Source organism: Argiope bruennichi, chromosome 4 (genome assembly GCF_947563725.1).
Source record: "Argiope bruennichi chromosome 4, qqArgBrue1.1, whole genome shotgun sequence".
Lineage (NCBI taxonomy): Eukaryota > Metazoa > Arthropoda > Arachnida > Araneae > Araneidae > Argiope > Argiope bruennichi.
This window is the reverse complement of record NC_079154.1, coordinates 66,319,006-66,376,540: the sequence shown is the minus strand read 5'-3', so window position 1 is coordinate 66,376,540 and position 57,535 is coordinate 66,319,006. Positions and strand designations below refer to the sequence as shown.

Sequence of the window (57,535 nt, the reverse complement as noted above, 5' to 3'; positions counted from 1 at the left end):
TGATATATAAATTAGAAAAAAAATATTTTATAGTAGATGTCAGAGTTCAATGCTGACCGATGCACTTTTCTGATTTTTTTTTTTTTTTTTTTTTTTTTGAAAAAAAAAATGTTTAGTTTGACTGCAATAAAAGGCTGTTTTAATTTTTTGCACAGTTTCAGCAGAAAAGTTTTTGTATTAATTGAAATCTAATCGCATTCATTTCTAATTAAAAATCAAATTTTAGAACAGTTGAGTGAAAAATTAGGGAAACGCATAGTGCAATGAGCAAAACCGTGTAAGACTTTTATAATTGTAAGAGTTTAAAATATTTTGTTGAGAAATCCATTAGGATCAAATTAAATAAAATATTTAATTGAAAAGTTTAGTCACCATTAGTTCTAATGAGCTGGTTGGTCCCCAAAAATCGTTAGCAGTGTGTGCGTGAATGTGAGTGTGTGTTGGCACTCTACAACACATCAAATTCAGAAATAAATATATCTTGGAGGGTAGGAATATGTAGCTAGGATATTTTTTTGAATTATAATTAGAATTTTAATTAAAAATTAAGCGTGATTTTGACGTTTTTCTGTGATAACTTTCCAAAAATATAATTGCACAAAAATAAATTTTATACCGTTTCAATATATATATATATATATATATATATATATATATATATATATATATATATATATATATATATATATATATATATATATATATATATATATATATATATATATATATATATATATATATATATATATATATATAAATCTTTTTACTAATATCAATTAAATATACATAGAATTTTTTTCTGAATTTTGGTAAATTTTAAATATATTAATAATAATATACAATCCAATTTGTGTTTTCGACGCGATTTTTTTTAAACCAATTGAATCCAAAATTTGACATAGAATTGCAATTGTAGTCACAAAATTATATACCAAATTTCATATGTCAAAAAATTTTTGAGCTCGTGCTTTTACGTGATTATGAAAACACCGACCGGCAGATGATAAACCCCTTAACAAATTAAGTACAAAATTTGATACATTTTTTTATGTTAAATCACTTTTCCAAATTTCATCCTTCTCCTTTCGTTTTGCTACTATCATGTTAGCTTATATTCGAAAAGTCAGATAGTTTGACTTTCTCTAAATGGATTTCGCACGAAATTTGATAAAAATCTACAAATCTGGTATGATAGCCATGTACCAAATTCCATCCATCTAGCTGAAAATGTTTTTGAATTATCTTTGTCAAGGACAGTCGGATGAACGGAGAGATATAATGCTAGAAATATGTTTTTGCGTGAATCTGAAGCGTGTAGATAAGTAAAAATATCGAATACCAATTTTTTGACGCTTACAAGACTAATTTTATATTTCGTAAACGGGAAAATAAAAATATGAAGCTATAATACAAAGATTTAGAAGACATATGAACCGACATTTTCATTTTTAATAGCACTATGATGTTATGAAACTGGTCTCTATTAGAAAGTTTTATGTACATAAAATGATAACTTAAGAAAGACGATTAAATTAATACGACTTTAAAATTTATCACTTTGGTGGAATCGTGGATTTTAATTTAAATCTAATCAATTAATCCGAAATCAGATATAACCAATACTTAAGTGAACCTAATAGTTGTCAGAAGTGATTAGTATGTGTGTGTGTGTGTGTGTTTATATCAGTTATTTATTCCTTTGGTCACTTTATTTGCGGTGCAGCATTATCATATTATAATCTTTTATTATTCTATTTTCAATGTTACTTTTTTGCATAGGCTATGATGACTGAGAATATTTATCCATTCTTCCATTGAGTAAAAATACATTTTATTAAAACTAAGTTAGTTATTACTATCGAATAACGTCTGTGAAAGAAAAAAATCAAAAGAATAAAAGGGGAACCTTCATGCATGTTTTTTTTATTATTATTATTATTTAATGATAAATGAAGCTATTCTCCTAATTCCACAAATTCATTTACTTGGAACAAAATTTTTAGCTCTTATGAACTTCTTTTGAGTCAACTTCAGAATAACAAGATTTCCTTTTCGCGGCATGGAAAAAAACAGTTTATGACTAAGCTTTATCAGTGCAATAATTAAACTGAATGATAAGTTTTTATTTTCGTCTTTAAATAATCCAGCAGACCTTGGCAACAACAGATCAATTACACAGATTTAATTAGCTCTTCTATATACTGCCTCCTGCATTTAATTAAATATTTCGAACAGATTCGGCGGTAGAGGTTTACCGATTGAAGGAGGCAAGCAAAACTTCTCTAACTTAACTTCAAAATAACTCATAATTATTAAATTTACTTTTAATTAAAATAAATTAAGTAATAATTAGCTTAGTAAGATTCTTCACTCTCTTAATCTTCCTTTTTTATTCAAATACTGAACCTAATTGTTCTTTCATTTTTAACAATTTGGTACTTTTCTGTTAGCCGAGCGCAAGCGAAAAATCGCTAAATAATGTAGAGTTCCGCCAAATTCACGTTTGGTTCACAATTGGCGACATTTGCGCCCGGCTAACGGAAAAGTACCAACAATTTTTTAGGATATGAACAAAAGTTCTCAGTTTCTTTTATTGACCATCAAAGGATTGACAATATTTTAGTCTATTTTTATGAGATTTTTAAGATTTAATTGCATTAGGATCTACTTCTGGAGATAAAATCATAATCTCATAATACTTAATTTCATAAATTTATCTTTTTTACTTTTTTGTATACGTAACATAGAGAAAGTTTGGGAATCGTGAAGAAATTGAAACTCGACGAATTTGACGAATCTCCGCATTTTAGACTTCCACGAGTTCGAAAAAAGCCCTTTGTCTGTCTGTCTTGACAAAGATAACTCGAAAACGCTTTGAGCCAGAAGTCCAATCAAATTTTGAGAAAAATCCGTGCAGAGGAAGTTTGTCTATCCAGCTATTAGAATAACATGATAATTACGATGTAAAGATATCTAGATGAATAAAATTCAGTACACAAATTTAGCATCTATAGTGTAGACATCAGTCAAATTTTGGGGGCCGAGGTGGCCTGGTGGTAAGGCTCGAGAACCGTAGGGTTTCAGGTTCGAGCCCGATTCCATCGAAGATCCGTCGTGCGAGGGGGTCTGTTGCACGTTAAATCCGTCATTGCCAAACGTCCTTCCGCTGATGTGGCGTGGTGTGGAGATGGGGGTGCCAGTTCAGGTGTCGTCCTCGTCATCTGACCGCGGTACCAAATTACGAGGTCCGTCCTAAAATAGCCTTAGTATTGCTTTACAATGGGACGTTAATATAACTAAACTAATCAGTCAAATTTTGAACTAAATCCAGCTACGGATTGACTACCTGTCGATCTGTAAGGTGCTTTCAGAAGCATGTAAACACGATAATTCAGAAGCACAGTGATTCAAAATTTGGTATGGATTTTGTGACAATAAAGTTATTTCTGTGTCAAATATTTATTTAAATCGACTGAAAAAAAAAACTTGTTTAAAACGCAAATTCGATTTTTGGATACTATTAACGCATGCCAGGGATTAATCGCCAAATAGCTCGCCAACAATTAATCACCAAATAACTCGCCAACGATTCAGTAAAAATAGTAAATTCATACTAAAGTTTAATATTTCGCAACTATTATATGACAATACAATGGAAGACGCTCTCTGTCTAATTTAAGATCAGAATTTTTTCGGGGGGGGGGGGGAATAATACTTTTATTAGAGAGTAAGCGTGAAAGTTTTGTTTAGACCTCTCCCATTTGTTTCGTTTAGCTACTGAATTGAAGAAATCGAATCTTCTATTGAATTCGATAAGAGATTTTAGTTCTTTTCAATTTGTGATAAATTTTCACAGAACACTAAGATTCAATTATTTAACATAAATTGCAAGAGATATCAATTTTTACTTAGCCTTTACTCATTGAATTTTTTGGTGATGTTTTCAAAATTTTTGATTATTTGAATTTCTACCAATATTTAGAAATTTTTTGATGTCTAATTTTTTTTATTTACATTCGAATTATATTTAATAGAATTAAATAAATTTTCTGAATAAAAATAAATAATTATCTCATTGCATTCTTTGAGATTTTAAGGGATCCGCAATTGCTTTTGGACTTTTTAGAGATCTTTGATTTCATGGAAGTGGTACAGCGCAGCTATAACACCTGGGATTAGAAACAACAACAACAAAATTGAAATAAAAGGCTGTAGAAATGGATTTATATGAAAAATAGGAAATTGACCGAATTATCGGGATTGGCTATATCTTAATATATATAAATTACGTGTCACGTTGTTTGTCTGCGATGGACTCCTAAACTACTTACCCGATTTTAATCAAATTTGCACACCGTGTGCACTTTGATCTAACTTAAAAGTAAGGATAACCCTTTTTTGAATTTTTAATTAGAATTTTAATTATTAATTAAAAACTCACTTTCCCGCCAAAAAAATCTTTTCATTTTTCCCATCGCCAAATGAGTACGGCTTCAGTTTTTTTCCCCAACAGTCATGAGGCTAGGCTTAAGATTTTTCGGCTGATTGTTTGAAACGATTCTATTTATTTTCTTAATGTTTGATGCATTTAAAATTAAACATTGTTAATTAATCGATCTTTTAGATTCATTCTTAAGTACTTTTGAATTAAAATAAAACAGAATAAAGGAAATTAAAAATTTCTAATCTGCATAGCGTTACCCCAACTGGCGTAGAAAAACTCACGCATTTGCGTTACGTTTCGAATCCGAATGTTCGAATTATTTATGATCCTATCCGAAAACGTTTCTCAGGAATAAAATATCATTTTCCACAATTATTTTTTAATGCATACAATAAATTTGATACGTTGCAACGGATAAAGTTTCACGATCTTATGTTTGAATTTTGTATTACTGTGCACGGTGGCAATTCTCAGAAATAAGATATTTTATTTGAAAATGATTAATTACAAACGTTTTAACGGATCACTGATTAATATAACATACTAAAATTCTGCTTTTTTTTTTAATTATAAAGAAGTTTGGAAAAATACTTGGAGGTGCACACGGATAATTATTACTTTTCGTTTTGAATGAATTCCGATTCTTTATCTGACTGTTTACTAAGAAAAATGTTGCACGGCAATAACATTTGTTACCTTCATTGAATTTTCAATTAAATGATTTTATTTCTTTTGTTAAGAATATCGTAAAAAAGGTAAGTGAACGAGCCAATAATAAGTTCATCTAATCGGATAATAAAAAAAATATTAACTCATTTATATGCTAAATGAAATTTAATCTTTTTTTATATAAATTATTGAAGATATGATAATAAAAAATGGTTACAATAATCGTTTCAGTTTTTCATTTCTTTACTAATAAACTGCATGTACGTATCAAGTTATGTCAGCTATCATCAACTCAGCTATCATTCACTTCAGCTACAATGCTTATCATTATTTAATAAATGTTTCTGAAACTGATTTCATTTTGTAAATGAATTTTGAATTATTGCTACAGACAAATGTATCAATGACGTAATAAATCTCATGGCAACTTTATGTGTGGAATATAGAACTTTTTTTTAAAAAAAAATCTTTCATTTAAGCTGAGGAAGCCAGAATCTGTATCACTGAAGTTAGAGGATTTATTATACATCATAAAGGGTTTATACTAAGAAGGAAGGTATTAAGAAGGAACAAATTATTTGTTCAATATTTGACAGTCACAATTATCTGTTAGCTCCAAGCGATTCTAACAGATGGCGATATCTGTTCACTGGATTGAGTAACTATTCTAACAGATGGCGCTGTGTTAAAAATACCAACGTTTCACATAAGCTACAATTTAATGGCATAACCACCACGTGTTGCTGAGGCTAAAGTATAAGTTAAATTTATTTCGTAGTAAACGCAATACAATGAAATTCAATTGTTCTTACTTTTTCAATTTTTGGTATTAGCATAGCCGACCACGTGTTATTTAGACTGAAGTATAAATTGAATTCATATTATAGTAAAAGTAATACAGTGGAATTCTTCTTGCTTTTTAATTATTAGTGCTTCATTGTTCAACAATCTTTAATTAAAATGCATGTTTAAAACAATCGTTCTTATGGCGAAGTGTTGAAACACTTCGATTGGCCATAAACATGCGCGTACAATTGCAAAATGATCCATCAGCACAAATATTTTCTGAACAATTACTAGATATTGAGAACGGTAAAATAGAACTGTAACCAAATACGCAATGCATTAAACTGCCAGAAAATTTCTGCACTGTTCTTCAGGAAAAAAATGAATTGATTCAGAGTATTTTTCCGGATATACAGAGTAATTACTTGAATCAACTGGCTCAGTGATCGGGCTATTTTGGCAGCCAAATATGTTGATGTTGACGAAATTAACTTCCAAATACAACAGTTGTTACCAGGCGATCTGATGTCTTTTAAATCAATCGATACTGTTGTTGATGAAAATGATAGTGTAAATTTTCCAATTGAATTTTTAAATTCACTAGATATACCTGGAATGCCACCACATAACCTTCGATTAAAGATTGGTTCACCTATTATTCTCCTGCGTAATTTGAATCCACCACGATTATGCAACGGTACGCGTTTGGTCATCAAAAAGATCACCGGAAATATACTTGAAGCTACCATTTTAACTGGAAAGTTTAAAGGAGAAGTGGTCCTGTTGCCACGTATTCCGATGATACCATCAGAATCTATGATACCCTTCAAAAGGTTACAGTTTCCAATTCGTTTAGCTTTTGCCATGTCTATAAATAAGTCTCAAGGTCAAACAATGTCCATTTGTGATTTAGATTTGGAAAATCCATGTTTTTCTCATGGGCAACTATATGTTGCATGTTCACGTGTAGGAAAACCGTAAAATCTATTTGTGTTAGCTAAAGACAGGTTAACCAAAAATATTGTGCACCGATTAGTGCTAAATTAAATTGAAATTAAAAGTATTTATAATTCAAAATAATAAACATTATTGTCAAAGATTTAAAACTATCTATCTGCTAGTCTAATATATAAGCTAGTCTCTGCTAGCCTAATATATAATGTCAAAGATTAAAACTATCCGGGTCTGCTAGTCTAATATATAAACATGAATTTTTGTTTGTTCGTATTTTATGCACTGCCGTACCATTCATCCAATTGCGATAAATTTTTGCCAGCTTATTGCTTCTAACTTGCGCGAAAGCTCTAGTCATAGTACAATTATTATATCTAATACTAGCAGACCCGGACCACTCGTTGCTGTGGCTAAGGTTTTTGTTATATTACATAGTAGTAAACTATTCAAGGGAAACAGTAGTAGAACACGGTCATGGGGACCACCATGCTTTTTTACACAGATGCCATATGTAAAAAAACATGGGGACCTCCATGATTGATTTTCTACTACCGTTGATATTGAGCAAAAATCAATACAAAAAAATAAATTTAAATTTCTTTATTTTTTGTATTCAAGTTTGTAACAAATGAGTACAATACAAAGTTGTTAGTAAAAAACACGTAACACTTAAACTTATAAATGAGGTAGGTAGGATAGATAGTTTTAAATCTTTGACAATAATGTTTATTATTTTGAATTATAAATACTTTTAATTTCAATTTAATTTAGCACTAATCGGTGCACAATATTTTTGGTTAACCTGTCTTTAGCTAACACAAATAGATTTTACGGTTTTCCTACACGTGAACATGCAACATATAGTTGCCCATGAGAAAAACATGGATTTTCCAAATCTAAATCACAAATGGACATTGTTTGACCTTGAGACTTATTTATAGACATGGCAAAAGCTAAACGAATTGGAAACTGTAACCTTTTGAAGGGTATCATAGATTCTGATGGTATCATCGGAATACGTGGCAACAGGACCACTTCTCCTTTAAACTTTCCAGTTAAAATGGTAGCTTCAAGTATATTTCCGGTGATCTTTTTGATGACCAAACGCGTACCGTTGCATAATCGTGGTGGATTCAAATTACGCAGGAGAATAATAGGTGAACCAATCTTTAATCGAAGGTTATGTGGTGGCATTCCAGGTATATCTAGTGAATTTAAAAATTCAATTGGAAAATTTACACTATCATTTTCATCAACAACAGTATCGATTGATTTAAAAGACATCAGATCGCCTGGTAACAACTGTTGTATTTGGAAGTTAATTTCGTCAACATCAACATATTTGGCTGCCAAAATAGCCCGATCACTGAGCCAGTTGATTCAAGTAATTACTCTGTATATCCGGAAAAATACTCTGAATCAATTCATTTTTTTCCTGAAGAACAGTGCAGAAATTTTCTGGCAGTTTAATGCATTGCGTATTTGGTTACAGTTCTATTTTACCGTTCTCAATATCTAGTAATTGTTCAGAAAATATTTGTGCTGATGGATCATTTTGCAATTGTACGCGCATGTTTATGGCCAATCGAAGTGTTTCAACACTTCGCCATAAGAACGATTGTTTTAAACATGCATTTTAATTAAAGATTGTTGAACAATGAAGCACTAATAATTAAAAAGCAAGAAGAATTCCACTGTATTACTTTTACTATAATATGAATTCAATTTATACTTCAGTCTAAATAACACGTGGTCGGCTATGCTAATACCAAAAATTGAAAAAGTAAGAACAATTGAATTTCATTGTATTGCGTTTACTACGAAATAAATTTAACTTATACTTTAGCCTCAGCAACACGTGGTGGTTATGCCATTAAATTGTAGCTTATGTGAAACGTTGGTATTTTTAACACAGCGCCATCTGTTAGAATAGTTACTCAATCCAGTGAACAGATATCGCCATCTGTTAGAATCGCTTGGAGCTAACAGATAATTGTGACTGTCAAATATTGAACAAATAATTTGTTCCTTCTTAATACCTTCCTTCTTAGTATAAACCCTTTATGATGTATAATAAATCCTCTAACTTCAGTGATACAGATTCTGGCTTCCTCAGCTTAAATGAAAGATTTTTTTTAAAAAAAAGTTCTATATTCCACACATAAAGTTGCCATGAGATTTATTACGTCATTGATACATTTGTCTGTTGCAATAATTCAAAATTCATTTACAAAATGAAATCAGTTTCAGAAACATTTATTAAATAATGATAAGCATTGTAGCTGAAGTGAATGATAGCTGAGTTGATGATAGCTGACATAACTTGATACGTACATGCAGTTTATTAGTAAAGAAATGAAAAACTGAAACGATTATTGTAACCATTTTTTATTATCATATCTTCAATAATTTATATAAAAAAAGATTAAATTTCATTTAGCATATAAATGAGTTAATATTTTTTTTATTATCCGATTAGATGAACTTATTATTGGCTCGTTCACTTACCTTTTTTACGATATTCTTAACAAAAGAAATAAAATCATTTAATTGAAAATTCAATGAAGGTAACAAATGTTATTGCCGTGCAACATTTTTCTTAGTAAACAGTCAGATAAAGAATCGGAATTCATTCAAAACGAAAAGTAATAATTATCCGTGTGCACCTCCAAGTATTTTTCCAAACTTCTTTATAATTAAAAAAAAAGCAGAATTTTAGTATGTTATATTAATCAGTGATCCGTTAAAACGTTTGTAATTAATCATTTTCAAATAAAATATCTTATTTCTGAGAATTGCCACCGTGCACAGTAATACAAAATTCAAACATAAGATCGTGAAACTTTATCCGTTGCAACGTATCAAATTTATTGTATGCATTAAAAAATAATTGTGGAAAATGATATTTTATTCCTGAGAAACGTTTTCGGATAGGATCATAAATAATTCGAACATTCGGATTCGAAACGTAACGCAAATGCGTGAGTTTTTCTACGCCAGTTGGGGTAACGCTATGCAGATTAGAAATTTTTAATTTCCTTTATTCTGTTTTATTTTAATTCAAAAGTACTTAAGAATGAATCTGAAAGATCGATTAATTAACAATGTTTAATTTTAAATGCATCAAACATTAAGAAAATAAATAGAATCGTTTCAAATAATCAGCCGAAAAATCTTAAGCCTAGCCTCATGACTGTTGGGGAAAAAAACTGAAGCCGTACTCATTTGGCGATGGGAAAAATGAAAAGATTTTTTTGGCGGGAAAGTGAGTTTTTAATTAATAATTAAAATTCTAATTAAAAATTTAAAAAAAGGGCTATCCTATCTTTTAAGTTAGATCAAACTGCACACGGTGTGCAAATTTGATTAAAATCGGGTAAGTAGTTTAGGAGTCCATCGCAGACAAACAACGTGACACGTAATTTATATATATTAAGATATAAAAATGAATTTTTGTTTATTCGTATTTTACGTGCTGCTGTACAGTTCGTCCGATTGCGATAAAGCTTTGCCAAAGTCCATGTTTTCCGCACGGCCAAGTTGTATGTTGGATGCTCACGAGTCGGACAGCCAAGAAATTTATTTGTTTTTTCTGAAGGCAGAAAAACAAGAAATATATCTACCTAAAATATACTTAGATAATAAAGTCAAAAAATAAAATAAACATTATTTATACTTCTCCTTTATAAATCAAAAATAGTGTTCTGTGAAATTTAAAATTTGAAAGTGAAAAGTGAGCGATAGGACAAAAATTCTTTTTATAAACTTATAGAAGATAGATAGAGAAAGAATTGTGATTATTGTATTTTAATGCGCGTTTTATTTTATTTTTTTAATGCTCATCACAGTTTAATATGAAATAAAAATGGCCATATTACTACTTGAGAATATGGCCACTAGAAAAATTTCCGTAAATTCGCAGGATCCCATAATTTACACTGCGTTACCATTGATAGTAATATGCATTCTAAGACATTCCTTACATTACATTTTAATTACATACATTAAAACAACAATAATACGGCGTCAAAAGTATCTGATTGCCTTTTATTGTTTGTTTAAAATATTTACCTCATATTTAGACATTTCTAACTTTCTATTGCATCTAATTGGCATATCATAAAATCTTTATAAAGTCTATCAAGTTGCCACTCGAGTGCATTGAATTTTTGATTCATTTGATTTAGATTCATTTTGAGGATTTTTGATTCATTTGATTTTTATTTTAACATTTTTATTTCATTTGATAACTTTTTTATTTTTTTATATTTCTGAAATATTTATTAACCTTAATCTAAAATATTTGAGCCAGAATCTGAAGCTTCAAGCATTTTTCTAAAGGAAACTTAAAGTGCAAGAGCAGTCCAAAATATTTATTGTACCTGAAACATAACTTATATACACAAAAAAACAAAAGTTCTCTTTCAAATACAAAGCAAACATTCAAGAATTAATTAAAAAACATGAATAATGATATAAATTGCATTTTTATTCATTATATTTTTCACTAATTCATTATACTTTAGTAACAATTTCAAAAATATAAAGCATATTGTTTTTTTATAAAGAAATAAAGAAAGCTATTAAAAAGAAAGCTATCAGAAAAATTTGATTACACATAAAAAAGGGTTTAAAAATTAGTTACATTGATTATAAATTAAACTTTAGTTGTTAGTTGTATAACTCTTAAATCTACCGTCAGTCATTTAGGCATGGATTGGACCAGTCTGGATCTGAATTCTTTTGAAAAAATGTTTCTTCACTCTATGATAATCAATTTTTTCAACATATTTATTGAAATTAAGTTATAATGGTGAATTTGATGTTCTAATATGTCCCATAAATGTTTTAAATTTTAAAATTTATAAAAAAAATTAATAAAAAATTAAATTTTAAAAACTTATAAACAATATCAATGCTTTTCAAAGCTGCCAAAAAGCATTCGTTTCAAACCCGGTTAGGCTTCAGCGTAACCTTCGAGCATCCAACCTGGAATACAAAGGACATTCCCCCCCCCCCCCGCTATTTTTATAATTGGACTAATTCATTATTTTCTGCATATTAAACAATCGCCGCAAACTTTATAAAAATCATAATTCACCACGAAATTTTCGATTTTGCATCATATAGATGAATTAGTTTTCACCTTAGTGATTTTTTTTAAATCTAGGAATTCAAGTGAGGGAAGTATAGCCAATTATAGCTCCTGCGCCAAAGAAAAAGAAAGCAGTCAATAAAATTAGGGTAAAATTAAAACCTTAGAATAGGAAAAAGGCTTTTTTAGGGTCTAGAAATAAAAATTATGGCTTTTTTAGGGCCCTTAAAAGGATTTTGATATTTAGGACCTTTTTAATCTCCATAGGTGCTTTATTTCATTTCCGAAATGTTTATCATAATATAATAAATTATCTGAGTAATATAAAAAGCAAAAATGAGCATAATTTTTATAGGGTTATTATTATTATTATTATTATTGAATATTTGCTACGTGTTTGTAAGCAAACTTTTTCTGATAAGTGTACATAGCAAGCAAGTTGGTTGCTAAGGTGGCTAGTTTGAAATAAATAAACTAATTTTATGAAGCAAAGGAATTTTTTTTAAGTTAAAACCGTTTTCAAATTGTCCGTTACGCGAAATTTTTGGATGTCGTAATAATACTACAACACAGAAATTAACGGGGAAAAAAGGTAAAAATTTCAATCAATCGTTTATTGCACTCTCTCGTTACATCTTTTTCAATTAATGTCGTGTACAGGTAAAACACGGAAGAAATTACCGAAATATATTTATACTGTTTTTTTATTGTTTTTCCTTTCCATTGTGATTGTCATTGTAATTTTCGTAATATGAATGGTGATGTGTATATGTTCTGCACCCTTATTTTTCGAAAAATTATATTTTTCCTTTTTCGTGTTGTTTTCTTAGTAATACAATGAAATGAATTTGTAAATAAATTGCTTTAATATCTAGATTATTTTACTGGCGTGACTCAATTGAATTATAGGTCTATTACTGTAAACTAGCGAGAGTGGTCCTCTTGCATGACATTGGCGCACAATAGTTACGAAATATTAATTTAAATGTGGATTTAACGTCTTTACTGAATCTATCGTGTCATCTTTGGTGAGTTTTTTGGCCATAAATCCCTAACACGCAATTAATTGTATCCAAAAATTGAAGTTGTGTTTTGGCATGTTTTTCTAAATAGATTGAAACAAAGATTTGACATAAAACTGCATTTGTAGTCACAAAATCCGTTAGATATTTTTATGCCATTCCATTTTTGAGTTATCGCGTTCATATATTTATGAAAGTACAGACAGGCAGACAATCCATCTGTTGTTGGATTTAACTCAGAATTTTACAGATGTCTACACTATGAATATTAAATTTGTGTACTAAATTTCATCTGTTTAGCTCTCTTCATTTTATAATTGTCGTGTTTACTTATTTCCCAACAGCTTGACAGATTGTCGCCCTTTTAACTAATTTTAGTCAACATTTGAATGAAATTTGCAAATTTGGTGTAAAGACAGTATAACAAATTTCAACCGTCTAGCTCAAACGTTTTTGAGTTATTTTTGTCACAGACAGACAAACGGACATTTTCCAAAAATGAGTTTTTCGAACTGTGGGAAGTCTAAAACGTGGAACTGTCAAGTTCGAATTTTTTTGACGATTACTATATTTTCTCTGTACAACATATAGAGAAAGTAAAAAAGCGTTGAGAAAAGAAATGTTATGGTTCTATGAAAATATGGTTATGATTCTTGCTATATAAAAGAATTTCAACTGATAAAAACAACCTTTTCGCAAAAAATTGTTGTTCTTTCTTATAACACTTGCTATGGACAAACCCGCTGTTACAAAGACAGCGATTTAAGCCGGTGGGGGAGCGCCTCTTGCTTTTATAGTAGCGCCAACTAGGGCCAAGAGTACGACTTTGCTACTCACGCATCACTCATTCGCTTGCACAACCCCTTTTTACAGGAAGGCACATTCACACATCTCACAGATAGAACAACGGAAGAACAACCATGCCCAAACCGGGACTCGAATCCAGGACGCCCAGATCACGGGGAAGACGCGGTACCCCTATGCCAAGACGCCGGCTTTTCGCAAAAAATAATTATCAGTAGTGTTGCTATTTCGACTTTCTCTTAGATTTCCAAAATAGGATGATTTTATATTTAAATACATCGTTTTATCGTCTGAACTTTCTCCCTTTACATGACCGAGTTCATAATTGATCACGGATCTACTACTTTAGTTATAAATCATGTGCTGAAATTCATCCATCTTACGTGACATGATGCATTTATGGCCATCATGGTCATGCACACTGAAACATATAGCTAGACAGACAGTCAATTCATTGACGAATAAATATCGAATTTGACGCAAATGTGATACGTATATAATTATGGTAGTAAAATTGTATGCTAAATTTCATCTATCGTTGTATTAATCAATTTTCATGACAGCGCATGCACAGGAAGGATAGACCAAACGAAACCAATCCCCCCAAAAATCTCTTTCATGTACTCCTTTCAAAGTTTGATAGATATTTGCAACTTTGGGGCAATATCTATGTACCTAATTCCATTACTCTAATTCAAAAGTTTTCAGAGTATTCAATTTTATTCATTTAGTTCTCTTCGTTTCGTAATTATCATGTTAACTTATAACCGGACTACTAGACAGGCAGATTTCTCTGAATGAATTTCGCTCAAAATTTGATAAAAATCTAGAAGTTTGGTGTGATGATCATATACTAAATTTCATCCGTCTAGATCAAAGCGTTTATCTTTGTCACAAACAGACAAAAGATACAATTCCCCCAATTTTTTTTTCTATCTCAAGGAGGTGTGACGTAAAGATACAACAGAGTCTCGAGTTTGAATTATTTGACAATTACAATACTTTCTCTATATTTTGCATGCGAGGAAGCAATTATGAGTGGAAAGTTATCTGATAGTAATGGGGCTACTTTATATCAAATTGAAATTATGATGTTTATAGTATTGTTGAAAAAAAATCGAAAAACAGGACAGGCAGATGTAGTTCCAAAAATGTATTTTTCGTTTTTAGTCCAATTTTTTTTTTTTTAAATAATTGTAGCTTCCACTTTTTATTTTCCCTTTCAAATTTAAAATTTTGCAGAACTCATTTTTTTAAAGATATTATGGTCAGTAGAGATTATTCAGACATTTTCTTATTTTCATCAAAAAAATTAATTTCTATTAAGTTTTTTATTACTTCGTTCAAATGAAAAAAAAAAAAAAGATAAAATTTCACTTTTTATGAAAAGGGTTTATTCCTATTTTAAAGAATTCGAATGCTAAAAAAAAATTTTTTTTAATGTCAAAAACTTTCTAAAACCCTGTCAAAAATTAATATCATCAGATCAGTTTAGTTTAGTTGTATTAACGTCCCGTTTTAAAGCAACACTAGAGCTATTTTGGGAGGGACCTCGCAATTTTGAACCGCGATTAGATGACGAGGACGGCACTTGAGCTGACACCCTCCTCTCCAAATTCCCGCACCATACCAGCAGGAGGACATTTGGCGCTGACGAATTTAACGTGCACCAGGCCCGCTTACAAGATGTTTCTTCGGTGGAATCGATCCTCGAGCTTGAGATCCTCCTAAGAAAAAGCAAAATAAAAATTTAAACAAAAGAAAGATTTTTAAAAACTAGGACAGAATAGCAGCATAATATCTATGGCCCCTAGTGACCTTACAGCTAGGCTTATAAAGTCATTCGTTTCATACAAGAATAATGAAGGTCTTGTCAAAACTCTTTAAATATTATTGAAGGCCATCAAAATCTCATCAGATCCAAAAGAACATTACACTTCTTTAGTTCAATTACAACACAAGAGTAAATTTATGACCTCAAAATAAAAGTAGTTGTTATAAAATCCAAGCAAACGCAAATATTTTCTTTCGTGCAAAACATTAGTGAATTAATTCTACTCTGCTCGGCACATTGTTGTAGCATGTTCTTTGGTTGCTTTCGAAATTATAGAGCCATTATTTTAGGTAACAATTTATGCTGATTCTCAGTGTAAATGTCGCTCAAGTAAGTGTTCAATGCAGTCTCTGAAAATAATTTTAACACTTTTTAAAATTTATTTATATCAATTGTTTTAATTAATCCGAAGACTTCTAAATTTTCCAACTATATTAACAATTTCAAAGAATAAACTAAAAATGGTGAATTTAGCCGCATCTACTTATACTCTTGCTGCACTCATTTATTTTTAACCGCAGTATTTTTACATACGCATCCGCTGAGGGTTGGTCCGGTTTCTTCATCCCATTTCTCCTATCCTATTGCTACTATTATTAATAAGAAAATAAAACCGATAGGATTATTTTTCCCGCAACTTTCCCCCGCATTTATTCAGTAATTGGTTTGTTTCACCTTCATAGTATAGTGAAGAAAATGCACAACGTATTTTAGATTACTAGTATTATTATTATTTTAATTTTAGCAAAGAGCTGAGTAGTTATAGGTTCCGAAAAAATATATTTTTTTTCTATTTCAGAGAAGTAAAAAATTTGAAAATTCAACAATATTTCGGATTTGAATGTTTTAACGTTTATAACATTTTCTCTTTTTCGCAAGTAAAAAAAAGAAAAAAAAAATATTATAAATATTTTAAGACGGAATTAGTTATTTATTTCCAAGAATGTGCGTTTTCTATAAAATATAAATACACCTCTTTAAAAATCAATTTTCATTTTTATGAAACCTCAAGCGAAAGTTTGTGAAGACTGTTATATCAAACAGTTTAACTGCAATGAAAGCATTTTTGTATTCATATTTTTTTGTAATCTATTGACGATATCATTCGTATGTTTTTATTCTAAAAAAAGATTTATGTTCAGCATTCCTTCTGATAATGACTTCTGTATCAAAACGAGCCCGTTTCCAAAATGTGGGGCAAGATAAGTTATCACTTTATGATTTGTTTCTCGATACATTTCAGAATTAATCAGAATTTCCTTTCCTTGTAATATTTCAGGAAGATAAAAGTTTTTAATTTTTTTTATATATATTCACAGCTTGTGTATTTTAATTCGGTAATTTACAAGGATCAATAAAATTGAGAAAATTCTTGCGATTGTTTAAACACTTCACCATAAAAAGAAAAATAATGATTATTAATTTCCTGGAAAAGTTAGGAAACAAATCCTTCGAAAGCAAAATTTTAATTCAAAATTCTAGATCGATGAGCTGACTACCGATGCTTCAGCTAATGGATTCTTACATGATAAATTACAATGTGATAAATACAGAATGAGCAGAATCGTCTATTATTTTTTATTAAGAAGGCAAAGTACAAAAGATTTTTGGAAGCTTAAAAATATTTTTTTCAATGATTAATATAAAAATATTTAAAATAAAAATTTAAAATATTTGATGAAAAATGCATTTATTCAGATATGTTTATTTCGTGTTAGAAAAAGTTTGTAGGACAGAACTTGAAATTTTTTTTCAATAATCTATAACGTATCGCATCAATTAAAAATGTTTAACAATTTATCGCTTTTAAAATTATTTATTGATGAGGAGAGCACTTAACTTTTGACATCTTTTTTCCTTTTTCCTGCTGTACGTCTCGTAAAAAATTTCCTCTATACCCACGTCCGGGTAATAATTTAATATGATTGTTCTCAAGTTTGTTGTGGAAGTATCGTGTAAGGTTGTCGTTTATTACCGAAGTAATCCCCAAAGTCAACAGATTGATTATTGAAAGTAGTCGAGCACTTTACGACTATGTTTTTGTAACATTCTCTAGCAATAACATTATCCAAATCCAACTTTTTTATTTAATTATTTCTAATTCGCATTCTAAAAAATTGCTGACTTCCTTGGTTCCCACGTCAGGAGCGAAGGGATAAAACTCCTTAACACTTGCACATCCTTTTCAAAGATACCTAAGATTCCCTTGCCTACGTCGAGACTCATGTCAAAAATATCCCTATCAGAATCTCATAAAAAAATTCGTTCTCTCTCTCTCTCTCTCTTTTGTAGACTGGTGTGTCGTTTAGCGCTTCTGCCTGTATATAATATACCTTCCGTGTAAAATAAATTGAAGTAAATTTCAAAAATTTCTTCTCTTCGGACACGCATGTGCAGAATTACGTTTAAGTCTCTCTCTATCTATCTATCTTTCTTTCTTTCTCTGTGTCTGTAAGTTAGATTGTTTAACCTAACGCCTAACCTTTTACTCATGTTATATTCTAAACAGGACAACTAGAATAATTTTGATTGAATTTTTACAAGCTTGGGATATGTTATAAGAAATGTTAAAATCTCAATGAATTCGTTGGTAAAATATCTAACTCAAAGGGAGTCGAAATGATGGGGATTGGTATTTTCATTTTTCCATATCTTCTTTCCAATTAAAAATAGAAAAATATATCAAATTCGGTGAATTAGCGTCTCACAACAACTTTTTCCAAGATGGACAACTTTTGTATTTAATGTTTTTGTTAGTTACCATTGCTCTGAAGTTAGCGGCTAAAAAATTAACTCCTAATTTTGGCCGTTTTTACTATTAACAATATATGTTGCCAGTTTTGAAACAAAAATGAAATAAAACTTCTAGCTTTGTTTCATTTCCATACTTTCAAATTGATTAAAAAATTACTAAAGATTAAGAGCTTGAATAAAATTAATTAAATAAAAATATAGCAGAAGAATTATTTAATGGTACCATTATGTAAAAATTATCATCTTAAAAATTTTTAGAAGTTGCATGTGTTTTAGTTCTTTTGAATGTGTGTTTTAGTTTTTCTATTATAGACGAGAATTATTATTAGAAGCGAGAATGTGAGTACGTTTGTTTTATTTCTCCGTTTAAATTTGTCAAGTGTTTGTTTTTAGGTAGTAGGTCGTTTCTTTGAATATGATTAAATACTGTTGGAAAAGTTTAATTAATATTTTGTTAAACTATAAATATATATAGATATATATATAAAATTTCATAAAATTGATAACCTTAGTGATCAAACACTTTATTAATTCAGATGTCAAAGCGTAAAATAGGGAGATGTTTTTTTTTTTCTCAATTTTTGAACTATATTTTGCAATATTCATTATATAAAGAATCATTTTCTGTATAATAGTAAATATTTTGTGCAAGGAACATAAATTTTGCTATTTAAAAGCTTTTATTAATCTCATTATTCCGGAGCTTTTGTTAATTTCCCGGTTAATTTAATATTTTCGATCCCATTTGGTATCTGTGGCTTGGCAAATAAAAATGATACTCTGAAGTATAGTATCTTTTTTTTTTTTTTTTTTCACCAATTCATTTTCACGATATGAGGTAACAAATAAATAAGATATCTCACTCTGCAGACTATTTTAGGTTGATCGACTAAAAAATCAAGATAGATATCGACGATATTGATAGATTGTCAGTCATCAGGTGAAACTATCGTCCATTTAGCCTATAGTTTGCTTTACAATTGGCAGAAGACCGACAACATGGCAAGTTAATAAGATGTAACATTTTTACCAAAAATTTTTGCTTTTTGGATAAGATATCATCATTTTTTCTATGAAAAATTGAATTCTTATTTCATTGTTTCTATCGCCTGTCAAGGAAATCATCTGCCTATTAGGAAACGAGAACATTTGAATAAGGAGATAAAGCCCCCCCCCCCTATTCATATTTTATTGAATATTTCACAAAATAAGTAATATTTTATTTATTCTATTGTTATTTCCTTAGTAATAAATTTGCAAGGGTTTTTGATGATAATTTTATCATTCTGATTCTCTGATTAAAATCTGAATAATCGTTAAAGTAAATTTAATAATACATAATTTTTTTTGAGAATATTAGCTTGCTATAGCCATTTTTTTGGGGGGGGAGCACTTAATGATACGATCACGTGTCCAAAATTGATGATAGGGGTAAGATCTGGGTATTTTTCAATAAATTGTATTCGTTTTTTTTTTTTTTTTTGTATTCTAAATATACAAATAAAAATAAGTACATGGGGAATCGAATGTTTGAGTTTTTTTTTTTTTTTCTTCTTCTTTTTTCATATTTCCATTTTTTTTATATCTAACTAAGCTATTTATAAAAGGATAAGTTTAATATATACATATATTTACAAATTATTTTCCACGATCATTTTTTTTAAATCTTCATCATCGTATCTTTTCACGTACTATACTGTTCATGCCCGAACAAAATTAAATTTTTGTCCATGCAAGCAAAATTATTTTCTAATGGAATAATTATGAATTCTGATTTGTCGGTTACAACATTTATTTAAAAATCCTGTTAGGTAGCTAAGACCCACCGTGACTTAGAGGTGATATATTAGCTTCGGAGCAGGGAGTTCAAGATTTGGAATCTGAATTCACAAAAGATCCATCGTGGGTACGGACGTGGAGAATACGAAATCCGAAATCGTTAGCCAAACATCCCCCATCGCTCAGAAATCTGACCGAGAAGCGCAAGTCAGGTCGCATCGTGTCATCCGACCGTCCCTCAAATTTACAACATCCGTCCCAAAATAGCCCTAATGGATGGATGCAAATGGGACTTTTATGTAACTTAACTAAACTTTTAGGTAGGTAACTTAAAAGAAAAAAAAATTATGGCGAAAATATGAATATTATTCAATAAAAATATTGAATTCTGGAATTCTAAAAAATTTTCTTTTATAAAGTCGTTTCAGTTTAGTTTCTATATTCATTTTATACAGCCTAGATTACAATATCATATATTTCATTCATTTATTTTGAAATGCCATCTAGACCCAATCGATACATTTGAATACATTCTAGGTACAGGATGCTATGACAATGATTACGCTAAGAGACATACGAGTGTTGAGTATCCTGAATTAGAATAACAGATCTGAATAGCTCCGATCTTAGGAATGTGAATGAAGAAAAAGAAGAATCCGTGGAAAATTATTTTATTGAAAATTCCTCGGCTTGAGATGATAAAAACTCTAATATTTTTCAAGGTACAAGTATCAAAAGTAAATTATTATTTTTTTACCCTTTCTTTCTGAATTGAAAAGGGTTTATAAGAATATATATACGATTTTTCTTGTTCAAATTTTACCTTCTGTCAATAAGGCTTTAAGTGTTAAGTTTTATCGCATACTTTTATTTTTTAGAAGCATCATTCACTTTCAATGAAATTAATTAGTGAAAAAACCATATTAGCTTTCGTTATTTTATTTTATAAGGTCTTGTTGAATATGTCATCATTATCCAATATTGGGTATTTGTAAATTTCTGTAACTCTGTTCGATTAATACATTTTATTATAAATGAAATATTTTATAAATATTAAAGAAAGGATCCTGAAGATTAAAAAATGTATTAAATTCAACAAATGTCACAATAGTTTTAAAAATGTATTTCCAATTCAAATTCAATTAAAAACTTTAAAGATTATATTACAATAAATGAAGATGATTAGTAGTATAACCTGTGATTGCCGACAGTTAAATAATAAAATCTGAAATGAAATATAACCATTTTTTTTTCAAAAGTCAGATATTAGAGTAATTAAATCCCCAAAATCTTATAAATAATAGACTTAAATACTGACAACTTTTGGATAGTAATTGATAAATACTGATAATTAAAAAAACACAGTGCAATTTTTTACAAATTCACAATTTTTAACGAGAGAAAAATTAAAGTCAATATATGAATAACGAAGAAAATTAAGAAATTGAAGAATTTTATTAAGTAATGCTTGATTCTCTTTAAATAAGTGTAAAATTAATTATTATGTCTTCAATTTTGAAGCTACGTTAGAGAAATTGTACAATGTATATGACCCTCAGTCAAAAGACTCTTGTTGTCGCCTTTACTCCGCTGTACTTCATTCCGAAGCATAAATTTCATCACAAAAATTATCGATAGAGAGAATCTGTTTTAAAAACCACAATTACCGTGACCTGTTTTTTGCTTCTAGTTGATTTAGGATTAACAATTTCAGCAAAATCATTTTTTCCTATAACACAATACATAAAAGTAATATGCAAATTATTATATTGCTACTTGAAAATGAATCTGATTCCAAATATTTCAATAAAATTGATGAGCCATTCACTTTGCGAAGGGAATATTTCAATATTACCAAAAGAAAACAAAATACAAGTATATACTGTACTGCAAGATATCTTACTTAACAATAAGTATATCATGGCAGATTTAACTTAAATCATGTATAACTTAACAAAAATCATGAAAAGAATGATAAAATATCAGTAGGAAAAAATGTATGGCAATTCTTTGAAATAGAAGAAAAATGCATATGAGATTTTTCGTAATTATCAAATTCATAGCGAATAATATAGTATCTTGTTTGAACCCACATCTTAGCCTTGTTTAAAAAATGAATCAAATACACTAATGATTATTCTTTATTAGACAGGAGGAAATTTATTTTGAATCACATCTCGCAATTTTTTTAAAGAAAGTTCTTAAGAGAGCTATGATATTATCACACTAGAGCCCAGTCAGATGTTATTGCATTTTTTTTTTTTTTTTCCCTGTGAGGTGAATCCTTAAAAATTGTGAATGATGCATGCAAAATTAGCCTTTCAAAGGAACTATATTTCAGTTTCGGTAACTGAACACTCATTCTTGTCTACGCAACCAATGGGATAGATCATTACAACCTTTTATTTTCGTTTTTGTATTTTATGCGTTATAATGAATAAACAGACAAAAAAAATTTTTTTTTGGTAAAATCTACCGGGCTTTCTAATCCAGAAGTTCTGTCTTAGTTAAAAGAAAAAACTTAAATAAGTCATATAAATAATCATTTTGCATTTTTTCTTATTCTATATCATTTTCTTTCTTAAAATCCAGAAGTAAAATTATTGAAATTTTTTAGAAGTAATTTATAAAATTTTTTTAGATTGGCCTGAGTATAATTAGTCTTTTTTATACTGTTGATTTATTGAAACTAGCTTAAACCAGAAATTTTCAAGGCTCGTGAAGATTAAAAATATCTGAGAAAATAAAATTTCTTCTGGCTATCCTTGAAATCATACGCATTGTAATCTTCTTTTTTCCCCATTATGTGGTTTTAGTATTTCGGAATTAATAATAACTTTTTGGCAACGTTATGATAGTATGGGAACTAAGGAGAACGAAGTGAGCGTTAATTGACTAACTCTTCAGATGTCATAATAAGTAAAAAATATCAACGTATTTTATTGTATCATAATTTTGTTATTTTATAAATTTGAATTACCTGTTTTTATGTGCAGGATTGAATTATAAAACTTATCATCAATTTTAGTTTTGTTCTCTGAATATGGACAGCTCGTTTTTCTTTAACTAGGCTTAGTGATCGTTATGTTATAAAGATATTGTGCTCATCTGCTGAAAAAAAAGGTTTTTACTATGTACGTAAATTTACGTAAACATGCTTTAATGGATTTATAGTTAATTTGTGGTTAGATATGAGTGGTAGACCAAGGACAACGTCGATTGCTGAAAGCAGCAAGCAGTCGTCGCAGCCAAGTTTCACTGGAATCAAGACTACAAGTAAGTTATGCGATCTGAAAATTCAGACTTCGTTTATATTCGTCTATATTAAACGTTTCAATCAAAACTGGCTGAAATAATTTTATGATGCTTTTATTTAGTTTTTATTCCACTATACGTAGAATTATCTTATGCGTCGTCTAGTGTACTGCAGCATGGCTTTTAACGCCAATGAAAACATAACTGCATGCAAGATCAAAACTTATTTCTTTTGACCAAAGTAACACAGGAAAGATGTAAATTCAAAGGTTTTAAGTTATAGTAAGCAGAGAATGTATTTTAAAGGATCTGATAAGTGTTGCTGATATATGATAATCTTAATTTGTTTTAAACATAGGTATTCTCTGATTGCGTTATAGCCATCTTGCTTATTAATATTGATTACTTTAACTATGTTTATTATCTGTGAAAAATAGACTAAGAATTTTTTTAATTATTTTTTAATTACTTTTAGTGGAAATTTTATTGCAGTGCAAATTTCTGATATATTTGTGGAAAATTTTTATCAATAATAAAAATGCAATGTTTCTTGTTAAGCATCATAATCCATATTTTATGAAAATTTAAATAGCACCTCTCATTCAATTGAATTTTTTAATAAAAATTTTATAATCATCTAGTAATAATTTTATCAAATACTCAGATATAGATTTTTATTCATTTTCAGTATCAGTTTGTATTTTGTTTAAAAGTTGTCTCTTTTTTGGGTGGGGTGTTGCAAGAGGAATTAGGCAATTATGAAGAAATTTTGAATTTACCAATATAAATCTTATCCTAGTTATTTATCTCATTTTATTGCATTAATCCAAAGTATCTTATGAGTTTGAATTCCTTATTTTTGAAATTTTTTAAAAATATCTTTGAGAGCGCATTGATTAGTAAATACTTGTAGATTTCAAAAGATGTCAATATTCTTGTATAACAAGGTATAAAATTTAAACTTGTATAAATAAAAAAATTGAAGTTTTTTTTTTTGTATAATGTATTTTTGTAACTTAAAAATTAATGGTGAATCTGGAATTTCTTCTTAAGATACATTAATTTTTGATTAATATAGCCTTAGTTATGAGAATCGGAAACCTAGGTTAAATTTAATTCTGTGTATAAAAATACCATGTTCGAAAGCCCTTGATATAAAAGAATTTAAATAAAATTATTGTATCACTTAATCATTCTTTTCAAGAATTATCTATTTTGTAATAATCTGATAGGTAGTGGAAGAATTTATTATTAATTTTAATTACAACATTTGCTGAAATAATTTCATTAATTTTGAAAACTGCTCATTTTAGAAACTGAAAAATTTTATGAAGCATATTAATGTTAGTTGTAAAAACAGTTCAGTATTTTGCTATTTTACTATGAGACAAAAATGCTGATTTGTGCTATTTTCTGGAAGAAATGTAGGTTATATTTATTTTTTTAATTGGGCATAAAATTTCAATCAATTAATGTATTGAATCAGTATTATTAATAAAAATTAAATATTGTGAATAAAATCTAATACTTGTTTTCTATTTTCTGTTATGCATGAGTAGTAAATTTCTTTTAACCAAATATAAAATATGCATTTGTGATTGAAGTGGATATTAATATGTTTAGTAATTTTTGTAATTATATGTCTTTTAATTTGGGTTATTTTTTACTTGTTGCAGTTTTGTATGCAATCAAAGATTTTATATTCTATTATCGGATCAAGGGTTGTAAGGCTTGTTAGCCTAATGTACAAACAGTTTATTCTGTTAATTCTTCTCTGACAGTACTTTTAAAATTTATTTCATCAGATACTTATACATGCAAGATTATTTCATTCCGGTTATTGTTATTTAAATATAAAATTTGTTGAAATTTGTAATTTTTATTCTGTTATATATATATATATACTCATACTGGATTAAGAATTTTATTCTGAATTAAATGCAGAATGAAATAATGCAACAGTTGATTTCAAACAAGTATAGTGATATAGATTGTAATATTTATTATTTACTCAGTTTTGGATTCATTTTGAAATTTCTGTCAGGTTAATCTTTCAAGTCATATATCTAATGACATGAAATATTATTCCAAGCTTGTTCAGAAAATATTATGACTAAACTTTTTGATAAATAAAAATAAATTTCACAGGTGTTGTTACATTTGCAAAATAAGAATATGAACTTAGTTAACAAAGTAAAGTAACACAGTAATATAAATTTTAATGACTAAATATTGTTTCATTATAGAGGTGGTTGTTTAAATTATGAAACATTTTAGAATTTAGCAATTTTTTATATAAATAGTATTGATAAAACAAATTGATAGTTTGCTAATGATTGAAAGCTTAATAAGGATGAAACAAGAATGGAATGATGATTTAACACTTGCCTACTAAAATGCTGCTGTAAATATATATATAGGTTTTGTTACAATAAATAAGATTGTAATATTTTCCTTTTTCTCCTAATATCTAAAAAAGAATTTGTGAAAATTCAAATTTGTCTGTTTTTATTCTTAAGCCATAATATTTGAAAAATTTTAGAATGTTTCCAAATCGAACAGTTAAACATTTTATGGAAGAAGGACATATAATAAAAAGAGTTCAATTTTTACTTTTAAAAAATCTAGACATCATCCATAGTAATTTTAGAAATTATCTGCATGCATTAAAGTATTTCTGAAATCCTGTGTAAATTTTACCATCATGAGCAAAGTAATTTACCTTTTTAGAATGCTTTTGTCATTTGAATCTTTTCTTTTTCTTTTGTTAATGCATTCTATTTAAAAAGATTTTAATATTTATTTCACAATTAAAGATTTTCGTTATATTAGTATAAATGGCATGCACACACAGTTGTTTAGAACATTAGAAAATTTTTGATAAAAACTGAATTTCATTGAAAAATATAACCTAAAATGAATGATTTTGCATGTTGATGTAATATGTGATTTTATTAACAAACTTTCATTAAATATACAGCAAATTGTCACTCACTATATGCACCACATCATTACAAGTAAACATGTTAAAAGAAAAGGTTATATCTCAAACCTGAGAAACTCAAGCTAAAGATAACCTTTCATTTTCATCATGCTTAGTGTATGTATATATAATATGAAGGCATTTATATATTATTAAAATCAATTTTTTGAAATTGGGCATGTTTGTTATTTATAACTCTTTATTATTACAGGCAAAGATGGAAACAAAGTTACAACTGTTGTGGCAACTCCCGGACAAGGGCCTGAACGACCTCAAGAGATTTCTTACACGGATACCAAAGTAATTGGAAACGGGTCTTTTGGTGTAGTTCACCAAGCTCGTCTTCTTGAGACTGGAGAGCTTATAGCAATCAAAAAAGTGTTGCAGGATAAGAGATTTAAAGTAATTTCACTTTTCTGTTGAATCTATTCTAATTGTCCATGTTTTTAATTTTAGTTGTAAAAATTTAGATAAATCCATGCTAATATATGAATGTTTTACTTCCAGAATCGTGAATTGCAAATCATGCGAAGATTAGACCACTGCAATATTGTGAAATTGAAGTATTTTTTTTATTCAAGTGGTGACAAGGTATGGGGAAATTTTTACTGTAGATTTATTTTTAAATAATGTCTCTTGGAAATTTTTGCATTGATTATAGATTTTTGACTTGTTAAAGTATTTTTTTTATTGGTTTATTCTTATATAAATATCTGGCATAATTAATTAGAATTTTTTATCACTTATCATAAATGGTTGCAATTTGTATGAAATATTGACTTATATAAATATGGAAATCTGTATTTTGTTTAATTTTTTGAGAAATCATTATGTTCTTGATTTGGCATCCTAAAACATTTTATAAAAATAAGTTTTTTTCTTAATTTGTATTGCTAGATACATTAAAAATTTAGTGAAAATATCACAAAATTAGATGATTAATGGAATTATTTTTGTAATTTTCATTTTTCCACAAATGTTTATTTTAGAGTATTGGAAACTATCTAGTTTTATTTTAAATAATTTATCCTAAATTATATAATTGTTTTGACCCTATAAGTTGTTTAACCATCTTTTTCATATTCCATCAAAAATCACATATTTTACATTTAGAATTATATTGAAGAAATATTCATAATTTGATTGAATATGAAATGGATCGATTTATTTGCTTTAAAAGTAAATTTTTTAGTGTTTAAGGTTGTTGGTTGCGTTTTTTGAGAATTAAATTAGCAGTGCAAGAAATGTTGAATGTGAGGAAACAAAAGAATCCAAATTTATTTCTAGTATATATTATATTGCTTATTATGAAAAGAAAATTGTAGGCCTTATTTATTATTAGTTTGATTTAGCATTTATTTTTCTTTTTTATAGAAAGATGAAGTTTACTTGAACTTGGTACTAGAGTTTATTCCAGAGACTGTTTACAGAGTGGCTAGGCAATACAGCAAAGCTAAGCAAACTATACCTATTTCATTCATAAAGGTAATTATATATTTAATTTAAACATTTTATATTTAAGCTTTTATTTGTTTTAGATCATAGAGATAATTTTTCCTTCTGTTGCAGCTATATATGTATCAACTGTTTCGAAGTCTAGCATACATCCATTCCCTTGGAATATGCCACCGTGATATCAAACCTCAGAATCTGCTTTTAGACCCAGATTCAGGTGTTTTAAAGTTGTGTGATTTTGGAAGGTAGGTTTGCATTACTTTTTTTCAGATTATTTTTGTATTTCTTTTTATCTTAATTATTCCATTTTATTTTTTCTCTTATTTAAACTCAATACTAATTAAGTAGTATTACAATGCTAATTAATTACATGATATTAATTTCATATTTTATGTAGCAAATATTTTAACCGTCTGAACTCCCTTCTTTTAAAGTAGAAAATTTGATTTTAATACATTATAAAAAGTAAATTGTGCATCTAAAATAAAAGTCACTATTTTAGAATTCTGTTCATTTTCGGACTAAATCAAATCTATTATAAAAATTGAATTTATGTGTGCTACATATACCAAAAATATTTTTTTAGTTGAAATTTTTGCTTTGAATAAAATATCTCTAACCATTGATCAAAAAATTCTTTTGGAACAAATTTCTTGTAAAATTTTATTGAAATTGTTAGAAATCATCATTTTTAAGTAATTTTTGAAAATATTTCTGCGAAAATGTATTTTATGTAAAATTGTTTACATAAATATATTTTCATTTAATAAGTCTTTTAAAAAATTCATTTAATAAGTTTTTAGCTTAATTTTAAGAAATAATTTGTATTTTATTTTAATCAGCATTTTAATTTGCTAGCATATTTTTTGTTTTATAATTTAATCAATACCATATGTGTGAAAACATAGTTAAAAAAAAAAAATGTTGATAATCTGGTCCTTTTGTAGCGCCAAGCATCTTGTGAATGGTGAACCAAATGTTTCATACATTTGTTCCCGTTATTATCGAGCCCCTGAACTTATCTTTGGTGCAACAGATTATACTACTATGATTGGTGAGCATTTATCTTTTAATTGCTACTCTTACTCAAATCTCATTTTTACCTTGTTTATTTATATGCATCAGATTTAGTACAATCTAATCCCAAATCTGGAATATGAAATTTTTTTTAAAAATTGGTGTCTTATCTTTTAATTAATAAAAATTAAAAGTAATTTTTATTAAATTATTTATTCTTTATTAAATTGTTCCCAATAATAACAAGTCATTGATGCACAATATCCCTTCTTTTTTGTTATTGACTTTTAACCTTTTGTTATTTACAACATTTTTTTTATTGCTTGCTTTGGATTAAGTGGCAATTAATGCAATTCATTTCTGAGAATTTAATTACTTCTTTTGTTTTATAAAATATATAAATAAAGAATAATAAGTAACCATTTTTATTTTTATGTATTGAGATTTATATATTTCTACTAATAATAAAAAAGAATATATATATATATATATATATATATATATATATATATATATATATATATATATATATATATATATATATATATATATATATATATATATACATATATAATTGATGCTCTACAAGCCTGACCATTTGACCTATAGCTAACAAATTTGCCACATTTTTTTTTGAGAGTTGGTATGTGCTCTTTGGAGAAGCTTTTTGGAACTTTAATTTAAAATTAAATGAATAATAGCATTTTTCCCAAATAACTTCCAAAAATTTTATACATTTAAAAAAAATTCTTTTTAATGTTATCAATTAAAATGTGCAAATTTTCCTTGAATTTTGCCCCCTCCCCCCTGACCCCTATGTTCAACCATATATTACATTATTTCCCTGAAGATCAAATTTCCTTCATTGTTTCATTAAATATTTAATTCTGTCATTTTATTATATTGTTAAAAATTAATGAATGAGTATTCTACTTAACATTTGCATAGTTTACTAGACAATTATAAGTGTAAAGTTGTAACACCTTGGAAGATAGATGAACCTTACATTTATGTTTTTAATAATGCTTTGATGTAATGAGACTTGTCTGCATTAGAAAAGTTCATGTAAACTGAAGTTTAGTAAGACAATTAAAAAAAACATTACTTTAATGTCAGACAATTTGTCAAAATCATAGATATGGTTGTATCTCAAAAGTTTATTTGAATTTAAATGTAAATAACATTTCTGACATTCCTTTGGCTCATACTGTAACATTTGGCTTAAAGGAAGTCCCTATTAGTAAAAATTTAAAGCAATTTGTAGCAGTTACTTCATTTTAAAAAATATAAGTGAAGTAGTACATTAAAACTTGTTATATGTGTCATATGTCTATGTGGTTATGTTATTTAATACTGATAAAAAAAAAAATTCCAAACATATTTGTTTAATATATTTTATTATTTGCATTTTAAAATTCTTAAGTTGTAGAGTTTGGATAAGGATGTAATTTTATAAACCACCAGCTATACTTGTCAAGCATCATTATGTCACTTAATAGGTCTTTGATTAAAAAAAAATTTGATGAGATAATATGGAATCTTATTGTTATGTGAGATATGAACTTCAGAAAAGATTTTTGTAACAGCTTTCATAATTAATTTTTGGGGGTATGTATGCTGTAGGCATCTGATAACTTTTAACTAAAATTCCTTTAAAAGTTTATAATGGGAATAAAAGAAAAGTTTTTTTTTTTTTTTTTTTTACATTTTGCATAATGAAAGTGAATTGTGTTTAATATTTCAATAATTGTTTTTAAATAATTTTAGCTAGCTTCGAACAGCGAGTTTGTCCATGGCAAGTGCCATAAGAAACAACAACAAATAATTTTACAATTCAAAATGAGTAATTGAAACATTACATCTTAAATTGGGAATGATATATTTTTTTATGAATTACCAAATTATCCAAAGGCTGTGGCCATATTGTGCAAGATTAATTTTACATGCATTCAAAAATTCTCCCACTAAATTATGAGAATTTAGTTAGAGAACACCTGCTTAAGATTTCATAACCTCTTCAGGACAAAGCACAAAAAACGAAGTGCATTCACAAGCCCAGGTGTTCTGAAACTCTTTATTGGACCATGCATTTTCCACTTTAAGTAAGATTTCGCATAGATATTTAAAGTCAGCATTTTTAATATAACAACTCCAATTTTACAAATTATTTTAATACTACTACTGCTACTAATTTGGTTTTTATAATATGTATTGATATAGAAAATATGAATAGAAATGAATAAATCTTGCAAAATACTAAGAGCCTAACAGTGTCCATCAAAATGCATTGTTATACATTTGAGAACAATTATAAATACTATCCATAAAAAAAATTTTTTTAGATAAATCGAGCAATTCGTAGAAAATAAAATTTCAATTTAAAGTTTAATAGTTTTAACTGAAAAATTCATCATTGGTTGTGATTTTATTTCAGAATATCAATTAGCTGCCAGTTCAGAGGAATCATCTAATAGCATATCCTTTTTGTAATTATATTCCTCTGTGTTAGGGAAAAGTGAAACTTCTGATTTGCTGAAATTATTATTATCAATATCATTCCACTAAGGTCAAAAGGTATGGGTAACAAAATGAAACCCAATATACTCTTACCACATATCCCAAGACATACAAAACATATCTAGAAATATTTTACTCTCATCTTCTGAAATACTCTGCTGAAGATATCTTTCCATATTCACCTTTAAAAAAGAAAAAGTAATGAACAAAAACACTGAAGTCCATTTAAATCACACAGAATTTTTTATGGGCTGTTACTTCTATCAATAAGTCTATCAATTGTATATTAATGCTTGTACATGAAAGTCAAGTACCTTATGATTTGACTGTTTGAAAAATCTTTGTAACTTTTGATCATCTAGTATATTTAAAATTCAAATAGATCTTCCATTTTCAATTTGCATATATGTGATGTTGGACACTTATTGTTACTTTGAGCTCTTCATATGTTTGGGACATAGGACAATAAAACTAGAATGAGCACAATGTTTTGAATTAATTGTGGGCATTTTTTTACTAAACTTTGACAGAAAGTTGCATTTTGAAAAATAATTTTTAAAAATTCAGTGACAAGAAATTTCTGGTAGTAAGACAAATGTTTTTATTTCAATCTATTTTCCATTCTAGATGTATGGTCTGCTGGGTGTGTGCTTGCTGAATTACTTTTAGGTCAACCCATTTTTCCTGGTGACAGTGGTGTAGACCAATTAGTTGAAATAATCAAAGTTCTTGGAACCCCAACAAAAGAGCAAATACGAGAAATGAATCGAAATTATACAGAATTTCGGTTTCCTCAAATAAAAGCTCACCCTTGGAGCAAGGTATGAATATATATGAATACTATAAATTTTCTACTTTTTTGCGTAATTTCTCCCACACTTGCAACAATTTATGGGTTTTTTTTAACAAAATTTTTCAGGTATTTCGTGCTCGGACGCCCCCTGAGGCTGTTGACTTGGTTTCCAAACTATTAGAATACACCCCATCTGTAAGATGCACACCCCTTCAGGCATGTGCACATCCATTTTTTGATGAATTAAGGGAACCAGGAACGAGGTTGCCAAATAATAGGGAATTGCCTCCTCTTTTTAACTTTACAGAACATGGTAAGAACTTTTTTTTATTTCATAGTCAAATTTCTTTTGCTAGAAAATTAAAATTAAAAATGATAGCTTTTGTGTAACTTGCATCACTGTTTGCCCTACCACCAATATCTGATAATATCCATTAAAACTTCTATCTAAAAGTATTATACAAGATTTTTAAGAAGAAATTCATTCATTTATATTTTTGCTTTCCTTTTCTTAAAAGGCATAATTTCTATCTAGAAATTGTAAATAATTGATTTAATTTTTTTTTTATTTTTCTCGAATAAACAGAATGCCAAATAAATGAGAACTGCTTAATATTTATTACAATTTGTCTTTGATCCAGATTGGGAATATTTGCAGTGTTTAATTCTTAAATGCTGAGTGTTGGTTTTAAGTAACATTGCCAATTTGTCTTCTAAAATATTATGAAATCTCTTGTGATTGATTATTATTGCCAGTAGGATATGCTTTGAACAAGTTATTAAATCTGTTTTGTAACAACTATCAGTATCAGTTCAGAAGCAGATTTTTTTTGCTTGTGGTTGTATATCCCTTTTATTTTTATGATTAAGGACATTGCAGGTTATTCTACGATATTGAATTAAAAATTACTACATGAAAACTAAAGTATTTTATCTATATTTATCACTGTTTAGAATTTTCACCCCCTCATTTAAAACCCAATGTTGTTAATTACATCAAATTATTTCCTAGTGGTAAATCACGTATTGAACAAAATATTTTGAATATCAAGTATTTTTTAGGTTAATTTAAATGTTTTGTGCATAACATGCTCATGATTCTTTCAGCAAAGGAGAAAATGGCTAATGAAGTTCAACATATATTTGAATAATTGATTTCAAATTACATGATTTTTTGTTTCAGTATAATTTCATTATCTGAATTTTAAAGTAATCAGACCAGATAATTAGCATAACATTTCTTCTTTATTAACAATGGTAAGAATTTGAATTTCATTGCAAAAATAAAATGTATTGTTAAAAATCATGCAAAAAAAAAAAAAAAAAAAAACTTATGGAGCCTGGCATAAAATTCTAAATAATGTAAAACTTTTTTTTTTTTTTTGGTAGAGTTTTCAAAGCTATGGTGAAAAGATGTTGAAATTTTACCTAATTTTTAAATAAAATTACAAAACAAATTCTCATTTTCTAAAGTATATTTATATTGAATTTGGTAGCTATAGGTCTAAAGAGTTTGCTCTGCTGATATGTAAAATATTCTTTTATGTATAGATTTTATTTCATTTTAAGTGATAAATACACCAACTGTGTATCATTATTCTGATAGAAATTAAAATTCAATAGGTTGTTATTTTGTGTAACTAAATTCTGCATTATTATAATTGTGAAAATAAAATTGAATATATTTTATATATTTTTAATTTTATGTATATCATATGTATTTATATGATGTAGCAAAAAAAAAGCATATCTTATTAAATATTAATGATTATTTTGTATATGTGTTTTTGTCAGTAAGATAAATCAATTAATCATTTTATTGATTATCATAAATGATATTGATTAAGAAAAGGGAGAAGAGAAATATTGAAACCGATTGTTTGGATTGAAACATTGATTTCTAATTTTAGAATTAATGATCTTTAATTCTTCTGATATTTCTCTTGTAATACTTCATTGATCAGATTTTCTTTTATGAAAGCTTTCACGTTGAATGATATTAAATTAAATTCAGAGACGTTTTGAAGTAAAATACTATACTATAATTTGCTTTTTGAAATTTATCTATATCAATGATTCCTTTTTCAGAACTAAAGATTCAACCCTCTTTAAATTCCATCCTGATTCCATTGCATATACGCAACAGTAGTCAAAATAATCCCCATGGATCTATCGGAACAAATAGTGCCGGCTCTGTCGACCCAAGCTCTAGCAGCATGGCCCATATGGCTGCTGAGTCCTCCAGCATTAGCAATTCTTTGGCGGCATCTGGCAGCAATGTTGGTGCTGCACAGATCGGGGCTTCGACTTCCACTGCGACTGCATGACACTTCCATTGTCTAAGAGCAGGCAGCTAAGCCTAAGTGAAACCAAAACAAAAAGAATTGTGGAAGACCTCATCAATTAGTTCATGTATGAGGTTCGCAGTCTTGTAACACATTTCAAGCAGTGTTCGATGTACCTGAACTAGGTTGTACATAAATTAATATAAATATTACGTTTATTTTGAATTACTCATAGTAGATTTGAAAAATAATTTTATTTAATTATTTTTAGTTGTTACAGTTTTGATTTATTTGTTAATGCAATGGTAACTATGTAAAAGAGTGAGATACAATTTTTATTTTATCCCTGTCATATGACATTTTAAGTTTTATTTTCTGTAAAAAATAAAAATGCCTTGTATAGCCTTCTAAGTCTTTTTTTTCTTGCCCACATCATGTCAGAACATTTCTTTTTTTAATAATTTGCACTTTATTAGTCGTTCAAACTGAATTCTTATTGATAAACCTGAACACAATTTTATTGAAATTATAAAATTCTTTTTACATCTGTAGATTGAAAAAAAAAGATTATGCATAATAATTACTGGTAATGCTGCTGAAAGACGTGTATTTAGAGGAATAGCCTCTGGGTAAATTTTCATCTAAAAAAAACTTTCCGTTTTGAAAAAAATTCATTAATGGTGTCATAAAATAACTCTCCTTTTCCTCACTAATTTGACTTAAGGCTGTGGTTGTAATTTTCTGCAAATAAATATCTTTCTATATTTTATAAGCACACTTTTCTATGTACATTGTAAATCTTATTAAAACTCTTCCTGAATTTTTCGTTTATGACCAACATACTGCCCAATTTTGGCTTTCAAAATAGCAGTTTAGCAGCCTGCTCTTGCCAGATATAGGAAAGTACTATGTGAAAATAATGTATGTGCTTAAATTGAAGATTATATTTCCAGCTAATTTACCTTGTACAGTTTCAAATATAAATCTATACCATTTTAAGCAATTTCATGTTTAAAGGTACATATATTAGAATGTTTGATTATTTTTCATGTTTGCTTCTGAAAGTATATTGTACATCCCTGTGATTGAATGGCAGTTTTGTATACTGTACAGTGTGTTTAATGTATTGTATGAAGTTGTGTAGATTAGTTCTGCTACTCTGGTAAACCATTAAATTAATAGACAGCAGAGCTCGCCTTATAACGACATTCTAAGAGATTGCCCTGAACTGTGCTGAGTCATTCATAGTTTCTCCCAACTTGAATCATTTTTGCATAGTAAACTTGGCATAAGATTTAGAATAAATGTTCGTTATATTTGCATGCCAAGTTACATTTATGTTGCACAGTTTTCCCTCTTTTCTATTAAAGAGTTTTGTTTATTATTTTATTGACTTAGAATTTCAAAGTAAATTTCCTTACTGTCCTCTAGTGAATATTTTATGTGTAATAATATGGGAAAATGATGTAAGAGACAATCGGTTGAGTAAACTTTTTTTATAGCATAAAATTTTGGTGTCGTTCTAATACGAGTCTGCTATGATTTGTTCGGATGATTGTTTGGGCTTCTGTTGCCATTTGGTGAGATTCAGTTTTAAAGTTTCTTTAGAAATATATGTTTAGCATTGAAAGAGGAAAATTTATACTGTAATTTAGCATATTATGCTGTCTTTTGGAACTTATGTAATTTTTTGCATTTTAGTATTTATTGTTAGTAATAGTTAGATATGTGCCTGTGTTAACTCAGGTAATAGAGGCATGAAGTAGAAATTTTATTTGTGATTTTTACTGGAGTTGCTTCATGTAACTTAGGTAAAATTTTTGGTGCCTGACAGATGTTTTATATTACTTTGTTTTTGTGTGTAAATCTTTTAAATAAAATAACTTTTTAAAATCATGTCATTTAATAATGTGTCATTTGCCACTAACCTGCTAATTCAATTTAATGTAATTTATTTTGATTTCTTCTTCATGTAACATAGATATTTCGTCATAATTTACTCCTCAATTAATATATCATTTTAATTTTACCAATAAAATTGCTTTTTTTCCCCCTTCAAAATCTGACTGGCTATTTTTTTCCCTTTCAAAATTTGCTTTAGTAATCTGCTATAAAATTGGTTTATTTCAAACTTATTATAATTTCTTTTGCTGCATGACTAATGTGAATCGTGGTTCATGTTTTTGAAAATTATTTAATGAGTGGTGATGTGACAAAGATTCTAATATTGAATGTGAAAAATATTTAATCCAAATTTTACCTATTTTCAATTTTAGAATGATAGAAAAAAAATGAATTATTTTTATTGTTTAAATTTTTTTGTACTCCTGGTTCCCAACGTTTGAAGTTTTTATATAAGGTAAAATATTATGAATGTAAAGAAGTTCTTCAGCATTTTGTGAGAAAATATGAATTAACTGTATGTACTTACGTATAACTCCAATAGTCATGTTTATAAACAGAAGAAAACTATATGCTTTTCATAGTTATATCTGTAATCAAAACTGTGAATATACCTTAGACTGCTCAAAGATGAACCTTACAAATATTCTAAGGCTCCTTGCTCTGTGAATATAAATTTTTTGATATACCAGGAAGCAAGTTATATAATAGTATTCAAAATGTATGCATACCAATGGAAATCCATATGAACATATATGTTGAATGTTTCAGTGTCATAAGTCATTCACACAAGATTATGTAAAAAATTGGAAACTGAATTTTTATTTTCATGCAAAACTGTTTTAATTTGTGCACTTCATACATACACTACTATACATAAACTGGACCATGTTGTGCATTTATGCACATTTCCCCCTTTGTATATGGCTTTATTGTTAGGCAGTTAGATGTAGGAAATAAAATTATTACACATGAAGTGCTATTTGTTTTATTCATGTGAATCTGCTATTTGTGTCAGTGGGGGAAAATACAGCTTATTGCTAGTTCGAACTTGCACATATGTAACTGTAGATGTGAAAATTATTAATGCTATTAAAAAGTGAATTGATATTGTAGATTGTATTATTTCTTTAGCACAGAAAAATTAGTTGAAGCAATGCATATGATATTTATTAAAAAAAATCCTATAAAAATCTATTGTAATGCACTTTATTATCCAACACTACGTATGTTTGTTTTGAAGCATAATTTTCTTCGATTGTTTTTCTTATGCCTTCTCAAAATATTGTAAATAATGCAGTTCAATGTTATATTCCTTTAATTCCTGCTTGAGTGTTTTTCTGAATTGATGTTATTTAATTGATTTTATTCTAGTAAAATTTCCCTTTATTGATTTTGAAATAGTAAACTATGAAATGTATAATTTTATATTCAGCTTTATAAATTGTTTGAATAGTTATAATAAATTTAATGTACTTCTTTTTGTATATAAAAATATATATAAATTCATCTTATTTATTTTCCGTCCTCAGAATCATGTGCTGTTACTAAATCCAGCAATTATGTAATTTTGTTTCAGTTATGAAGAACAATTAAAGCAAAACATTTTCGAATGAGTATTACAAAAATTTATGATGGAACATACCATACACAACACAGGACTTTTCATTCTGTAACATATTATGATAGTGTTATACATATTTATATTCCGATCTCGTACACATTAAAGTTTATGGGTAATTTTTCCTTTCTTCACTATTCTTTTCAGTTTATATTTTTTCTTTCTTTTTTTAAAAAAAAATAAACTTGTTATATGTACTGACAAGCCAGTTACAGCAGCTGTTGTGCTCAGTATGTAACTAGAAGCAAGTATAAATTTTTATTTCTTATTGAATTTTCACAAGAATTATGTATTTCCCTAAAGAAACAGTGAACTATTTTGCATACTTTATGTACTAAGTATGCGGAAATAGATTTGACTGTATTCATCTGAAATTGTTTCAGATTTTAAAATAATGGGATAGATTAGAGCTGGAATTGATCTTTGTTTTGAATGAAAAATGCATGCAATTACATAAGTTGGAAAGTGTTTTTATAAATAAGCAAGTACTAGTCTGCATTTGAAAAATCTGTCGATTTTCTTGTACCATTGTTTGACTTTAAGCCAGTGTTTTGCACTGTAAAACCGCTGTGCAAGATAAATGTCAGTACCAGATGTTCTCCCACGGAGATGATGTGGAAATTCTGAAAGAAGTGCCATCTCAAATCTCGCTTTCGTCATCTAATCGTAGTTCCATATTATACGAACGATCTGCCTCAAAATAGGGTCAATGTTGATTTGAAATGGGATTTTAATTAACTGATGCCAAAATTACGCACCAAGTTTCAGCTAATTAACTTGCGTTTCCGAGCTATAAACATGACTAGACAGTTGGCAACCAGTTAATTAGTTACAATCAGCTATTCTGGTGATAAAACCATATTCCAAATTTTATCTAATTCCCGATTTTGTTTATATTGCCGTGTTTAAGTGGTTTATATTTTCCCGAAGTTTAACCAGTTTGATTCTGGTGTAAAATTTTGCCACATCTAACTCGTTTTGTATTTTGAGTAATGTTTACGATAAACTAAAATACCATAGCTTCCAACTATTTCTCAAATTTTGAGGAAGTCAATGACATAAAGATTCGACAAAATCTGGAAGTTTAATTTTTTCGAATAACATTACATTTTATACTAGAAAAGAAGAGTTCACTAAAGGAAAATCTGATGTTAAGTGAATATTGCTAGAAAAGAAATTACTACAGTTTTCTTTATGAACGTCTAATATATGAGCATATGTTTAAAAGTTCTCTGTTTGAGAAATGTATCATTTTATAGAAAAGACTTAATTATTTATTTAAAGATTTTGGAGGGTTTTTTTTTTTTCCCCAGAAAATAAATTATAACATTCATGTTTTATGTGAATAATTATTAAAGTGATAATCGAGGGAACACTTCTTCAGATTATCGGTTATAACAAGGATACTTCGATAAATGTGAGAAAATGCAGCTGTTGAATGCCGGTTATGATCGCCCTGTAGTGTCTCGTTAATTGACTTTGCTGATAACCGAGAATAAATAGTGAATATGAAATTATGCTATTGTCATTTAAAAATGGTAGTTGAGAATTGTTTTTTCCCCTTCTTACTTATCTGTCTGTTAGAAATATTCTTTGGAAAGAAAAGGTACTTATTTTCGTATGAGTGTGTATAAGTATGGAACTAGCTTTTGTTCTTCACCGTTCGACTGTATTTACAAATATTAAAGATGATGTTTGACTTTCAATTCGACCAAATTAGCCATATATATAATTTGGAAGGTGAAAATGTGCGTCTCTAAGTGATGTTTTCTAAATTTTGACATTAAAAATTAAGCGAAATTTTGGTGTTTTTTCCAAAAACTTCCGACAATATTATTGCACAGTAATGAATCATGCATTGTTTCAAAATTATTAAAAAGTGTCTTTTCAATTATAACAATTTAACTGTGTAAATTTTTCATGAATTTTGGTAGTTATATATATATATATATATATAATATTATTATTTCCAAAAATAGATTACATTGTTACCCCGAAATTTAAATCTCAATTTTTCATCCGATATTTAATCGCGCGATTTTTTTTCTCCCATTGTTGAAAGTTTATATAGGAGGATTCTGTCTAATATCTATTTAGTTTTACAAGACGAATAAAAAAATTACAATAAAGCGAAATTTAAGACTTAACATTTTTAAAATAGCGGTGTGATGTCATGGGAAGGGTTTCAATTAGGAAGGTTCATAATAAATTCAAACAATAAATAGCTCAGCTTTGATATCTGACAATTTAACGTAATCATGGGCGTGAAATATCTTCTCAATGTATCTTAATGAAATATAATCAATATTCTTGGCGACTCTGCTGGTCCGCAAAGGGTATCTAGTATCACTCGCATTAATTGCTCTCGTAGAATTAATATAAAATATTGCTGTGTTGATGGAATTAATATAAAATATTGCATACATCTAGGATAATCCAAATCACTTTTCATCCATCTTGCTCATAATTCTGTTCAGGAGAGACAGATTTTTTGTAAGATCGATCCAGAATTGAATTTGACGCAAATCAATTTTGCCATCATTTATATAGCTTGCTAATCTTTTATTTTCTCTTGTAGAGCAGAGCCTGACTAAGACAGGGGGCAGTTGCCCCCACATCAGAGCGGGGGCCCCAAATCGAATAGAAAGTTTATTTTACGTTTCCTTCTTTAATGGACTTTTTTTAAGCAAAATATCAGTAAAATGTGAAATCCGTCAGTTTAATGTTAGTTTCTTCATTAATCTATTTTATGAACACACACAAAAAAAAATCTATATTTCGTAAATCCATGGCTTTATAAAGTACGATTCTCCATTACTGAAGTAGTGAAGCAGAGAGGGGTTCCCAAAGATGTTTTTATCTCGGGCCCCATTTAGGCCAAGTCGGACCCTGTTGTAGTGGAAGTATTGTAATCGTCAAATAATTCGAACTCGTATGTTTTGACGAATCTCCACATTTCAGGTCTCCTTCAGTCTGAAAAACACACTTTTGGCACTATGTCTGTGACTATGATAACTCAAAAAGGCTTGGTATATACAATCACGGCCGAATTCGTAGTTTCCTGTCAAATTTTGAATGAAATCCATTCCCAAAAATTGTGTCTGCCTTGCTGCTATAATTGAAGTAAACTTGATAAGTACAAAATGAAGCAGCCAGGTATTTAAAATTTAGTTCACAGGTTTATCATCTAAATATAGATACTTTAAAAAATTTTTACCAAATGGTTGATCGTCTATTAGTTTATACTTTTGCATGCATGTAAAAGCAATGACTTATATCGATGAAATTCGATATGTTATTTTGTGACTACAACATATTCTCGTGCTAGATTTATACCAAAGATCTATATTTTGTAACTATCGTTCATTAATGCCATATAAGAAATTTGCAATCATACCCAAAATCCGCAATTTCATGCGCAGGAAAGAGGATAAGGCCCTTATTGGAGAGTATGCAAAAAAGTTTCTGGAGACCATTATCGCTTTTTGAAATATTGCGCTCACATATGTACGAATAGATAGACATTCAATACTTGGTAAATTTGGTCAAAATTTTGACACGATTTTATAAGGCTGATGATAAAAACTTCTTCTATCTAAATACATTTTCTGAGTCATGTATTCACATGCACACTGACGGGTCGACTAATAGACTTCTCACATAGTGGCCTCTAAAAATTAAGTTACAACTTGCCTTTTGTGTCTGATTTGCAATTGAATGAACCTAGAAACAAGAAATTTGGGGAAAACATGCACTGAACAGTAGTTTAATGAATGCAACATAGAAATTTTCTTAAGTTCAACACAAACATGATTTACAACAAACAAACAAAAAAATGCATTACTGGCAGGGAACGCTATTTTTGGAGAAAACAGTGCGTCACAGTTCTACGGGGAAATGTCAAAAAAACATTACAAAAATGGGTCCTGGTAAGGAATGTGTCCATCTCTAGCTCAATGCATTAATGGCACCGACTTCCCATCCTGCAAGTTATGTTGTCGGTTATCGAAATGGAGAGAGAAGATCAGATACGGAGTAATCTATGTTCCAACACATCTAACGACCTTGGAAGAGGGCTTAAAGCAGCAACCTATCTCTCAATGTAGTCCTAAAGACGCTCTATCGGATTCAGGTCTGGGGATGGAGCTGGTCATTCCATTCGTACCATTACGTGACCCTCGATAAACCGAGTTCGGTGCAGTTGAGCATTGTCATCTGTCAGTAGAAAATCGCTACTTACAGCAACGGCATTTGGGCCGATATATAGATCAAGGATCTCGTCTCATTATCTCATACCGTTTAAGTTCCTCCTTGGAACATGCAGACCAGTGTGATCACAGAGAGATCCCTGCCCAAACTATTTTTCAATCAATTCAAACTATTTTTTTACCTCTGTAACTTGCTTTCAACAATGTTGGATTGATTGTAATGTTTTTTATGTTTGTCGGCTGTCGATAGGGCAAATCATAAGACCCAGAGCTGCTGCTAAACTCAGAACAGATGTGCTTTAAAAGATAAGAATGTGCACTTCAAAATAATTTTTTTAAAAAATTATTTAATTAAGTAAAATTTTGTTTTTTCCTACCCTGGTTTCCGAAAATATTATAGCACAAATTCGATTTCCTCATCATTAAAAAAAAACAATGTTTAAGCTGTGTTAATGATAAAAATTTAATTGCCAAGAAATGTTCTGAATTTTTTTTAAAGATCTGCATGAATTCTAATAATAGAATTCATTGTTGCAATGAAATTCAAACTGTTTTAAAATATTTTATCGCGTAATTTTCTTTTTTAAAAAGTAGGAAATTTCCATTGTTAAAAATAGGAAAAAATACTTTGTTTGTCATCTGCATAGTTTAGTCGGGAATCAAACAAAGAAAATACATTTCTATCTGACATCTATACATTTATATTCTGATATACATTTCTATCTATACATTTATATTCTGATATACATTTCTATCTATACATTTATATTCTGATATACATTTCTATCTATACATTTCTATTCTGAAAGAGATTGCCCAGATACTTAGATTTTCTACGGCATGATGATATCATAGAATTCGATCCACAGCGCACTTCTCCTCATGGAGTAGGCAGGGCATGTGCCCTGACGCCAGTATCAAGGAGCATAAAATTGAGGAATCAATAAATTGTATTTAAGAGAAATTACGCCCCCCCCCCAGGATTCATAAAAATGTTAAATGTTCCAATCAAATGAGGAAGAAACAAAATAAGTTTGTTATTTCAAAAGTTTTAGATCTGTAACTGTTAATATTGATGATATTTTTTTATGCTACAGAATTAGATTTAGTCATTTTAATCATCTGATAAGCGAAATTATTGCAGTTATTACTTGAAATATTCGTGACATAATACCTAAAGATCGTTATTATGTATAGTATACTCAGATATTTTTCACCACAAATTTTATCTATTTAAATGATTTCAAAGCTTTTGAATGCTAATTTATTGGTTTGTTTTTTATCCTATGCACGTTATAATGATAATTTATATTTCGAAATCATTTTTGACATGAAAAGTCAGTCAAAGACATTTATATAAATGACTGTTATTACATGATTGCTGAAACTTTTTTTTAATTTTCTAAATATATTTACTTGTACATTTCATAAGATGATAATTTTGCTTAGATTTAGGGTAAAAACATCTGCAGTAGTTAATTTATGTGTAACTCAGATATGTTCTTTACAATCATGTAAGAAATATGCAATTATTGTAATTAAAGTTTAATTCATACGCACCAAAATAATTAACAATTATTAATCTAATCTTTATTAAAAATCTTATCTCATATTTTTAGAGACTTATTCTGCTTAACTTTTTACTTTCTCACATAGGAAGTGTAGAGAAAACATTTTAATCACCAAAAATTTCGAATTCGAAATTTCGACGAATTTCCACTTTTAGACCTCCATGTATACCAAAAATACATTTTGGAATACATACACTATCTGTACCAAAAATAACTCAAAAACACTTTGAGCTAGTTGGATGAAATTTATTATACGGTCTTTACACGAAATTTGCAGATTTTTATTAAACTTTCACCAAATTCCGTTTGGGGGAAATCCGACTGTTCGAATATAAGTTAACATGAAAGCTACAAAACGAAGAGAGCTAGAGAGATAAAATTCCGTACACAGATTTACCATCTGTTATGTAGACACTTATCAAATTTTGAGCCAAACCCAACATCAAACCATATCTAAAACACTAATTCAATTTTCGTGTACTATTAAGCGCATGCCAAGGATTAATCGCCAAAACACCGCCAAGGATGACACGATAGATTAGGTGAAAATGCTAAATTCACGCCAGAGGTTAAAATTTCCTAACTGTTCTACACCGGTGTCATGTGAGGCTTTCTCTGTGATAAAACCTTCATTAGAGAGTATGCGAGAAAGTTTTGCGGAGACCACTCCCGTTGGTTTTAACAATTACATGTAATAATTTCATTTTGTGGTTGTATCAAAAGCAGTAATGCTCAAAGAATGATGCATTTTTTTATGCACTGTTTCTTCTTTTTTATTTTCCAACTAACTTTTTGATTATTTATAGCAATTAAAAGGTCTCAGGTGTCTTGAAATGCAAATTTTTCGAATTTTTTGGAAACTAAAATATATGTTAGGGTCTCGGCTTTTCTAAAAATTTTGGTGCTTAGATTTTAGCGATACTATCAAAACTACCAAAGTTACCAAGAAAAAACTTAAACAACCCCGTTTAAATGTAAACAGCAACGTCCTCTGCAAGAATGTTAAAAGAGATACAACTGCAGCATTCTTTTGTGCACATAAGGACAAAAAAGTTGGCATTTCAAAAGAAATTTAATAATTTAAACTAATTAAGGGCAGTGCCTATTTTTTTTGGGGGGGGAGGGGGTAGTTTGCATTACTTTATACAAATTCTTTTTTTGCTATTTTTTACTTTGACGCCATTTTTCTTAAAACAAAAAATGAAGCTTATGCGCAGGATTTCTCAAAAGCTACATAATCTATTTATCTAGTACACATGCTCAAAATAAGTTCCTCACTTATATATCAATTTTTAGACTTACATATAAATTTTAGATAAATCCTTAATATAAAAAAAATTTACTTGAATTTTAATTAAATTTTTCTTAAAATTTCCATTTTTTAAAAAATAGTTGAATTTTAAAAACATCTTTTCAAAACATTTTATAAGACAAAAGTAACAATTTAAGCTAACTAAAGGCAGTTCTTATGCTTTTGGAGTTTAATTAACATAGATTTATTCAAATTCTTGTTTTAGTATTTTTCAATTTTAATATAATTGCTCCCCCCCCCCAAAAAAAAGAATGAAGCTTGCGCGCAGAATATCTGAGAAGCTGCTTCTCCTATTAATTTGAAATTTCATGTACACGTTCAAAATTAGCTCTTGTATGGCATATACATTAATTTAGACAAATTATTCAAAGAAAAAAATTCACATGTATTTTAATTAGATATTTTTTCTTAAAATTTCAATTTTTTTTAAAAAAATGATTGTATTAAAAACATTTTTTCAAAAAGTTTTATAAAAAGTATGTATAACTTCAAAACTGAACAATTTTCAGCAAGTTAATATTAATTTTGTAAATTTTGACTAATTTTTAAATTTAGCATCCTGCGCATAGTAAAATAATGATTTTTAAAAATTACCCAATTTATATTTCTTTATAACTTTTTAAGTTTTTCTTGAAATTATATGAAACCATGAAAAATAATTTAAATGTATATGAATATTCTATGATAAAACTTTAAAATTTCACAATTGTTTCATTTATAAAATAGATGGGTTGGAAAAAGGATGGTGTTTTACTTCCATGGGTAATTGTCAAGAGTCCTAAAACACCTTAATATTTCAGAGATTCAAAAAATTAAATAAGTTCAATAATTACTTAATGTTAACTAAATGGCTGACATAACGAAATTGAGGCTAATCTATAAAATGTTAATCAATTAAATTCAAAAAAAAAAAAATTTTATATTATTGTTTAGATTTCATTGCATTTTCAACCTTAGTTGTCTCGGGGATGAAGTTTTAAAGGAGAATAGAGAAAAGGCGCTCTTTTGGTATTTGCCCTAATTGCCATTTTAGATGTACATCTCTGTTCCTCTTCTGTTATGACAAAAAAAAAAAAAAAAAAGTTATGCATGAGAGGTGTAACTAAAATTAAATACAAGCAATATTTCAGGGAAACTAGGTGGTCGCCAAAGGCGACTAGTCTTATTTATGAGCCATCGCAAGGTCTTCCTTTTCAATTCTGTTGGAAACAGAAAAAACAAATAAATATAACGTGAACAGTTAGAATGATGGATATCAGGTTGTTCATCCGTCGAAAATGTTTCGCATGAAAAGTTGACAGGTATTTCGAGATCTGCACGAATCAGTAGTCGTTAGAATAGTAATATGTAACAGTTGAATGAATCTGTTTGCGTCTTCTGCCGAGCTTAAATCTCATGTTTTTGCGTTGCATCCTGCAAATAAATTTGACAAATAGCAGCCAATATGTATATATGTTTTCCTTTTTTACTTCCTTGTAAGTATAAAAAGTATTTTAATAATCAAAACATTAAATTTACAGATTTTGATGAATCTCCACATTTTAGGTGTTTCTGAGTCAAAAAAAAACTTATTTTTGGAATTACATTACTTCTTTTCTGTGAAAACGGTAGCTCAAAAATGCAGTGAGTTAGAACAATGAAATTTGGTGTGTATCTTCACAGGAAAATTAGAAATCTGTATCATATTTGTGAGAAATTGTTTATCTGGCCCTGTGTATAGGAACATGATCATTCAAAAATGCTATTAAATTATGGATTAAATTTGGGATATTTTTATACCCAGATTTAAAGATCTTTATAAATTTTTGGGTCAAATCTAACAAACGGTTGATTGCCTCATGATGTGCCTACTTTATATAACCTGGCAATGACTGAAAAACACAATCAAGATGGACGAATTTTAATTCTTATTTCGAATCTCGCCAAAACAATTAGTGGATAGATTATTTGTATGTGAACACAATAATTCAGCCGACTTCCTGGCATAGGGGTAGCGCGTTTTCTGGGCGTTCTGGGTTCGAGTCCCGGTTTGGGCATGGTTGTTCTTCATCTGTTCTATCTGTGAGAAGTGTGAATGTGCCCTCCTGTAAAAAGAGGGTTATGCAAGTGAATGTGATGCGTGAGTAGCTAAGTCGCACTCTTGGCCCTAGTTGGAGCTATTAAAAAACAGAAGACGCTCCCCCACCGGCTTAAATCGCTCTCTTCGTAACAGCGGGCTTGTGACTTGACAAGTGTCATAAGAAACAACAACAATAATTCAAAAACACAATAAACTAAATGAATGATATTTGATATGTAGTCTGAACATCCAAAGTGTAAGACTGCTTCAAAGTTTGGATCCTTGAAGTTTTGAAAAAAGGGACTTTTGTCAAAACTTGAAAGTTTTGACAAAAAGGAAGATATCCAAATACATGTTCCAAGCGTTTCACTGCACTACGAAGCTTAATACAAAATGTAAGTATACGAAAAATTGAAAGGAGAAAATTCCCACCTCTTTTTGATATTTTGTATCTTGATACTATCGTTATCTTTATGATACTTATCGTTTTATTGAACATCTCGTTTCAGGGCCTTTCTGGCAGGAATTTTATACGTTTATCCGTATGCATTACAATAGTTACTCTATATCATAGGTTCCCAAAGTGGTCCAGGTGGACCCCCAGGGGTCCATAGGAGACCACACGGGGGTCCACGTAGACTTGAAAAGAAAACAGGGGTTCACAAGTTGTAAGTGGGGGTCCACGAAAAATTTTCTGGTTTTCATAATAAAGAACAAAAATTTTGGCTTGGATTTACCTATCAACGTAGGCAGGTAGCATCATTCACTAGGTAGGTATATATTCGAGACTACCTACCTAGTGACACAGAATTGAATAGAACAATAGATAATAGTACAAATGTACACCACTTGTACTTGCAAAGTGCCGCCCGTGCGCTCGCTAGTAATTTCGGCTTTTCTTGGTAAATTGAAATTAATGAAGCAAAATATTAGTCGGCGCGAATTCTCCTAGTTTCCGCACTTGTCACAGATCGAATGTCTTGATGAGGATATTCAGACATACGCTCAACATTTAAATACCCTACATGATGACTTCAAAAATAGATTGGAAGATATTCTGACGATGGAAATACACCATGGATCATAACCCCATTTGATGAAACGGAAGAGGCGAATGTGGTATTGCAAGAGGAGCTACTTGAGCTCAGCACCAACGAGGAACTGAAGGTGAAATTTAAAAAGGGCTATCAAACATTTTGGCTGCAGGAAGAAATCCCCGAAAAAATATTCTGGACTGTGGGAAATTGCGAGCAAATTTTTGATAGCGGTTCCCTCGTCATATCTTGTCGAAATAAGTTTTAGTGCCGTTACCAACCTGTTAGCAAAAAAAAAAAATGGAGCAGATTGAACATCACAGAACGGGGAGATTTGAGATTACTTCTTACAAAACTGAAGCCATATATTGATAATTTGCTGTCAATTCATCAAGTACATTCGTCTCATTAAAAGTATGACTATTTTTTATTGTTGATTTACATTTCAGAGTTCATTGTTGATTTTTTGTCAATTGTTGATTGTTTGTAATAATAAATGTTTATAATTTTGTATAACCACAAGCATTATTTTAATAAATAGGACACAAGAAAATGTACTACTTTTTTTTCTTCTTAACACCCCCAATTTAGGGTGATATTTTTTAGGAGTTTTGGGAATACAGTAGAAATGTAGCAGAAGGGGGTCTACTGAAAATAGTAAAACTTTGAAAGTGGTCCACGAGAAAAAAAAGTTTGGGAACCTCTGCTCTATATTAAACTTTTAATTTAGTTATTTTCAGTTGATGCATTTGTTTTGTTCATTTTATTATTCATAGAATTACATTATGGAAGTTATGGTTATCCTTTCACTTTAAAATGCAGTACACTGAAAGAAAACAATACTATATTTAGAATATTTGTACCTATATTTTGACATCTTAGAAAAGTCACAGCTCTCCTTAGTAGAGAAGTTACGGCATACAGATGCGCAATAATTACATGGATTTTTCATTCCGTCTGCAATATGAAAAATCGTCTCTTTGATTATCTTTACTTATAATTAAGCTGATTGACATATTTGTTTGTGCGTGCGTCTGTGTGTGTGTGTATTGGAGCTCAACAGACTAGACTGACTGACCTATAGTAACGAAGTCATTTTTTTTTAATTTCAGAATTTCATTTCATTTAAAATTAAATTTAATTTTGGCATTTATCGACAATAACATCCAAAATATTACAGAAAAAAATGATTTTTTACATTATCTTAAAATAAAATAAAAAACGTCTTTTCGATTATACTAAGTTTTTATCATATAAATTAAGTTTCTATTTTTAAAACTTTTAATAATTAATAATTTAATAATAAATTAAATTCTTTTTTTTAAAAAAATTATCATCTGTACTGCAAATAAAAATGAATGTGTGCGTATACGCGCACTCGCATGTGTCTGCACGCGTTGGCGCTCTATAGCCTAGACCGTTTGACCTACAGCTACCAAATTAGGCAAATACTACTTTGGAGGACGGAAATATGTAACTTGTAATGATCTTTTAAAATTTTTTAATTAGAATTTTAATTAACTAAAAATTAAACTGAATTTCTGAATTTTTTCGCTATAACTTCCGAAAATATTATGGCATAAAAATTAATTTCACACCATTTCAAAATTTAAAAAATTATATATTTTTAATACTACCGATTTAATAATCGTGCGAAATTTACCAGAATTTGATAATATTTACTTTCTCGAATTCGATATATAGCAAAAATACCGTAATCGTCAAACAAATTCGAACTCGAGATTTTGACGAATCTCCACATTTTAGAGCTCAATGAGTTCGAAAAACACATTTTTGCAAAATATCTGTCCATTTGTGACAAAGATAACTCAAAACCCCTTCGTGCTAGACGGATGAAATTTGGTATACGGTCTCTACACCAAATTTGTAAATTTCCATCAAATTTTGAGGAAAATCCGTTAAGAGACGGATAAAAAAATTGAAAGTACAATACCATGAAATCTTGAAAATAAATGACCGGATATTTACTTTTTGAATAGTGCTGTGATGTCATGGGATTGATCTCCATTAGAAAAGTTCATGTACACATTGAGCGGAACTTATGTAAGATAATTAAAATAGCACAACTTTAATATCTGATAATTTGCGAGAATTATGAACATGAAGTTGTGTTTATACGATTTAAATAAAATTAAGTATTATCAATATCCCTGGTAAACCACCTGGTCTCCAAAGGCGATTAGATCTTCACCATCGGTGGGAAAAGTATTCAATGACATCACGTAACCCTACGTGAAATAAAGTTGTAATAAAGAGATTAAAAAATATGTGAAAATTAAACTAAATAGAATGCAATATTTAAACTAGCCTCACACTTTTGTGCTGTAAATATTTCAGAAGTTGCAAGCTGATTAGTCACCATTGGAAAGATCCATGCACAGAATGAACAAAGCATATGAAAAAAATTAAAATAACATGTTTAAATATTTGACAGTTTGAAGGAGTAATAAACATGAAGTTATATATGCCAGCGATATTTGCTAATTAAATATAGCACATATCGCCGGCGAACCAGCTGATCTTCATAAGCCACTAGATCTCTCTTATCGATAAGAGTAGGATTCAGTAATGTTGCGTGACCTTACACTAATAAGAACGATTTAAAAATCAACGATGCATCCTGTGATATTTAAATCAAAGTCTTTGGGAAACTTGTAAGGTAAATTACACTTAAGATAAGCATTCACTCCTTAAGCAAACATATAAAAAAAAATCTTTTTTTTCTCTTTTTTTTTTTTTTGCGATAATTATTTCAGAAGTTGCAAGATGAAGTAAAGTTGAGCAAAAATAACAAATTTTGACATTTATTTTGATCCCTCAATTAAGTGTTTTAAGAAGTGATTAATTAAAAATAATAAATAGCAAAAATATCACAGTTACTAAGAAATGAATTCCAGAACGGCATGTGCAAATTTCATGTCGTAAATGTTTAGTAATGTACATATACTTTGTTGAAGAAATCCTACAGACATAGTTTCACAAAATATTTAACTTTTAGCAACCTGGTGAAACAGTTGGTCGCCAAAGGCGGCTATTATAAATTAAGTTTATATTTTTAATCGATTTAAAAAAATATTTTAAGCATATTGCCTAAGAATTTATTTCACGCAAAATAGAAATAAAATTTAACTTGTTTGTCCATGTTACGCTTGCAAGAGAAAATTAGCTTCTATCGACATGCTATTATCATGTTGATTAAAGCTCAAATTAAAAAAATAAATAAATGATTAAGTTAATTCTTACTACACACTAAATGTCGAAAATTATAATCAGCACAGGTCTGTAATATAATACAGGATGTCTACTCTAATCGAATTCCACCACCTAATATCAAACCATTAGTATCAGTCATATAATCTGGTAGTAAAAATAATCTAAGTAAAGAATACTATTTTCTGCAGTTTGAGTCATTAAATGTTTTGATGAATTACGAATTTTACAATTTTCTGTAGACCCTCTATCCTATAAATTATATTTAGTAAAATATTCTTGAAACCTTAACATTTAAAGGAAAAATCCATTTTATTGCGATTAAAGCAGAGTTAGGTATGAAGATATAAATATTGCTATATTATAAAAAACATTCGATTTTAGTTAATTTCGTTTCAAAGAAGATACATCAAAAGCGACCGGAGTTTTCCAAGGTTGATTAGCCCAAAATTATGAAATAGTTGATTGTCCTAAAGTAATGATATTCAAAAGTTCATGATTCGCTCAGATTTGTTTGCGGAAGATTGAAAACGTTTTTTTCATTTAAAAGCTAGTGTGTCTAGAATATTTCACTGAATATTATTCCTTAAGACTAAAGGACTGTATAAATGTTAGACTTCGTAATTTTTTCAGAAGTTCATTTATCGATTGAAATAAAATAAAATATTACTATTAACAGCATTTAAATCCTTTAAAAAGTAAAACTAAAAACTAAATTTATGATGAATCAAAATTTTTTTTTATTGAATAATATTTTGAGATAATGCATAAATTATATTTAAAAAAAACAGTATCATGTAATGCGCATAAGACTTCAACGTTGAATGCTTCTGTATTCTATACTCATATATTTTTAAAATCATATTTGGCTTCAGCAAAAATAGTTTTTTTATTAATTGAAATTTAATCGCTTCCGCTTTGACTGAAAGTTAAATTTTATGGCAACTGATAGAAAATTAGAGTGATACATTATGTGCAATGAACGGTGTCAGGTTTTTATAACAGAATAAGTTACTTGACTATCAAAATTGGAAACTTAAAAATATTTTGCTAAAGAAGTTATTAAGTGACCAAGCATGTAAAATATTTGATTGAAAATTTTAACGAGCTTTAATCCCAGCGAATCAGCTGCTCGCCACAGGTGGCAAATTAACTATAATTTCCTTTTGATGAATTGACACGAATGCTTATTAGCAAAATAACAACAACACCTTTATTTTAAAAACTTTGAAATTCAATAAAATTAATCCATAAGCTTTCATGCAATGTTCAGATTAAAAAAATATTTATTTATTTTTTAAGAAAGGATTGTTATTTCTTTTTTTAAAAAAATGTTTTCAAAAAAACCTTTAAAGAATGACTTTTTGAGGTTTGCAAAACTGTTCTAAAAACTTTGTTTCTGATTTAAAAAAAAAGAAAAGAAAAGAAGGAACATAGAAAAGAAAATGTGATTAATCAATGTTTATTATTTAGGGTTACTTATATCGACATAAACATTTAAAGTTGTAGAATTTTTTATATATTTCTACATTTTTATTATTAGCATATTTCTTTGAGCTCACGTTTGATCAAGCCAATTCACAAATTAAGAGATGCACTCATAATTCCTGATTCTTTCTTTTTATTTATCTCTTGTATAGAAATAACAAGGGGTTAATAAATCAATTTGCCAAATTTTTGATATTTAAATTTGTGTTTCAGTTAAAGGTGATATAATTTAAAAGACAAAAATCCTTCTTAAATATCTCCAGTATCATATTCATTCTTATATTGATAGGAACAACAATAAGTGTCTAAAATGACATTTGGCATCTGATTAGAAGTTTAAACAAATTCGCAGTTAAAGGGAAGTATAAAAATTATAAATGGTGTGATTTATTTAATTTTGATATTGTACATTTGGGAAAAAAAGGTTTTATTGAATTTTTATTTAGAATTTTGACAATTAATTCCTAATTCCAACAAATGAAAAATTAAGTTCTCAAAAGTTTATAATGAAACTGATATCCACCTGTCATACACACATACCTTTCAGAATTGTAAAGAAAAAAAAGTCACTTAAAAACTACCTACTTCTTTTAGAAAATTTAAATTAAATGGATAATGAGAAACAAACACATCACTAAGAATTTTAATCTGTTCTTCCTTGTCTTTCCACATTGGAAATATGTTGCAAAAATCGCTTAATGATCAATGAAATAAATTCAAAGATTGATTAGTCATAGCTTTATATCTGCTATCAAAAGTTTACGTTAAAACCAATATCCTTTTCTGATGAAAAATTTGGTTTTCAGATACTCCCCCCCCCCGCTCTGCCCGAGTTAGGATTAAGCCTGTAAATCGTTAGAACAAACTTAGTTTAAGGATTACAAACTTGTGAGATACATTACCATAAAAAGAACAACAGTTTTTGTTGTTGTTACTATTGAAACTAATATAAGATAGATGAAAACGAATAATATTATTCTTAGTTGCTCACGTGTATGGAATTGGCAAGGAAGTTCAAGATATATCAGAAATCTTCCAAAATGTTAAAGATTCTAAGTAATTTCAGAGTCAAATTTGTGAAAGAGTTTTTGGTCAAAAATTGGTCAAAACAATTTCTATAGCATTTGAGCTTTTTGTTAAAAACTTTTATATTGCACTTACGTCTGGTCATCTTATTTTTGTTCTTCTTTATATCATTTTAACCCAGTGCGTGAATAAATCATTTTCATCTGAAAAGTTATATCATTCTAAATCATACTTGTATCCTTATTCTTTACACTTTTGCCACATAGGCATTGAATGACCCGGAGTAATTCATTATTATGGAATTGAATATTATAATGCATTATCCATAGGGTATATACTGAAAAAAAAAATACAAGCTTGGTAATGAATAACGATGCTTCATTCTACAGAATGCAAGCAATGCAAATACAAAAACTCAACCGAGACATTCACTTGAACAACACTTGCAGAAACTCGCAACAGAAGCAGACAGCAAATCTCTAAATAGAAACAACTTCGCGCGAACTACTATATAGCGTTCTCTGCCATCAACGCTCCAAAGAGATAATTTATGACTGTTTGACCGACTTTGGACAGTCAGCGTAACAGTATGTAAAATTTTGGAGGGATCTGTGTATTTCGGCTCCTAATAAATACCATCACAATTCTTATATTTTTAATGCATTCATATTTGTCAACACAATTTCCCAAATTCGACACCAAATTTGGCGCCAAGGTGGGGGCCTTTTACCTAGCATACATAAAGAATTTTTTTTTCTTTCTTAATTTCTCTTTTTAGTGGCGATACATACTTTTCAGAAAAACATAATTACAGATTCGTTATAGTACATTTCAGGTCAATGGAATATAGTATGGATTATAAAAATTCAAATTGAATTGATCATTGGCCGAAATTGATTGTCTTAAGCTGTCGTCTTTTTTTTATTCAATTTCGGCCAATGATCAATGAATGAAATTGAATGAAAAAAAAGACGGCAGCTTAAGACAATCACTATTGTGAATAAATTTCTTGACGTAATTCATTTAATCTGACGAACCAACGTATCATAATATAAATAAATCACCAAGCAAGTTTTTTTTAATTCCTACTATTAGCTCACTCTCTCTATATATAGATTTATATATCTTGTTCAAATTTTCAATCGTTAATAAAATACTTTTTATTCATCCACTCAAGTTCAAATACATTTTTTAAAACTTGTAGTGGATGACACTTGAGGTTAATACAGTTTTTTTCAAATATTAATTCATTAATTATTAAATTTAATTAATTTTTAATACTTTAAATAGAATTTTAGCTGTTTGTAATGAAAGTTGAAATCAGCAGGCAGTGGATCAATCGGTAAAATGCAAGGATTTCAGTATTTTTCACGTGAAGGTGAAGAATGCGAGTTCAATTCTTGCGAAAGTAGGAATTGACTTAAATTTATATATATATATATATATATTACTTGTTTAATTACAAATCTGTAAGGTTTGAAAAATTTCTCTCCCTCTTTTTCTTTCTTTTTTGCTTCTAACATCGAAAAAAAATTTCTAAATTTAAAGGTGTTTGAATTACAAAGTTCTATTTTATTTCATGTAAAAATAATATGGAACTGGAATAGGACGAACGTCTAAGATCAGTTTTGAATACCTTACTGTATAATCATTTTATAAATGCAAAAATATATGTATGTTTATAAATAATTATTTAATTTCAAATGATTCCATAATGGTATAGCTATAATAGGTGGTCTTCTAGTTCGCCGGAGTTATTGATTGTAATTTCTCAATGAAATCTCTTACTCATAACTATACTGTGTTACTTTATCAGTCTATATCTGTTTAGCCTATTTGCACATTAACATGCGTATGAAGTTAAATCTTATGATATCATGGTGCAATTATGAACGTACTATCCGAGTAATCTACCTTCTAATTGCACATCATCTTTTTCAGTGCTGTAATTTTATTATTTTATTTCTCATGTAAACTGGCCAAATAATAAATGAAATTTTTTTCCAGCTTTCAACATTTTATGACTATTTTTAAAAATTGTACAAAAAATAAATAAATAAACAGCGAGAGTGGTCTTTCTAAGACTTTTTTGCAAACTCTCTAATAAACTTGTCCTGCCAGGGAATGTCTTATATTACACTGGCGCACAATAATTACGAAATATGAAATTTTGAAGTGAATTTGGCATTTTTACTGAATCCATTAGACCACTCTTGGCGAGTTATTTGGCGATTAATCCCTGGCTTGCGTTAATAATATCCGAAAATCGAATTTATTCTTTAGACAAATCTCAATCGATTGAAACAAAGATTTGACACAAAACTGCAATTTTAGTCACAAAATCCCATACCAACTTTGATATATTTAAATCATTATGTTTTTGAATTATCACGTTTACATGCTTCTGAAAATACAGACCGACAGACAATCAACGCTTTGTTAGAATTGGCTCAAAATTTAACAGGTGTCTGCACTATATATGTTAAATATGTGCACCGCATCTTATCTATCTAGCTCTCTTCATTTTATAGTTATTGTGTTAACTTATATTCGAACAACCGGACAGAAGGACTTCCTAGGAACAGATTTTTTTTTCAAAACTTGATAGGAATCTGCCAATTTGGTGTAAAGACCATGTACCAAATTTCACCTGTCTAACTCAAAGCGTTTTTGAGTTATCGTTGTCACAGACCAACGGACATTTTCTAAAAACGTATTTTTCGAACTCAGATAGAGCTGAAACCTGGAGATTCGTAAAAATCTCGAGTTCGAATTTATTGACTATTTGTATACTTTCTCCTTATTATGTTTACGAGTAGGTAAAAATATTTTTATATTTTTTAAAAACCGTCAAAATTAAAAATAAAAAAGAAGTGAATGAAAATTAAATCAGTATCATTGAAAACAAGTTTTTAAAATTTAAAATAATGTAAAAGTTTATTTTTACCTAATAACTATTTTCGAAAGTATTCACATGAAAATATCAAATTTGCCTTTAGTTCTTAATTGATTGAAATTTAATTAAAATTTCTAAAAATCATTTCGAACATTCTTCTAAGAATATTCATGCCATATTTTATAACTCTGCTTTTTGAATACTACTGTTAAAATAAGCAGTTAATTTGTAAAGCGCCGACAGAACATGGACACTTTCTGCTTTATTTTTGGTAGATATAGTGATGTACAGATTGGCAGTTATGTGAAGCTGTTTTTTAATGAATACCATTAAAAAACACGTTCTGCGTTCCTTGCTGAATCTTATTTCCATAATAATTTTATTCTGTGTTTCTAAGTAAACAATTAGCCATGTTCATTAGCCTATCTTCTGACCAAGGTCACAATTTACGACTTTCCAGAAGCAATAAAACGGAGATGAAACGAGTGGCTGAAAAAATAATTACAGTGACAAATATTTTCTGCCCTTTTAATGATTAATATTTTCAGCACCTGAATTTAAGAAGTTGAAATTGTAGCTAATGAAAACTGTTCAGTTACAAGAAGGGAAAAAATAAAATCATTTATAATGTATTTCCACAAATTACTTGCGTTGATTATAAACTATTATATATTTTTTATATTTTCTTTATAAATTTGGTTATGGCTAAAATATTCGTTGGTTCTTTGGGAATATTGGTTA

At 28.8% G+C, this 57,535-nt stretch overlaps 1 protein-coding gene across 1 annotated transcript; it reads left to right on the top strand.

Moving 5' to 3' along the window:
- The first annotated feature begins 22,990 nt into the window (after window positions 1-22,990).
- Window positions 22,991-37,463, top strand: LOC129965752 (glycogen synthase kinase-3 beta-like). The gene is made up of 9 exons (XM_056079905.1): window positions 22,991-23,417; window positions 26,591-26,781; window positions 26,887-26,970; window positions 27,754-27,864; window positions 27,949-28,079; window positions 28,782-28,888; window positions 31,996-32,189; window positions 32,288-32,474; window positions 34,250-37,463. Exons 1-9 carry the CDS (start codon window positions 23,333-23,335, stop codon window positions 34,486-34,488), a joined length of 1,329 nt encoding a protein of 442 aa, XP_055935880.1. The 5' UTR covers window positions 22,991-23,332; the 3' UTR covers window positions 34,489-37,463.
- Window positions 37,464-57,535: the final 20,072 nt, after the last annotated feature.

Bases quoted from the DNA above. Each gene is read 5' to 3' on its own strand.
- LOC129965752 (XM_056079905.1), top strand. From the start codon at position 23,333: ATGAGTGGTAGACCAAGGACAACGTCGATTGCTGAAAGCAGCAAGCAG. The intron at 32,190-32,287 runs GTATGAATATAT...AAAATTTTTCAG, and splicing joins AAGCTCACCCTTGGAGCAAG to GTATTTCGTGCTCGGACGCC. The intron at 32,475-34,249 runs GTAAGAACTTTT...TTCCTTTTTCAG, and splicing joins TTTTAACTTTACAGAACATG to AACTAAAGATTCAACCCTCT.